Here is a 72,089-nt window from a genome sequence, read left to right on the forward strand (position 1 = left end):
TTAAAGACTTCAATCTCCCCCAAGCTTGGGCAATACTCTCTCCATCATGAGGCCAGAAATTATATATGCGGTTCCGATCTTTGTGAATTTCACTTGGAGGATAAAATTTGGAATAAAATAAAGGCACAATGTCCTCCCAATGAAGAGAATCACCATTCTTCAGACAATTTATACCAATGCGCCGCTTTACCGAGACAACGATATAGAGAATAGTTTCTTCCTAACTTCATTCATAGCAATACCTGCACATTTGAATAACCCGCATAATTCATGCAAAAACAGTAAATGATCACCGGGATGGACAGTTCCATCCCCTTCATAGCGGTTATCCATAACATGTTCAATAATTTTCATAGGTATTTTATATGGTATTACTTCCTCACCTGGCGCCTCATCCACTACCGTTGCAGTAGTAGTAGATTTCTGATGTCTACGGGTGCTTCTATTCTTGTAGACAGTGTTGGGCCTCCAAGAGCAGAGGTTTGTAGAACAGCAGCAAGTTTCCCTTAAGTGGATTACCCAAGGTTTATCGATCTCAGGGAGGAAGAGGTCAAAGATATCCCTCTCATGCAACCCTGCAACCACAAAGCAAGAAGTCTCTTGTGTCCCCAACACACCTAATAGGTGCACTAGTTCGGCGAAGAGATAGTGAAATACAGGTGGTATGAATAAGTAGTAGCAACGGCACCGGTAAAAGTGTTTTGCCCGGGACGAGTAAACAAGCGGTAGTAACACGAAGCAGTAGTAACGCAATAGAAACAAGTAAACAAGCAGCGATAGCGATATTTAGGAACAAGGCCTAGGGATTAGACTTTCACTAGTGGACACTCTCAACATTGATCACATAACAGAATAGATAAATGCATACTCTACACTCTTGTTGGATGATGAACACATTGCGTAGGATTACACGAACCCTCAATGCCGGAGTTAACAAGCTCCACAATTCAATGTTCATATTTAAGTAACCTTAGAGTGCAAGAAAGATCGACACGACTAAACCAAGTACTAACACATCATGCACACTGTCACCTTCATGCTATGTAGGAGGAATAGATCACATCAATACTATCATAGCAATAGTTAACTTCACAATCAACAAGAGATCATGATCATAGCATACACCAAGTACTAACACGGATGCACACACTGTCACCATTACACCGTGCAGGAGGAATAAACTACTTTAATAACATCACTAGAGTAGCACATAGATAAATTGTGATACAAAACACATTGCAATCATAAAGAGATATAAATAAGCACTTCACTACGCCATTCATAACGGTGAGTAAGTATTCTGTGAAATATAGCCTAAGAGACCCACACGGTGCACACACTCGTCACCTTTACACACGTGGGACAAGGAGTCTCCGGAGATCACATAAGTAAAACTCACTTGACTAGCACAATGACATCTAGATTACAAGCATCATCATATGAATCTCAATCATGTAAGGCAGCTCATGAGATTATTGTATTGAAGTACATAGGAGAGAGATGAACCACATAGCTACCGGTACAGCCCCGAGCCTCGATGGAGAACTACTCCTCCTCATGGGAGCAGCGGCGGTGATGAAGATGGCGGTGGAGATGGCAGCGGTGTCGATGGAGAAGCCTTCCGGGGGCACTTCCCCGCTCCGGCAGGGTGCCGGAACAGAGACTCCTGTCCCCCAGATCTTGGCTTCGCGATGGCGGCGGCTCTGGAAGGTTTCTGTGGGTTTCGTCCTTCGTATCAGAGTTTTCTCGACGGAGGCTTTAAATAGGCGGAAGGGCAGCCTCGGAGGGGGCCTGGAGGGCCCACACCATAGGGCGGCGCGGCCCCCCCTCTGGCCGCGCCAGGGTGTGGTGTGGGGCCCCCAGGGCTTCCCTCTAGCGGCTCTCGGGTGTTCTGGAAGGCTCCGGGAAAAATAGGGACTCGGGTCTTGATTTCGTCCAATTCCGAGAATATTTCGTTACTAGGATTTCTGAAACCAAAAACAGCAGAAAACAGGAACTGGCACTTCGGCATCTTGTCAATAGGTTAGTTCCGGAAAACGCATAAATATGACATATAATGTGCATAAAACATGTAGGTATCATCAATAATATGGCATAGAACATAAGAAATTATCGATACGTCGGAGACGTATCAAGCATCCCCAAGCTTAGTTCTGCTCGTCCCGAGCAGGTAAAACGATTACAAAGATAATTTCTGAAGTGATATGCCATCATAACCTTGATCATACTATTTGTAAACATATGTAATGGATGCAGCGATCAAAACAATGGTAATGACATGAGTAAACAAGTGAATCATAAAGCAAAGACTTTTCATGAATAGTACTTCAAGACAAGCATCAATAAGTCTTGCATAATAGTTAACTCATAAAGCAATAAATCAAAGTAAAGGTATTGAAGCAACACAAATGAAGATTAAGTTTCAGCGGTTGCTTTCAACTTGTAACATGTATATCTCATGGATAATTGTCAACATAGAGTAATATAACAAGTACAATATGCAAGTATGTAGGAATCAATGCACGGTTCACACAAGTGTTTGCTTCTTGAGGTGGAGAGAGATAGGTGAACTGACTCAACATCTATACCTAATAATAAAGAAAATAGGGCTTCTTGTTCGTCCGTTTTTTATTGCCCCTAAAGTTGGTTCAAATTACACCCACTGCCACCGCTAAGTTAGATACCGTTTCGTTTATTATCTTCTCCGTACGTTGGCTCATTCGGAAGGTCTGACCCAGGTCACCGCGGCCCGGTGGTCAACGAGGCGGCCGCCTACGCCGAGGAGGAGGAGGGCTACGAGCGGGAGGAACTTCCCGGCCCCGGCGACGACGACCACACAACTTCCCTGAACTGTCCTCGACCTCCTCGCTGCATCCGCCTCTCGCCCCGGATCCTCTGATTCAGCTGCCCCAATGATCGAATCGGAAAATCTTTGAAGTCAACCATAGAAATATGGTCTGGGCGTAAGAAGATCGACACTCTGCATGGTCAGAGCTCTCATGGGGCCACTGGTCTTCGGCAGCTGTGTTGAGCACAAGCAACCGAGCCTGAGGACGTCCATGTCCCAGCAGCCGTGAGACGCAGCGCGGAACTCCTCGAGACGACTCGGTCGTCTTCACGTGAGATGCTGGATGAGACAATCGTCTCCGCTCCAACGACGCGGGCAAGAACCAATTCATGCTATTACAGATTGTGATTATGTGAAAGATTTTCCTTAATTGGCAGAGCAGGGAGATGGGTGGATCCGCATGGAAGATCAATTTTACAAACTCAAAGCCAAATCAAATTATTTTGGCAGTTCATAGATGACAGAGAGGAAAAATGTCACTATTTGTGGGAAACATTAGTCAATGGCATGCAATACAACATGTAGAGAGAAGTTACCGCCCAAGAAAATTTATTGATGATGCAACGCGAGGCCACGCTTCATTTGTGCTGAAACCGAGATGCCTAGAATGGATGCTTGTAATTCATGGAGAGAGATCCGGTGGAGAAGAAGTATAGAAAGAAATGCGGTGGAGAAGCTACTCAGGACGATACATTTACATGTGTTCATTTTTGACAGTTGACTTATTTGGTCACTGGTAATTTTCTCGTGTAAAAAAATCTAATACTCCCTCCGTCTCATTAAAATTGTCTTAAATTTGTCAAAATGTAGATATATTTATCTAATATATACAGTCTACATATATCCAAATTTAGATAAATTCAGAATAATTTTCATGGAACAGAGTGAGTAATGAGTAACCACCAGAATTACGCTTATTTTTTATATGGTAGTTCACATAAACTACACAATTTAGCTCTGTGTAGTACACATGTTGCTTGGAAAAGTGCGGAAAAATTACAAAGTTGGTGACGAAGTAAGTGGAATTTTTGTGGGAAAAGAGATGTTGATGGGGCCCCAAGGTGGGTGGTGGGTAGGGAAATTTGAAGAAGGGGAGGGGAGGGCATCACCACCGAGCAAGAAAAGGGGGACGAACTAGGAGCTGACAAGGAGGAACGGGTCGCAACCATGCGCTGGTGTAAGGTGGAGGACGGCGAGGCAGAGAGCGAGTGGAAGGGGTGGTGTATAATAGAAATTATCTTGGAAATATCTAGGTTGGTGGAACGGTTTAATTCGGTTGGATCAGGCGTGGCCTCAGGTTAGGATTCCCAAATAGTTCTCGGTTTAGAATCCCTACATCAAATAAAAAAGTATCATCTTTCCCGGCTGTTATACGGAAGAGGCAAGCATAATCGCTCTGCAATATAATTGTATGTAAATGAAATATAGAGAGCAGCTAAGTTGTTTGTAATAGTATTTTTGGACACGAGAAAAAGAAATAATGGTATTTTTAGATGAGAAAAAACTCCTTCCAATTGAGTACCTTAAAACACTAGAACATGTCTATATACATGCATTGGATAATAAATATTTTAGACTGGATGAAGTAGTTCTTTCACCAAGATCTGTTGCAACGCTTCGATTCGAAAAAAAGGACGAAAGCAGGTCAACGCACGCACGGGCACTGCGACGAATCCTGGTCTTCCGTGCTCGATTCCCCCGACCCACATAGCGCCGGTCGGCACGTCTACCGATGTGAGCCTTCTCCTCTGTCTTCCTCACGTATCCGGGGAGGCGGTGAGGTTGAGCATCCGGGGCTACGGGTGGCCTTTCGCCGATTCCCCGCTCAGATCCTCCCGCAAAGTTGGGGGCGAGCTCGCCACTCCTAGGGGGCTCCGCCGTGAGGATACCCCACTCAACAAGGAGTTCGACGCGAGGCCGGCACTGATGCCGAGAGGAAACAAGGCCCCTACGATGCGCCGGCTGTTTCGAGGCCAAGGTGATGGCTTCAACTCCTCTTCAGCTAGCGAAGGACTGGATGTGCACATCGCCTCCTCCCCTTCGCCATTGCGCCGCACCGCGGTGAGGGCGTCCTCATGAGCAACAAGGCCACAAGGGTCTTTTTTATCACACTCTACTGCTAAGCCTGGCGGACATCACCATGCTAAGAGCATCTCCAGCCGCGTCCCCCCAAAGCGTCCCCCAAACCGCGCCGGATTGAGCGTTTGGGGGACGTGTTTCGTTCGTGCCGCCTTTGGGGGACGTCGCTCCCCAGCCGCGTCCCCCAAACGCCTCCCCCAAACATTTAAAATACTTTTTTTGACATTTTTATTTAAATTTCCACAAACTAATACATAATTGGGAACGCGGTTTACACGAAGACACAGTTAGGAACATGGTTTTCCACAAACTAATACATAGTTTGAACCATGGTGGACACAAATATAAAATTTTGCAAAGAAACTAAACCAAACTAGGCCGTGCATGGAAGGTTTCCTATGTTCGCTGCTAAGAAAGAACACTCGAGGGCACACCCAGTCACCTAAACTGGAAAATCCAGCGGGAGGATGGTGCCCTTGTTGGTTCTACCGATGAGACGAACATCCAGAAACTTCCGTGCACGTGTTCGCTGCGAAGAAACAACACTCAGTCGTCCTCCTCGTCGGTGTTGTCGCCGTGGTAGTCCCGGCGGCAGCGCGTCTCGTCGAAGACCTTGACGCTCATGTCCCTTTCGCCGAAGTAGGAGAACAGGAGGATGAAGCCGGCTTCGAGGCTGTGGTGCCGCGCGAACTTCTCCCAGCCGATGTTGAGGTACATCTTGCCGCGCGCGTCGTAGATCACGTCGACGATCCACCGGTAGTAGCCGCACGCAGCCTCCCGCAAATGCATCGTGCGCGGGCGGTCGTCGCCGGTGACGTAGTCGGCGAAGGAGTCCGGCAGCCTCTGGATGCCGCGCGGGTCGCCCTTGAGGACGAGGACGAACTCGAACAGCACGTCCGGCTCCACGTCCATCTCCGACGATGAAGCCGACGGCGTGGGAGGCGACGGCGAGCGTTCACCTCTGCCGCGGCCACGACCACGACCATGGCCGCGAGGTCGGCCTCCGCCTCTACCAGACATAGCGTCGAGTCTTGTTGAGATGGTGGCGGCTAGGGTTTGGGAGAGAGGCGCTAGGATTTGTGTGTGAGAGGGACGATGAGAGGCGGCCCTTTTATAGGCCGGAGGGAGGCGGAGGAGCGGTGGCGCTCATTAACGCCGGCACGCAGAGCTAGGCGCGACGGGACGCGTCGCTGCGGCTCTGCGGGAACTGCACCGCCGCTGCGGGAACTGCACCGTCGCTGCGCGCCAATAACTTCCGTCGTGAGGTAGGCAACGGTTAGGTTAAAATTTATTGTGTCACTGACGAGTCGGCCCCGCCACTCCCCGCCTCGCTTTTCGGTGTGTCCGGCGTCCCCGGTGCGTCTCCTGTGGGACGGGGACGGGCTCGGGGCGCCGGACACCGTATCGGGGCGCCGGACAAAAATGGGCTTTGGAGGACGCGGCTGGAACGGCTTTTTGGTCCGGTGCGCCCCAAATCCCTTTGGGAGACGCTTTGGGGGACGCGGCTGGAGATGCTCTAAGCCACTTCAGCCGAGTCCTTTGGGAGGCGAACCAGGAAAGGATCCACGCCGACGGATTCTTCAGCCCATCCTAGAAGTCGTGCAGCGTGGCTGTGCTCAGCGGCCCCAGCCCCTTGCTTCCTCTGAAGTCGCGCGGCATGGGTGCGGTCAGCGACCATGGCCCATCGCGGACTGGTGTCGACGCAGCTCCAGGCTGCTCCTCGCCTGATTTTTCCATTTCAACTGATCGGAGGGGATTAGATGATCAGATGATCTGATGGACTGATCGATTTGTGTTGTTATTAGAGCTTGAAGCGAGCGGGGAAGGAGGATTGTGATTGTGGAGTACGAAATGAGGCGAGAGATGCGCGTGCAATTTTACGTATTATCGAAAAATCTTGAATCGTTAGTGCATTGAATTTGAGCTCTTTCAGGTGACACCAACAACGCAGATTAGGCTTGCTATTTATAATCTCTATAATCGAGTGGAGGGGCTTTGGCTCTTTGAAGTAACAGAGAGAACAAAATGTATGATGGCTCTGGCTATTCGTGATCAGTCATATTCCACTCCATTGAGATATGCACAACATTATTGCTATTTTGGATACTTTTTTTACTTGGCCATATGATATGTCACAACTTAATTTTCCACTATCTAGAAAATAACCCTGCTTGCCACTAGATAAATTGGCCGATCTTACATTGCAATCTGATACCAATTTTAGCATCTTGATTATATTCCCACGGCTGTGCACACGAATGCTTTTCTGTCCGATATTGAACAATGAAAAACGTATATATATAGCATCTCTCAGATGCCACCTGTTATATACATTAATTTTTTTCTATTAATAACCTTCAAAATTATTATTCTACGGAGTATTAGTTTTCTCTCCCGGTGCGAAGCACGGGCATGTGTACTAGTAAAAGTAAAAAGAATGGTCCTTCAAAGAGGAAAGCATCGATTGCTATATTTGTGCTAGAGCTTTTATTTTGAAAACATGAAACAATTTTGTCAACGGTAGTAATAAAGCATATGAGTTATGTAAATTATATCTTACAAGTTGCAAGTCTCATGCATAGTATACTAATATATAGTGCCCGCACCTTGTCCTAATTAGCTTGGACTACCGGATCTTTGCAATGCACATGTTTTAACCAAGTGTCACAATGGGGTACCTCCATGCCGCCTGTACAAAGGTCTAAGGAGAAAGCTCGCATTTTGGATTTCTCGCTTTTGATTATTCTCAACTTAGACATCCATACCGGGACAACATGGACAACAGATAATGGACTCCTTTTTAATGCATAAGCATGTGGCAACAATTATTATTCTCATATGAGATTGAGGATATATGTCCAAAACTGAAACTTCCACCATGATTCATGGCTTTAGTTAGCGGTCCAATGTTCTTCTCTAACAATATGCATGCTCCAACCATTAAGGTGGTAGATCTCTCTTACTTCAGACAAGACGGACATGCATAGCAACTCACATGATATTCAACAAAGAATAGTTGATGGCGTCCCCGTAAACATGGTTATCGCACAGCAAGCAACTTAATAAGAGATAAAGTGCATAAGTACATATTCAATACCACAATAGTTTTTAAGCTATTTGTCCCATGAGCTATATATTGCAAAGGTAAATGGTGGAATTTTAAAGGTAGCACTCAAGCAATTTACTTTGGAATGGCGGATAAATACCATGTAGTAGGTAGGTATGGTGGACACAAATGGCATAGTGGTTGGCTCAAGTATTTTGGATGCATGAGAAGTATTCCCTCTCGATACAAGGTTTAGGCTAGCAAGGTTATTTGAAACAAACACAAGGATGAACGGTGCAGCAAAACTCACATAAAAGACATATTGTAAACATTATAAGACTCTACACCGTCTTCCTTGTTGTTCAAAACTCAATACTAGATGTTATCTAGACTCTAGAGAAACCAAATATGCAAACCAAATTAGCAAGTTCTAAGTGTTTCTTCATTAATGGGTGCAAAGTATATGATGCAAGAGCTTAAACATGAGCACAACAATTGCCAAGTATCAAATTATCCAAGACATTTTAGAATTACTACATGTAGTATTTTCCAATTCCAACCATATAACAATTTAACGAAGCAGCTTTCAACCTTCGCCATGAAAATTAAAGGCTAAGAACACATGTGTTCATACGAACCAGCGGAGCCTGTCTCTCTCCCACACAAGCATTTATTCAAACAAAAACAAAAACAAAAGCACACAGACGCTCCAAGTAAAGTACATAAGATGTGGCCGAATAAAAATATAGTTTCAAGAGAAGGAACCTGATAATTTGTCGATGAAGAAGGGGATGCCTTGGGCATCCCCAAGCTTAGATGCTTGAGTCTTCTTATAATATGCAGGGGTGAACCACCGGGGCATCCCCAAGCTTAGAGCTTTCACTCTCCTTGATCATATTGTATCATACTCCTCTCTTGATCCTTGAAAACTTCCTCCACACCAAACTCGAAACAATTCATTAGAGGGTTAGTGCACAATACAAATTCACATGTTCAGAGGTGACACAATCATTCTTAACACTTCTGGACATTGCATAAAGCTACTGGACATTAATGGATCAAAGAAATTCATCCAACATAGCAAAAGAGGCAATGCGAAATAAAAGGCAGAATCTGTCAAAACAGAACAGTCCGTAAAGATGGATTTTATTAGGGCACCAGACTTGCTCAAATGAAAATGCCCAAATTGAATGAAAGTTGCGTACATATCTGAGGATCATGCACGTAAATTGGCTTAATTTTCTGAGCTACTTACAGGGAGGTAGACCCAGATTCGTGACAGCAAAGAAATCTGGAACTGCGCAGTAATCCAAATGTAGTATCAACCTTTCTATCAACGACTTTACTTGGTACAACAAAACACAAAACTAAGATAAGGAGAGGTTGATACAATAGTAAACAACTTCCAAGACACAAATATAAAACAAAGTACTGTAGCAAAATAACACATGGGTTATCTCCCAAGAAGTTCTTTCTTTATAGCCGTTAAGATGGGCTCAGCAGTTTTAATGATGCACTCGCAAGAAATAGTATTTGAAGCAAAAGAGAGCATCAAGAGGCAAATTCAAAGCACATTTAAGTCTAACATGCTTCCTATGCATAGGAATCTTGTAAATAAACAAGTTCATGAAGAGCAAAGTAACAAGCATAGGAAGATAAAACAAGTGTAGCTTCAAAAATTTCAGCACATAGAGAGGTGTTTTAGTAACATGAAAATTTCTACAACCATATTTTCCTCTCTCATAATAACTTTCATTAGCAACATGAGCAAACTCAACAATATAACTATCACATAAAGCATTCTTATCATGAGTCTCATGCATAAAATTATTACTCTCCACATAAGCATAATCAAATTTATTAGTAATAGCGGGAGCAAATTCAACAAAGTAGCTATCATTATTATTCTCTTCAAGTGTAGGAGGCATAGTATAATCACAATAAAATTTACTCTCCATAGTAGGTTGTACCAAAAGACCACTATTATAATCATCATAAATAGGAGGCAAAGTATCATCAAAGAAAATTTTCTCCTCAATGCTTGGGGGACTAAAAAGATCATGAAAACCAGCTTCCCCAAGCTTAGAACTTTCTATATTATTATCAACAATGGTGTTCAAAGCGTTCATACTAATATTACTACCAGCATGCAAATAAGATTTCATAGGTTTTTTAATTTTCGCATCAAACAATCCATGTTTTAAATCAGAAAATAGAATAAGAAGCTCATTGTTGTCCATTATGCCAAACTAGTGTAAACAAGAAACAAAAAGATGCAATTGCAGGATCTAAAGGAAATAGCTTCGAGCACAAACACAATGGCGCCAGAAAAGTATCGTTACCCGGAACCGGAGTATGAGTGCCTTTTACCTTTCCTCCCCGGCAACGGCGCCAGAAAAGTGCTTGATGTCTACGGGTGCTTCTATTCTTGTAGACAGTGTTGGGCCTCCAAGAGCAGAGGTTTGTAGAACAGCAGCAAGTTTCCCTTAAGTGGATTACCCAAGGTTTATCGATCTCAGGGAGGAAGAGGTCAAAGATATCCCTCTCATGCAACCCCGCAACCACAAAGCAAGAAGTCTCTTGTGTCCCCAACACACCTAATAGGTGCACTAGTTCGGCGAAGAGATAGTGAAATACGGGTGGTATGAATAAGTAGTAGCAACGGCACCGGAAAAGTGCTTTGCCCAGGACGAGTAAACAAGCAAGTAGTAACACAAGCAAGTAGTAACACGATAGAAACAGTAAACAAGCAGCGATAGCAGTATTTAGGAACAAGGCCTAGGGATTAGACTTTCACTAGTGGACACTCTCAACATTGATCACATAACAGAATAGATAAATGCATACTCTACACTATTGTTGGATGATGAACACATTGCGTAGGATTACACGAACCCTCAATGCCGGAGTTAACAAGCTCCACAATTCAATGTTCATATTTAAGTAACCTTAGAGTGCAAGAAAGATCGAAACGACTAAACCAAGTACTAACACAGCATGCACATTGTCACCTTCATGCTATGTAGGAGGAATAGATCACATCAATACTATCATAGCAATAGTTAACTTCACAATCTACAAGAGATCATGATCATAGCATACACCAAGTACTAACACAGATGCACACACTCGTCACCATTACACCGTGCGGGAGGAATAAACTACTTTAATAACATCACTAGAGTAGCACATAGATAAATTGTGATACAAAACACATTGCAATCATAAAGAGATATAAATAAGCACTTCACTACGCCATTCATAACAAGTGAGTAAGTATTCACGTGAAATATAGCCTAAGAGACCCACACGGTGCACACACTGTCACCTTTACACACGTGGGACAAGGAGTCTCCGGAGATCACATAAGTAAAACTCACTTGACTAGAACAATGACATCTAGATTACAAGCATCATCATATGAATCTCAATCATGTAAGGCAGCTCATGAGATTATTGTATTGAAGTACATAGGAGAGAGATGAACCACATAGCTACCGGTACAGCCCCGAGCCTCGATGGAGAACTACTCCCTCCTCATGGGAGCAGCAGCGGTGATGAAGATGGCGGTGGAGATGGCAGCGGTGTCGATGGAGAAGCCTTCCGGGGCACTTCACCGCTCCGGCAGGGTGCCGGAACAGAGACTCCTGTCCCCCAGATCTTGGCTTCGCGATGGCGGCGGCTCTGGAAGGTTTCTGTGGGTTTCGTCCTTCGTATCAGGCTTTTCTCGACGGAGGCTTTAAATAGGCGGAAGGGCAGCCTCGGAGGGGGCCTGGAGGGCCCACACCATAGGGCGGCGCGCCCCCTCCGGCCGCGCCGTGGTGTGGTGTGGGGCCCCCGGGGCTTCCCTCCGGCGGCTCTCGGGTGTTCCGGAAGGCTCCGGGAAAAATAGGGACCCGGGTCTTGATTTCGTCAAATTCGAGAATATTTCATTTCTAGGATTTCGAAACCAAAAACAGCGAGAAAACGAGAACTGGCACTTCGGCATCTTGTCAATAGGTTAGTTCCGGAAAACGCATAAATATGACATATAATGTGCATAAAACATGTAGGTATCATCAATAATATGGCATAGAACATAAGAAATTATCGATACGTCGGAGACGTATCAATTTCCCAAATAGAAATTGAAGAGAAGATCTCTCCATAATGACTTATAGCAGCAGGCAGAAATAAAATCAGCACAAACAGTAAAGGTTTTCCTTACCAATTCCACTTACCAATAGCGCTTCACTCCCCGAGCAACTGCGCTGAGAAAATAGTCTTGATGACCCACAAGTATAGGGGGTGTATCGTAGTATCTTCGATAAGTAAGAATGTCGATCCCAACGAGGAGCAGAAGGTGTTGGCAGGCAGTTTTGATGAAGGATTCACTGTAAATGCTCACAGACAAGTATTCAGGGGGTTTTGATGTAATAGGTGAATAAAGTACGAGTAAGTAAAATGCGAGGGAAATAATTGCAGCGAGTGGCCCAATCCTTTTTAGCACAAAGGACAAGCCGGTTTGTTTACTTATAATGACCAAACGTTCTCGAGGACACACGGGATTTTAGTCTAGTGCTTTCGCTACATACAGCTGATTAATCTTCATTGTTTTGATAAGTGTTGTGTGGGTGAACCTATGCTAATGTACCGCCCTTCCTAGGACTAATACATACTTGTGATTATACCCCTTGCAAGCATCCGCAACTACAAAAAAGTAATTAAGATAAATCTAACCACAGCCTTAAACTCTGAGATCCTGCGATCCCTCCTGCATCGATATACCAACGGGGGTTTAGGTTTCTGTCACTCCGGCAACCCCGCAATTGGCAAGCGAGTACAAGATGCATTCCCCTAGGCCCATAAATGGTGAAGTGTCGTGTAGTAGACGTTCACACGACACCACTAGAAGAATAACACCACAACTTAAATATCATAACATTGAATATTACTCAACCATAGTTCACTACTAACAATTAGACTTCACCCATGTCCTCAAGAACTAAACGAACTACTCACGAGACATCATATGGAACATGATCAGAGGTGATATGATGATGAATAACAATCTGAACATAGACCTTGGTTCAATGGTTTCACTCAATAGCATAAACAACAAGTAGAAATCAGTATCGGGAGAGTTTCCCCTATCAAACAATCAAGATCAAACCCAAATTGCTACAGCGGTGACGATGTCCAGCGGTGGAGATGGCGGTGATGATGGTGGAGATGATGATGATGGTGATGGAGATGATGTCCAGCTCGATGGCGGTGACGATGGCGTCGATTTCCCCTCCGGGAGGGAATTTCCCGGCGGATTCCCGCCCGCCGGAGAGCTCTTTCTCTCTCGGGTGCTCTCCGCCCCGCAGAGGCGGCCGTAACCCTTCGTGAGGGATTCCTCCGTGGCTTAGCTCGGGACGAAGGGTTTCGCGAAGAAAAGGAGGCGAAAGAGGCCGAGGGGCTCCACACCACATGGTGGCGCGGCCGAGCCATGGGCCGCGCCACCCTATGGTGTGGGCCCACCCCGGGTCCAGCTGGCTCCCCTTCCGGCTTCGTCCGTCATCCGGAAAAATAGGATTTTCTCGTAAAACTTCCTTCCACAGCTTGATCTTCCGAAATATTGCATCCCGACGGTGCTTTTTCCAGCAGAATCCTCGGCTCCGGTGCTCGATCTTCAAATAATCATGAAACATGCAAAATAGATGAAATAACATAAGTATTGTGTCCCAATATGAAATATATCAATGAATAACAGCAAATTATGATATAAAATAGTGATGCAAATTGGACGTATCAGTGCCCCACTGCTCTAGCATAGTAAGAGACTCAGCAAGCGTGTTGTCCGCCTCGATGAGACCCTTTCTCTAGGAGGCCACACAAACGGTATCACATAGCACCCTATTCATAGTTCTAATGCTTTTCGCAGGACTTGGAGCTTTATACGTGGTAAAATACAACGGATTCCCCTCTCCAGGATTGGCAGATACGATTCCGCATACTTGGTTACCCTTTCCATTTTCTTCGGGTAGTTTGTTTTCCCCATGTGAAACTTTCTGCGAAATCCTAGTACCAAATATATCAAGCCCACATTTGCTCCTGGTTAGCCACGGTTTAATTTGTCATCATAGACCTTTTATGCGATGTTCCTACTTCCTAGCAATGACGTTCTGGTTCTCTCCCACATCTGAATGTGACCCTATGCATGTTCGGAAGATGAAGCTGCAACTCTAAGATTACCCATAAATAGAGTATCGTAGGTTGTATCTTGCATTTCATGCATGTAAAAAGTTGATGCGTCACTATAATTAATGATCAGAAAGATCATAGTATATCATAGGTAGATACCTAGAACAATAAAAAAATAATCTCAAATAGATTTTGTACACTATTTTCAGATTTTACAAATCAGTAAATATAAGAAGAATATGATACTAGTACATGATACTCTGTATTTATAAAGATAGTATTGTTCACTAGTATCATATGCATGATACTACTAGACGATATTGTGCATTATGATTAGTCTAAGAGAGATAGGTGGTTCGATCAAATAAATAATGAAATTGCTGATTCTCAGCTAGCTAAGAATTGACCTACTTGATCAAGCCTATATTGTTGGATTTGCTTTGCCATTCATACATTATGAGTTGTAGGACGCATTGCAACTGAGTTTTTCAAATGCAATTGAGGTTGCAGCTAAAAGAATGACATGTGCCATTAAATTTGCTTCGTGATTCGTGCTAATCACGAATTGCAATATGAGTTGTAACCGCGATTCGGTGACTTCACCTGATTGAGAACTAAGTTAATTTTCATTCGACCGAAAATTAGTCACACCTCTAAAACAATTGGGGAATTAATTTGATCACTGCTATTAACAACCTTTTCCGATTCAGACGTCGGTTGATCAGTGCGTGGATCAGTTTTATTTTACTGAAAACTAAACGATATATCCTCTGTCGACGTTGTTAGTGGTCAGACATTTGGATGCATATCTGCTTTGTTTTACACATCCCTGCAGTCAATGCATAATGCACACAAGCAACTAAAAAGACGGACAAGCACATATAAGTAACAGAAATACCGGTCTTTGCCGAAGGCGGCGCATCTCTGCAATTCATCATCAAGGTAGAAAAGATATCAAAATGGATGGATCGAGCTGTTGCCCGTGACGGAGCATCTTCTCCACTGCACTACAACACTGGCCGAACTCTTTTTGTCCAACGTGCAGTACGTACTGCTGCTCATGCCCACCGCCCCACCAACCGTTGTCATCATCTCCTTCTCCTGGATTGTTCTCTTTAACTTTCGCGTCAGCTCCTGCTGTCCATCGGCCGCTTTCCCCAATGGCTGCGCGGGTGGCCGATTCTACCTCCCTGCTCCTCCTCATTGTCTTCCTCTCCTACAGCTCGGCAACTGAGGCCATCCGGACGCATGGCGCTGGCTACGTGTCGGCGGTCGGTGACCCCGGCATGCGTCGCGACGGCCTCCGCGTGGCCTGGGAGGCCTGGAACTTCTGCAACGAGGTCGGCCAGGAGGCCCCCGGCATGGGCAGTCCACGCGGCGCCGACTGCTTCGACATCGGTAGAAGAAACTTCCACATTGCTACCTCGCATTCCCGTATTCTTGAACGGATTTAGAATTACTTCCTGATTGCACATTCCCAAAGCTGGATAAATATTGTGTCGGCCATCGGTTTTGCTGTGCAGCGGGTACCGACGGACGAGCAGGGCGAGCCGGTGTACAAGGTGGTGCACCGCGTGACCGACACCGACAACAGCCTCCGCGCCGGCGACCCGTTCCCGGGCACGCCGGCAAACTCCACAGTCACCGACGTCGACCGCTACGCGGCGGCGAAGGAGCTCTACCTGGGCGACCGGTGCCAGGTGCCCGACAGCCCGGCGCCGTGGCAGTTCTGGATGGTCATGCTCAAGAACGGCAACCTGGACACCACGGCCGCCATCTGCCCCGAGAACGGCCGCCCGACGCGCCCGTTCGCGCAGCCCTCCCGGTTCCCCTGCCCCGGCGGCACGGGGTGCATGAACCAGCCGCTGGTCTTCCACAACCGCACCGCGCTCGACGAAACCGGCCGGTGGCTGCGCGGCGGGATGTTCGGCACCTACGAGCTGGACGCCGCGGATCTTGGGAGGAGCGATGTGTCCTACTACTCGGTGGCGTGGGAGAAGCAGATAGCGGCGGCGACGGGCGGTGCCGGCGCCGGATGGGTGTTCCATCACAGGCTGCGGACGTCGCCCAAGTACCCGTGGCTCATGCTCTACCTGCGCTCCGACGCCACCAGAGGCTTCTCCGGCGGCTACCACTACGATACCAGGGGCATGACAAAGATAGTAAGTGCTCTTTCGATTTTGCTGCTATTATTCGTAGTACAGTACTGCTGTCACATCCAGACCTGTGTTTTTTCTACATCTTGGTATCTGAAGAAAATATAGACTTATGAAATGGATTCACAAAAATAACCACACTCGGTACAAAAGGCTGTCCTTGGATCTTGATCTGAAACAAAAGAACAAAGGGCAGCAACCAGAACAGTTTGGATGAGCCTATCCAGTCGAGTCGTGCACCATTCTCTGAGAGCGATCTCACTAGTACTCTTGCACATTGCGTAGACGCATTTAGGCTTGAAATTGCGTCGTTGAGTCGCTGTACAAGTGTACATTGATTCAGACATGTAACAAATTGTCGAAAATAACTACTCTCCTGCATAGTAAACTTTGTTAAGCACAATCTGTAACAAAAACCACACATCAGGGCATCCCAATTCATGAGCATATCTATGCGATTCGTCACAAAATAACATGCCCCACTATACAATCATCATTGTATTAAAAGACCCTCCTCTTCTCTTCTTTCCAAAACTCTTCAATTCTACTATTCCGAAAAGGATGCGGCTTGGTAGGGGCGGATAAGATCTTTTTTGATGTTTCTTTGCTTTTCAAATTCAAAGTTGTCCTCAACAACATGATGGATGTGGCTCTCTTTCGAGAAGTCTGTTATGTACCCATGTGACTGAAAGTTTGTTGTCCGTCAGGTTCCGGAATCACCAGACTTCAAGGTGAGGCTCACCCTGGAGGTGAAGCAAGGCGGGGGACCCAACAGCCAGTTTTACCTCATGGACATGGGCAGCTGCTGGAAGAACGATGGCTCCCCGTGCGACGGCGACACCACCACCGACGTCACACGCTACAGCGAGATGATCATCAACCCAGAGACGCCGGCGTGGTGCACCCCGGCGCGCAAGGACCAGTGCCCGCCGTGGCACACCTTCCGCAACGGCACCCGCGTGCACCGCACCGACGCCGCGCGGTTCCCCTACGCCGCCTACCACGTCTACTGCTCGCCGGGGAACGCCGCGCACGCCGAGCAGCCCACCACGTACTGCGACCCCTACAGCAACCCGCAGCCACAGGAGATCCTGCAGATCATACCGCACCCGGTGTGGGGCGAGTTCGGGTACCCCACGGCCAAGGGGCAAGGCTGGATCGGCGACCCCAGGGCCTGGGAGCTCGACGTTGGGGCATTGTCCCACGCGCTCTACTTCTATCAGGTTAGTGTGCACCAATTATCATCTCCTGTACTGCCATGACTTTGACTGTCTTCCATACAGATTTCTGGTTGCAAGTTGCAACTGACAGAGGAAAATGATGCATGGTTCTCGATGGCTGCAGGATCCGGGAACACCGCCGGCAAAGAGGCGGTGGTCGTCACTCGATGTCGGCACCGAGATATATGTTAGCAAGAGTGCCGAGGCAGAGTGGACGCTCAGTGGCTTCGACATCCTTGTTCCCAATAACTGTATCACATCACAAGGAGGAGACATCAGTGATTGCTGGTAGCCTAGGTGAAGAGTCATTCTCATACGTACTACACGCTTTGAAGCAACACGCACGACTCATCTGACAATTTGAGTATCCCGTTTCTTAACGAAAGGAGTTTCTATCGGGTTGCATAGTATACAAGTCTATAAGCTTCATCCGAAGTCATGGCCATACCTAAGAGGAATCAGACGACCTCATTCGCTTGCTGTATGACCAAAGAACAACACTAACATTACCCGGAAAAAAAAAGAACAACACTAACATCACCTTTTAGTTGCTTCTGACAAATAACCTTCTTCTAAAGCAATAGGAGTGAAGAAAAAATAAGGTCTGTCTACTTGTCTACGTCTAATCGATTGTTTTTATGCCTCGATCTAATCAACCCGAAAAGTTGAAACGGTGCAACTTCAGTTGCGCAACTTGACACTTTTTACAAGTTATGTTTTCCCCTAAACATTAGTTAAGTTCTCAAAGTTCACTGAGATTTAACAAAACCTAGCTCGACTCCACCACCAAAGCAAATCGACATATATTACCTTGAATGAGACTGGATCCTGAAAGTCTTAGGGCTCCGCCGCCACCTCCAACTCCAACACTGCAAGCCGAGAGCCACTCAAATATTACAAACAAGACTACAAGGGTAGTTTGTTTGTATTCTCTGGAACTATGAGTCAATAATTGTGCTCTCGTGATATTCACTCAAATATTACAAACAGATATAGAGTTATATTCCCAGGACCTAGTAATGACATGGGTGTACATCTTAAGTACTGTATAAGCACTAGGGAATAATAACACAGGAGGACCAGAATTCACACTAGCAGAAGTTTGACAGGTAAAATGTACACTTCCCTTATGTATTCTTCTTGCTATCAGAATTGGACAAGCGGACTTCCACCGTTTGCAGTTTCTTCCTCAATTCCTCATTCTCAGAAATTAGACGCTCATACTCCGTAAGCAGACCTTCAGACTGTTTCCGTAAAGCCAAGGTATTTCTCTCTGCAGTTTTCAGTTCCTCTGTTTTAGACACTGACTGCTGTTTGAGCAGTTGCACCTCTTCAGTCAAACTGTCGATCTTTTTCTGATATCCTTGAATTTCCTCGGTGCCACCGAGTTTTGCTTCTTCCAATACCCGGCTCTGCTTTGTCACAGCCTCCATGTTTTTCTTCATCGTCCTTAGTTCCCTGATATAGTGATGTAGTCGATCAATAACTAATCCCAGAAACAGAGAGTATGCTGCAAAACAACAAGCACAGAAAGATACAATCAAACTCAAAGATAAATCTTCTTAGACACCTGCAATTATCTGAAACACTATTCAATATACAGACAAATATACAACTCATCATTGTAAAAGATACATTTGAGTTCAGTATGATGAACATAAAACGAACAATTGTTAGGAAGCATAACAGACCTATTAATACGGGTTCATTGCAAGAGATACTAAGCGCTTTAGTAGCCAAGTTTTTGAAACACAACATCATGCCTTATACAATGGCCTCTACTTTGTAACAAATCTAGCATTCAAACGACAAAAGCAGTCCTCACAGTAAGGATAAATGTGCAGCGGTGACTGGATTAAAATCAGTATAAGAAGTCTGACTAAAATACACCGAAACTTTTTCCCATGCTTCCACTAATTTGATGGTATTATGCATGAAACTACAACAGAAGACAGTTGGAAGATTAACAAAGACACATGGAGGGTAGAATATGAAAAATGAAAATAGAAGAAGCAGAGGATGGCATTTGAAGGAAAGATTAGCATAATGTCTCTGCACTGTCACCAGATAGTAAAAACCTATTGATGAACAGTCAACGGGGAGTGTTGTGCCAAAATACAGAGGAGTGGATGCGAGGTCGGCGCGATACTCACCCAAACCCCACTGAATAAACAATCAAAAGGTGAATGGACCGCCACTACTGGTCATCATCTTTATAGGAGAAAAGATAATTGAGAGCATATTTGAACAACTAAGCACACTACATTACTTGTGTGACGGTATGTGGGGAATGACTGGTTAGTGTATTAAACACAACATTTTATTGCATGATAGGTGTCACAATGCTAGTGGGAATGTTGAAATGGAGAAAATACTTGTTATTACAATACGCAAAAAAATATGGCGCTCACTTTTGCGATACTAATACAGTAGTATTCATATCACTGTCTCGCGAACCAATAACGCCCAGAAAGTTGATTCCAGTTAATTATGTGCTTGCATTATGCACGAAAGTAAGAACCATTATGAACCAATGACTATCGATTACTTAGACTTCGCGACATGAAATTGCTGTGATGAACAAGGTTGTTAACAACAAAAGGTAACTTCCAAGAAAATGGCCACTGGTAAATATATCGATAGGAGAAGACATTAACAGAAACAGAAGTATCTATATTTTAATTCTATACTGAATCTTGACAGGGGAATCTTAAAAAAAGAAACTGGAATGTGCATGACCTTCAAAATCAAAGCATACATTTAATCCGTTTAGATATCAAAGTTCATTGGCATGTGGCATTCACGATGTCCAAGTTCAGCCCACAAGGAAAAAGGTTTCAATAAATTCTAACTTTGTTCGTGAAGAACAACAATTTATTGCGGACAGACATTTGTAGCACAAGTAAAATCAATACCAAGTAATCAACAATATTCCCAACACCAAATTATGTCCAATAACATTTTTTCCGTAGTTCGAAGAAAAATCTTTCAGACAAAAACCTTCAGTGTGCACATTCTTCTTTTCAAATTATTGATTTATTCACCAGTACTATTAGGCAGTCTAAATTGAACAGGCTCCTAAATTCACATGCACAATTATCATAGAAGAATTCTATCTGCAAATGAATTTCTTAATTACCACAAAGAGATCCCCTAGGCTCTAGCGTTCTTGCAGAACGAATGGCCATAAAATGGTTCTTGGCCTAATTTGCTAACCCATGTGAGTTTACCCAAAAGAGGCATGCCAGATTCCCCACGGAAGATAGAGAAGGCGCAGATGATAGCATACCCATGAGAGATGCCTCGAGGAGGTGGCGGCTGGCGAGCACCTGGTCGGTGGGCGTGAGCTGGGCGAACTCGCCTTCCCGGCGGCGGATCTTGGCGATGCTGTAGCCGCTGGAGCCGAGCACGATGAGCATGGTGGCGGCGACGGTCCTGACCATAATGGGCCCGCGGCCGCGCTTGCTGCGGTCGACGGCGAGCAGCGCGAGGCGGCGCGCGGGCGTGCGGAAGAGCAGCACGACCACCAGCGCCGCCTCGGCGGCCAGCAGCGAGAAGAGCAGCTGGATCATGGCCGCTGTGTCGTCGGCGCGTGGAACAGGTGGTGGGTCGGGAGGGGGGAGAAGGCGGGCGAGGAGAGCCGCGATCTCGAGGAAGAGATGGGGGAAACAAAGTGCTGAGAATGAGGGCAATACAATACAGGTGGATTTTTGGTGGACGGCTTCTGGAAGTCGTCCTTGTTCGCCTTTTTTGGGGCTCGCTGGCAGTGGATGAGCTGAGGAAGAGAGGATTCAGTTCAGTTTATTTGGAGGATTCAGTCCAGATTGGGTTTTAGTTGTTCGTGGACGCGTGGAAGCACCGTCGGCGAAACCGTGTGCCGCGTGTAAGCAGTGTGCTGAAAGTCCCAATTCTGAAAAGTGACGTGGATGCTGCAAATTGACGAGCCGGGCCGGTGCCGACAATGGCCACCGTCCGGGGCGGCGGCGGAAGTGTCCGCCTCTCTCCGGCAACGCTGTCATAGGATCCTCCGCCGAGACACCTTCAGTCGCGCCCCTCAAACCACTTTAACCTAAACGTCGCACCAATTAATTAGGGAACATAATTTGATGATATTGCTTTTACAAAGTTTGTTTTCAATCGAGTGCTCCAAACTAGCGTGACTTGCGAATAGTAAAATACGAGAAAATCAAAGTATCCATTTAGATTTCGTTATATGATACAAAATTGAATGAATCTAGAACCTAGCCTACTCGTCGTCTTTCGGGACGCCCGAGGGGCTAGCTTTGGCCCCATCCTCCTCTTCCTTCTTCGTCGCCGCATATGCCGCCCCCTCGGCCGTCGCTCCCCCGTCACCTCTTGCTCCGCATCAGCCATGAACTGCGCGTAGAGAGCGGCGACTTCCTCCATGTCGATCTTATCGAACTCGGACTCGAGCTGCGGCAACGCAAGTTCTTCCTCTGGTGGATGCAGAGATGGAGGTGCAACGCGACGGTTGCGACCCAGCATGGAGTAGGTCGTTGGGTTGCGGCCCGCGTTTTCATGTAGGTGGATGGGGAAGGTCTTGTGCTATGGCAGCGACTTTGGTGGCGATATAGAATAGGGGTGGGTTTTATAGGCGTATGTGATGCTGGCAGAGGCGGAGAAGGCGTCGATACCATTAACGCCGCTACGACACGTGGAGAAAGCACATCGACAACTGACATTTCGCCTTACTCAACCTTGGAAACCATTGATACCATTATGGAAAAGTGCCGCTAGCGGTTTGTGCCGATAATAAGGCAGGCCCGTGGATCGTTGCGTTCGGCGCGCCTGCAAATATCCCTATGTAGCAGGGATGACCTAAGGGTGATAGAGACGGTATTGGGCCGTGTCAGACCAAAATTACCTTTGTAGTGTGCGGCTGAAGAGGGTTACCTATCCGGCTTGCCCCAAAAGCCTTTGGAGATGCGCTGGAGATGCTCTCCTATCAATCTATTTGAGCTCATCCTAGTTACTGTTTCATGAATACTAGGAAATTCAAGAGGTTTCAACAAAGTTTATGTATTTAATTGAAATTGTAAACGATGTGGTGAGTCGGCATTGGATCACTCGGATGTGTTTATCTCGAATATTATGTATAAGTTAGATTATGTTAGGACTTGGAATTGTAATAAGTGGGAATAGGTAAAGTAGTGTTTGAGCTAGACTCTTCTATCATGGGTCTTCTATATTGTGTGGAGATGCCACACATCCTAACTTATCATGGGTCTTCTATATTGCATGGAGGTGCCGCACATCCTAACTTATGACAATTTGATAGCAACAGGAACATAGGGAAGCCAGCGGATTGTGTTGGCGCCTCAGACGACAATATGTTGTGGAATCAATGGAAGGTGCGATCGTAGTCATGCCACTATTAGGGATATGATTAGTGGGACACGTAATTTGCATGTGTACCTAATTTCTATGATGTAACTATTATTAGTTGTGGCGGGGTAGAAAGTCCAACATCATCATTGTAATCTTAGCATCTACATCGTCATGTCTTGTTCATCGGCACGGGTGGAGATGCACGGCCTCCCGACCTAGATAATCCCTTGCAAAGCAGGTTGTTAAATCAATCATTCGTCTATCTTAAATCCTTCAAATGAATCAGTTGATTTGTTAGATATATTTATGCACGGTTGATTTGTTATTTAGTTTGCTATTAGGATAGTCTTGTAGTTTAGATCTGGCTATACAATATATGTACTGAATGTGGTCTTTTTAATTACTTCACATCTATAGATTATTTTTTTAACTAAACTTGTATAATAATAAATTTGTATAGTCTTGTATGGTTGTGTTAGATCTACATATGTATTAGGCCGTTTGTGTATTACCATCTATAATAATGTCTTTTCATTCTATACTTGTATAATAGGGATCTTATCTTGGTAACACTGCATAAAAACAAGGCAAGAGGATGCATGCGACGATGTATTGTCGCTCCCTTTTTTTTTTACAGCCATGTGTTATGCTGGTATATTCCCTAACCATATGACTACAGATTACAAGTTGAAAAATATAGGATACCTTTCTCATATTCATGATAATTATGTGCAGAAACATGCACCGCCTAGTCATATCGTCTTGGCAACACCTTGGATGTAAGAAAATAAGGAGGCCGAAACTCACATCCTTCCTCCTGCCTTGTACCATGCCATCTGCAGTTGGATGTAAGTGACTAGTTGTTTCAATTGGTATATGCGATAATTATTTCTATTTGTGTATAACATTCTCACATTGAAAAACATATTAAATTGTATTTCATATCCTTTGAGCAATACTTGCAGGTTGCAGCTTCTACCTATAAGGGAGAAGCAGTATCATGACTGGATTATGCCCTTCAATGTGTTCCAAGTTGATGGGGATGCTACCGATATCCTTGCAAGGTATATCATCATCGCGGAGACGAAGACATAACCAAGAAAAACCACACATTCTCTTCTTTTTTGTATCTATTTCTACTATATGTAATGATATCTATAGACACGATGTATTAGACGTGTACTGGAATATAATTAAGATTTGTACCGTACTTCCATGAGTGTTAAGCTGAGCACACATCTGATGCGGGTATTACTAGTTCATGTGCGAAATGAGGTGAATACATACGACTAGAAACACAAGATGTTTGCGACCGTACGAAACACACATGCTTAGAAGAGAAAAATCGTTTGTGAAGGCCGTCAAATTCGCACGCGGTTGGATCAAAAAATCGTGTGCGAAAGGATGCCCATCGCACACGGTTAAACAAACCATGTCGCACTTTTGACGTATCGCCTACCCTTGTATAGTGACAAGTAGGTTTATCGTGTGCGATAGGCCATTTCAGCCGTGTGTGACGGTCCAATCTGTACTAGTGCAAAAACACATAAATAAAATGAGATACTACTTTATTTGTGGCGTATCCCACTGGCATATCAAGGAAAACTCCGCTGGCTTTTAAACGATCTACCACGAGAGAAATTTCGGATTTTGTCTATGAGTTGATTGAACATCTTTAACAACAATGTTATGACGGGTAAAATACCTCCATTAACATCTTTGCACAAAAAAAATATAAATGCTCCTCATAAGAGTGTTCTTAATTCTTCTACGTCAGGTTACAACATTTTAGCATGATCTCATTACTAATAAGTACGAGTTCTTGAAAGACAATAAATCGAAGAAGGTATTGGAAAGCCATGAATTAATAAGTGGGAGTTAAAAATAAGTTGCTCTAATTTTATGCTTATTTTGACATGTCCCCTCATCGACAGTTGTTTGAAATCTTAAATATTAAAAAGAGGAGAGATATAAAAATGCAACAGTAGGATTATAAGTTTTTTTGCAAGATTGATTTGACTTTGACATGGAGCATAGAAGTCTTGATGAATATCTATACATATAAATGCGCATATTATGCCTTATATAAATATGAACAATCCTATTTTGAGCTTGTAGGAAAAATAAGGATGCGAGGCATCATTCTTCACTGGTAAGCTAGAAAGCATGAATTATAATTAATTCTCTTTGTTTCGCCATATCTGTCCTTACATATGGCAGCTAGAAAATGAATTATTAATTCTACATTCGAAGCTTGCATAAATGCTTGGTTAAAAAAAAAAAAACTTACATACTCGTATATAAGTGTACATGTAATTGCACCGGTCGGCCAGCCGTGGCACTAGAATCTAATCCCATTCCGATGGATAATACTATGGCCACAATGTCAATTTCCTTGTGTTTCTTTCCTTGCATTCTTTCTGAATACACTTGCTGCTGATAGGCATCCATGACCCAACTTTACCCGACCCATCATAATCAGAAGACAAGGGCTTTATAAGCCATGAACTCGTGTTCGCCTCCTGCCTCAGCTTGAAATCTTCTTGGCGGGTCCCAATAGTGGAAGCTTTCAAATACTGCACCATCACGCATAACAAGAGTCGCCCTGATTATTACCCAGTACGATTTTCTGCCTTTCGACAAGCCAGAAAAGCAAACGGAGAGAACACAAGCCACGCTTTTTCGCTGCCGTTTCTGCTGCTGAAGGTTTGCCTCTTCCAGCTAAAATGGCTTTGAGCTTTGGCAGGAGGAAGCTGAGAGGGGAAACGGGAGGTCACGGCTGCAGATGCCGCCATTTCCACGTCCATTACCACCTGCCGCGCAAGCGGGTCTGTACCTTCTCCCTTCTCCGGTGGTTGCCTTGCTTCTCCTTGTTCTCTTGCGTGCTGATTCCTCTTGTTCTGTTCTTCGTCGTGCTTGCCTTTGTGGTGTCGTTTGTTTGGTTCACCTTGCTCTATTTCGTTGCCTACCTCTTGAACAAGGATAGTGATCATGGATCCTTCAAGAACGGCAGCTTTGGCCGTGCCAGTGGCGATGTCGATAATCACCTCTTGAACAAGGATAGCGACCAGCGGCGATCTTTCAAGAACGGCAGCTTTCGCCGTGCCAGCGGCGATGTCGTGGATAATCATCTCAGGGAAGACTGTGGGCAACTAGGAAAGCGTGAGGCGAAAGGGAAAGCTGTGAAGCATGCGGCGGAGCTGCTGGCTGGTGATCCGGCTACATCCGTAGATTGTGCTAAAAAGCTGGAGATAAAAGAGGTGCATGTTGATGGATTGTCTGAATTATCTCCCAACATATCAAGGATTCTTTCCTCTGGTGCTTCCCTCAACTGCGAGGTGCCTACCAGCAATGACAAATTTGTCAAAAAATTGATCACCTTTGAGACTGCCAGAGAGGTAGAGCCGGATGACGATTTGAAGGGATTTTCTGCAAGGCACGAGGTAGAGCCGGCTGATGGTTTTGTGGATGAACACAACATCAGGTTGGTCAGCGGGAGCGAATCAGGTGATTCATCTCCATATGTATATTCCCTTAATTCAGCTCCAATTCATGATTTGCCTGACATGAACGAAGTGATTGAGATGTCATCAGACTTTCTTGTTGGAAGCAATCAAAATATGGTTGTACCATCAAATACTTCACCTCATCATTATATTAGTGACACAAATTCAGAATATGGTGAAGATCTTTTTGAAGATAGGAAGGAGTTATCAGATTGTACTCCATACGGTATTATTGATTTCATTGACAAGCATGAAACAACAGATCAGGCACTTGACAGTTCTTTTGCAACAGATCAGGCCTCTTCAGCTGGTTCAGCCCATGGTAGGATTCCAGATGAACATAGCAAGGAGAGTACCGAAGAAGAAGATGCAGAGAGTGTGCTAGAATTCCTTGTTGATAGTGTAGCGACTCTGGAAGATTTTAATGAGCAGCGCGTACCAGAAATTCTGATTACTGAGGCAGGCACAGAGCAGAGTGTAGCTGCTTCAAATGAAATGCATGGTTTCAGCAACGAGAATGAAACATCAGAGCTGTCACTTTGTTCCGTTTGTGACGATACAGTCTTTTCAGATGCTCCGTCTCCTCATAATAATGATTGTGCAGATGATAGGCAGGAAGAGGCTACTGAGAACAACATAGGTGCGGCATCTGATCCAGCGAGTGTAGCATGTGATTTCATCGAAAACCATCAGACAGCAACACGGGCACTTGCTGATTCTGCAAATGGCGGCAGCACCCAAGAGGTGGTCTCACGGGAGAGTTCTGAAGGTGAAGCTGACAAAGTTAATGATAACTCTAGCACAGAGGTGAGTACAAACAACTTTTTTCTGTTTAGATCCTTCATTAAGGCTAATTGAGTGAAGTGTCGTTGAAATTTTCCCGGGCTCATGTTTCAATTGAATTTGAAGGGAGCGCCGCGTGGAAGGCCACTCCTCAGGAGGTCCCCATCACAGTGGTGGAATTTATGTGGAGTCGTTGATGTTTTTGCTGGGTCCGGGGATTGAATCAAGGTGAGAAGTAGGGCCCGTTCTGATGCCATTGAGGCTTCATCTGGTCCACTGCATTTGTTAGGCTTTCTGTTTTCCTGTAACTTTATAATTCTTAATTTTATAAAGTGGTCTGCTTGTTGATAAAGTCAAGACAGCTATGCTTGAATCAAGCTACCTTTTCTACTTTTGCCACCGTTTCCTACTGCTTTTTCCTGAAAAGAAATGTTTGAAACTAGCATAACATAACAAATACATCAACTATCGTGTATATACTTATGCTATGGTTGTGGCGAAGCCAGCTGGGTGAAACAGTGGGGCAGTGCTCACCCTAAGATTTAGTCTGGCCCATATATCAGCTATATAAAAGGATTTTTTTTAAAGAAAGTCTACCCAAGTAAGATCTTTTTCACCCTAGGGAAATAGGCTGGATCCGCCATATGGCTATTTGAAAATTTCTTTTCATTATGAATTGTCATGACTGCTGAATGTATCTGAGTTGCTTGACGTAACACTTGAAACAAACATGTCCAATTTGGTGATTGTTGTTATACCACAACTCCATCTCCCTTGGGTTATCTTTTCTTTGCAAATTTCTAGAAATATTGCAATGGATGTTTTGATTATAAATAAACCCTTCTGCTAGTTCTAGGTTGACTAAGAATTAAGTTGGTTCTAGGCTGACTCTAATTGTTAGATTTAAATCGTAATTTGTGCATATGAGAATTGTACATGGGTCTGCAATTGCATAGTCCGACAAACGATGTGGTTGGTGGCGGTGTGCCTATCCCGCCCACCCACTCCACAATGTGCCCCTGTCCCTAATCCAATCCAGGAGGTGTAGCCTCTGCGAGATAAACGAGAGAGACGCTCCCTAGAGTCGTTCATCGCCAAGATGGACAACGAGTGCCCGCGGCAGGCTGGAGCTAGCTTTGGATTCTCACGATAAAAATTGTGGTCATGGTAGTTGCATGTGGATGCTCTAGGAAGCGAGTAGAGGATGGGTCGGTACCGTGTGTGGTTGTATACTAGGAGGACCATGAAACCTTCCCACGACATCAACAACTCCTACCGGCACTCTCCTAACTAAGGTGTGAATGTTGCCATGAATGAGATTGCAGTGTTCACAAGAGTGCGTCCCAACACAGATCGGAGTCTCACACTAGGATTAGTGGGCTTCGCATGCTAGCCTATTTTATCTTCCGATGGTGTGGCTCCTGATGGCTGGTTGTAGGCTCGTCGGCCTTTTTAAAACCGTTCAAGGGTGTTGTAACATTTTCTGGGTGCTCTGTTGTTATGAAGAGGTCTGGAATAATATATTTTTGGCAACTCTGGTACTTCTTGATGCACCCTTGGTAGCATACAAGGATCCACTTGGTGTGGGCAATATGAATTCACGACGGCAGCTAGGACACGTGATTGGTTTGTGGCAATGTGAGATATCCTAGTTAATGGCAATTGGTATGTAATGGATGGGGTCAAAGATGTTGGTTTGCAGCACGTTCTGTGTGAACATGCATGGGTTCGATTTTGTGGTCATTTTCATGTTAAAATTGTGCATGTGGTGACTGCAGCCCTTCCGGTCGGTGCCTTGTACAAGGGATTCTCGTTGAATGGAAGCGGCATCATAGGTTGGCTTCATTCTGGTTTTTTTGTTTGATTACCAAGTTTGAGCTAAAAACCTTATGTTTGAGCTTCATTGGTTGGGCTTGGCAAGGGCAGATATTTATCCTTTTCTTGTTGAAGGCATTGTCTGGAGATTTCTTAGACTTTCTCCATGGTGAAAACCTATGATCTAACTTTGGTGGTTGGATAGGGTGACGATGGCGCTTGTGCATTCTTTTCTTCATGTAAATGTTGATGTTCAAGAACTTGTTTTGTATTCTTGGTGTTGCAATTGGTGATGGTTGTTTCATGCTATTGCGAGTGGATGGTCACTTTGGCGGGCCATGTTCTTATTTATATATGTTTTGCTTAATAATTTTGATGTATGTATCCTTGAGGTCTCAAATATCTCTTGAAGTTATGTTGTGTCGATAATATCTTGGTTGGACCCATACTACTACAATGTAAGTACCCAATCCAGCTTGTATAGATCAAGACCTAGGAACCCACTACGCGGCTCCACCAAATTGCTCGGTGTGAAGTTCCTACTCCTAGGTGAGCTGCACTAGTACAAAACGGGTCTTTTGTTCGGGGTTGCAATGAGCATTAGTCCCGACCATATTTTGAATAGGGACTATTGTTAGCAATAGTCCAGGTTCCAACGGCTAGGACGCACGGCCACCTCTAGTCCTGGTTCGATCGGGACCTTTAGTCCCGGTTGATGATACCAACCGGGAGTAAAGGAGCTGCGGCGGGTGCGGCAGGCCACGAGCACCTTTAGTACCGGTTGGTGTCCCCCAACCGGGACTAAATACCTTTTATTTCCGGGAAAACCTAAATTCTTTTTATAAATCTGTTATAATTTTGAATAACTGTTGCGTACTTTCGAATTTTACATAACTTTGAACAAGAAAAGTGTTTGAATTTGGAGAAACAATATATCCAAAACCATTTTTCTTGGCCATGCCCCCCTCGGCCATGACCACGTGCATGAGTAGCATACACGTGTTACTTTGTTGCTACCCCGGCCATGGCCCCCTATCTCCACTAGTGGAATAGACCAACAATGGAGATGGAGCCGTTCGCGGGCTTGCGGGGAAATTGTTCCGGGGCGAGCTCCTCTAAGATGTCGTAGGGCGTGCGCACCAATGACATCTTCGAGAAGCTCCGCCGCAGGAGATTCCCAACCCTTTCCTCGGGCCATGGGGACGACGCTCCCTAACTGATTGATTGGCTTGTTTTTACTAGTTAAATAAAGGTTGTGACCTACCATAGAAGGAGTTTGCAGTAGAGGGAAGAGGTTGCTGATAGGAATAGACCAACAATGGAGATGGAGGCGTTTGCGGGCTTGCAGGAAAAAAAATTCTGGGGCGAGCTCCTCGAAGATGTCGTATGGCATGCGCACCAACGGCATCTTTGATAAGCTCTTCCATGGGAGATTTCCCAACCCTTTATCCCAGCCATGGGGACGAAGCTCCCTACATTTTGGTTGGCTTGTTGAGATGCTTGCGATTAGCGATGCTCCTTTTATAGGCCTGACACCGCTTCCTCCTTCGTCTTGTTCCTCCGACAGGATGTTGTGCGCTACATGCCTTATCTCGCTGAGCAGTGCGTCCACCCACGCGTCCTTACCCCAGCGACAGGTTTGTTAGATGGCACTCAAAAACCACCTTTAGTCCCGGTTGCACCCACTAACCGGGACTAAAACTTGGCTTCGCTCGCACATTACGGCGATGGCCGAAAAACCCTTTAGTCCCGGTTGGTTCCTCAGGCACATCGTCTTGCGCTACATATCTTATCTCGCCGAGCAGTGTGTCCACTCACGCATCCTCATCTCACCGACAAGTTTGTTAGATGTCACTAAAAAATCACCTTTAGTACTGGTTGCACCCAAAAACCAGGACTAAAGGTTAGTCCTATGCTCACCACCAGCTCTGACTTCCTCTTCCTCCTCCTTCTCATACTCCTCCTCCTCCTCCTCCTCATCTTCATCAGCTTCATCCACTACGAATCCATCCTTTTCGTACTCATTTTTGTCCCTCCTTTGCTCACCAACAACTCTAGCTTCCTCTTCCTCCTCATCTTCATCGGCATCATCCACTACGAAGCCATCATTCTCGTACTCATTTTGTCACTCCTCTACTCACCACCATCTCTAGCTTCCTCTTCTTCCTCCTCCTCATATTCATCGGCATAATCCACTACGAAGCCATCCTTCTCGTACTCATTTTTGTCCCTGCTCTGCCCACCACCAGCTCTGTCTTCCTCTTCCTCCTCCTCATCTTCATCGGCATCATCCACTACGAAGCCATCCTTCTCGTACTCATTTTTGTCCCTCCTCTGCTCACCACCAGCTCTAGCTTCCTCTTCTTCTTCTTCCTCCTCCTCCTCCTCCTCCTCCTCCTCCTCCTCCTCCTCCTCCTCCTCCCCAGCTTCATCGACATCATCCACTACGAAGGCATCCTTCTTGTACTCATTTTTGTCCCTGCTCTGCTCACCACCAGCTCTGGTTTCCTCTTCCTCCTCCTCCTCATCTTCATCAGCATCATCCACTACAAAGCCATCCTTCTTGTACTCATTTTGTCCCTCCTCTGCTCACCACCAACTCTGGCTTCCTCCTCCTCATCTTCAACGACATCATCCACTATGAATCCATCCTTCTCATACTCATTTTTGTCTCTCCTCTGCTCACTGATGACCCACAAGTATAGGGGGTGTATCGTAGTATCTTCGATAAGTAAGAATGTCGATCCCAACGAGGAGCAGAAGGTGTTGACAAGCAGTTTCGATGAAGGTTTCACTGTAAATGCTCACAGACAAATATTCGGGGGTTTTGATGTAACGGATAAATAAAGTACGAGTAAGTAAAATGCGAGAGAAATAATTGCAGCGAGTGGCCCAATCCTTTTAGCACAAAGGACAAGCCGGTTTGTTTACTTATAATGACCAAACGTTCTCGAGGACACACGGGATTTTAGTCTAGTGCTTTCGCTACATATAGTTGATTAATCTTCATTGTTTTGATAAGTGTTGTGTGGGTGAACCTATGCTAATGTACCGCCCTTCCTAGGACTAATACATACTTGTGATTATACCCCTTGCAAGCATCCGCAACTACAAGAAAGTAATTAAGATAAATCTAACCACGACCTTAAACTACGAGATCCTGCGATCCCTCCTGCATCGATATACCAACGGGGGTTTAGGTTTCTGTCACTCCGGCAACCCCGCAATTGGCAAACGAGTACAAGATGCATTCCCCTAGGCCCATAAATGGTCAAGTGTCGTGTAGTCGACGTTCACACGACACCACTAGAAGAATAACACCACAACTTAAATATCATAACATTGAATATTACTCAACCATAGTTCACTACTAACAATTAGACTTCACCCATGTCCTCAAGAACTAAACGAACTACTCAAGAGACATCATATGGAACATGATCAGAGGTGATATGATGATGAATAACAATCTGAACATAGACCTTGGTTCAATGGTTTCACTCAATAGCATAAACAACAAGTAGAAATCGAGTACCGGGAGAGTTTCCCCTATCAAACAATCAAGATCAAACCCAAATTGCTACAGCGGTGACGATGTCCAGCGGTGGAGATGGCGGTGATGATGGTGGAGATGATGATGATGGTGATGGAGATGATGTCCAGCTCGATGGCGGTGACGATGGCGTCAATTTCCCCCTCCGGGAGGGAATTTCCCGGCGGATTCCTGCCCGCCGGAGAGCTCTTTCTCTCTGGTGTTCTCCGCCCGCGAGAGGCGGCTGTAACCCTTCGTGAGGATTCCTCTACGGCTTAGGTCTTCGGGACGAAGGGTTTCGCGAAGAAAAGGAGGCGAAAGAGGCCGAGGGCCCCACACCACATGGTGGCGCGGCCAGGCCATGGGCCGTGCCACCCTATGGTGTGGGCCCACCCTGAGTCCAGCTGGCTCCCCCTTCGGCTTCCTCCAGTCATCCGGAAAAATAGGATTTTCACGCAAAACTTCCTTCCACGAGTTGATCTTCCGAAATATCGCATCCTGACGGTGCTTTTTCCAGCAGAATCCTGGCTCCGGTGCTCAATCTCCAAATAATCATGAAACATGCAAAATAGATGAAATAACATAAGTATTGTGTCCCAATATGAAATATATCAATTGTCGGGGGGAAGACCCCGGGTAGGGCAATGGACGCGGAGCAGCCGGCTGGCCACTGGCCGGCTCGCGGCAAAGGCCGGCTGAGGAGCAGCCGGCTGGCGCCGTGGCCGGCTGGTCCGGAGGCGGGCTGGCTCTAGGTCCTAGTCGGCCTGGCTACGGCCGCCAATGCTGTAGCTGGGCCGGCTTCTACAAGCCATATCCGGCGGGGGTGTCAGCCTCGAGACCGACTCGAGGCGGCGAGTCTTGCACTAGAAGGAACCGGGTTGGTGATCCGGGTTCCCAAAGTCCACGCCTGACTTCATCTTCCGTAAAGCGCGGGGCACTCGTGGAGCAATAGTGCCACGCGCCGGACAGGCCATCATGGCTTACGACGCGCCGTACAGAGCTACGAGTGGGCTGACGGCGACGGAGACACCTCCTCTCCATACCGCTGACCCGGGCAGCCGGATGGGACAGAGCCATGACGCCTCAAGCGGCTCCCGACGTCACCGCCTCGGGAAGGAGCGGAAGTCGAAGCCGGCCAAGCCGGCCAGATAGACTATAGGGTCTTATATGTAAAGTGCCGGTGCCTATATAAGCCGCACTACCCCTCTCGTGCAGGGGACGATCGAACACTTATTGCTTTCACCTACCTACGGCGCTGCCCACGTGAGAGAGACCATCGTCTCCCTTAGCCTCTCGGGGCCAGCCGGACACAGCTCTAGGAGCACCATTGTGCTCGTGTGATTACCATATACACTCATAGCAGGAGTAGAGGTTTTACCTCCACCGGAGGGCCTCGAACCTGGGTACGTCGCCGTGTCGCTCGTGCCCATACCCGCTTCCGGATACCGCCGTGAGATCTCTCAAGAGCCCCTTCGATTAGCCACCCTATGGCATATGCCGTGACGATACCACGACATGTGGCGCCCACCGTGGGGCCTTCAGCATCCTCGGCCGGTGTCTTCATCCGGACGGGCCTCACCATCACCACCGGCGAGCGAGTCGCTTCCGAGGCTTGATCCGGAGATTCGGCTCCCTCGGCTGCGCGTCGGCGCCACAACGCCGGCTGCTTCGCCGACCGGCCCTTCCCAGCCGGCGGCAGCATCATCTCCTTCGGCGGCCACGACGTCTACGTCGCCACCGTCGCACCGCCGCGCTACCCGCGGCAGGTGCTGCGCTGCGCCAGCCCTCCTCCGCGAGCCGGCTGCAGCGTTCCCGCCAGCCCCGCCGTCGTGCAAGTCATGATGGCTGGCGAGGAGCTCCCCTCCAAGAACCCGCGCACCCGCGGCCCCAACCTGGAGCGCCACGTCGACCCCAACGCCTCCGGCTCGGGCCCAAAGGCGCCACCACCACCGTCCCGGCTGGAGCAAGTCCGGGCAAAGCTGAGCACCCCGCTCACCACCGGCGCCGGCACCGGCGCCGCCGCCGTCGAGGCAGACACTGAGAGCGCACCGCGTGCTCCTCCTCAAGCGGACCGAGGAGCTGGCTGCTGCTAAGCGCCGGTGGGACATCACCCGAGCGCGAGTACAACCGCGCCCACGGCCTCACTCCGGGCGGCGACACCCCCGGCCGAGCCGGCGAGATCCGCCGCAGAGGCCGCGACCTAGGCGCCGAGATCGACCGCGACGGCGCGGACGAGCCGGCTCCATCCATGGAGCTGCCCATCTACAACACCCCCGACAAGAACATGCTCGCGGCCGAAGCTGCCGCGAAGAGCTGCACCGCCTCGAAGGCGAAGAGCTACGCCGCCGGACTCGCGCGGGTGGCTGATTTGGTGAAGGCTGCCAACCGGGCGGTCCGAAAGACCCCAGTACGCCCGAGACCCTAGGGCTCCTCACGCTCGTGGTGCCGCGGGCACGCCGGGGACACGGCCGAGTCCGCCTCCCGAGGCACCAAGCCGGCGCAACGACTCCCGCGCCACGCGCGCAGCCTCAAGCCGGCCAAGCCACCAACCGAGGCGGCGGCGGCAGCCGCAGCCGGGCCCCACCAAGCAGGAACCAGGAGCAAGACTCCGAGCCTCGACGCCCACATCGGCCGGCTCCCGAAGCCAGCGGCGCCCGCCAGCCGGCCCACTCCCGGCTGGGCCCGCGCATCGAGCCTGCCGACGCCAGAGATCGCCTCGACCGGCTGATCGAATCCCGCATCACGGAAGAGGAGGCGCCGGCTTGCCCCAAGTGCTTCGGGCCCCGCATCGCCAACGAGCCCGTGCTCGACGGTTTCCCGGCTCCCCCGTGACACGCCCAGGTACGACGGCACCGCCAAGCCGGAGGACGGGCTGCCGGACTACTCCACCGCCGGTCGGCATCTCTCGGGGCAACAAGCGGCTGGGCTGTGCGCTACTCCCCCTCATGCTGCTCGGCTCCGCCGCACATGGCTCAACAACCTGCCGGCCCGGCAGGCATAAACGGCTGGCTGGACTTCGAGGCCGCCTTCATCGGCAACTTCACCGGCACCTATCGCCGGCCGGGTGCGCCCTCAGCAGCTTGAGATGTGCAAGCGGGGCCCGGACGAGACGGATCGCGCATACTCCGACGCGCTGGTGCGAGATGCGCAACTCCTGCGAGGGCGTGCACGAGATGCAAGCCATCGGCTTCTTCATGGGAGGCTGCCGGCCCAACACCATGCTGTGGCACAAGCTACGCCGCGGCCGAGCCCAAGACGATGGCCGCCTTGATGGCCATCGCGGATCATAGCGCGGCCGGCGAGGAAGTAGGCAAAGCGCCGGCCGACGTTTCCACCAGCCCGGCGAAGACGAGACAACAAGCCGGCTGAGCACAAGCCGGCCGAGGGCGGCTCGCATGGCAGCCGGCGGGACAACTACCGCGGCAAGCGTCCACGAGCGACTCAGCCGGACCGCCGGTACGGTTCCGCCTATGTGGCCAGCCGTGTCGGACAACGCGGCGACGGCGGCCGCCGCCGAGCAGAGCAGGACCAGCGGTGGAAGCGCGAAGTACACCTTCGAGCGGATGCTCGACTCGCCGTGCAAGTACCACGGCGGCAAGAACCCCTCCAACCACACCACCCGCGACCGCCACTTCATGAAGCGGCCGACAAGCGGCGAACCCCTCCCCCTCCACCCCCCGCCCCCTCCGGCCGGCGGGCCGGGTGGTCAAGGCGGCGCGAGAGAACGCCAACCTCGAGCACCACGAGGCTAGCCAAGTGCACCATGGCCGATATCCGGCCGAAGATGCTACCTACATCATCTTCACCTCCGAGCCCGAGGACAAGACGAGCCGGCGAGCCGTTCCCTCGAGGTCAACGCGGTCCTACTGCGCCGGTCCCCCAGTGCCTAAGCCGGTCGGAGCAGGCCATCACATTTGATCGCCGCGACACACCGGCCTGTCCTGCCGAAGCCGGGCAGCTACGCCATGGTCCTCGACCCCACCATCGGCACGACTCGGCGCAGCGTGCGATTTTCGCGCGTCCTCATCGACGGCGGCAGCAGCACATCAACATCCTCTACCGCGACACCGCCCGCAAGCTGGGCATCCGAGAGGCCGAGTTGCGCCCCCACCCCCACCGTCTTCCATGGCATCGTGCCGGAGCCCACTGCTGCCGGCCGATAGGCCGGATCACGGCCGGAGGTGATGTTCGGGAAGCCGGATCACTTCCGCACCGAGAGAATCGAGTTCGAGGTGGTGGACCTCGTGAGTCCCTACCACGCGCTCCTGGGCAGGCCGGCCCTGACCAAGTTCATGGCGGTACCCCACTATGGGTACTCGAAGATGAAGCTGCCCGGCCCAAAGGGGGTCATCACCATAGCCGGCGACTATCGCCGCTCCATGGACTGCGCCACGCGGAGCTCCAAGATGGCCCGGACGCGCGGTCATCGCCACCGAGAAGCAGCTCATCCACGACGCCGTTGCCCTCGCCAAGGCCGCGCAGACGGACATGCCGGCCGGAGCCAACCCGGCTGGGACGACTCACTTCCAGCCGGCCGACAGCACCAAGAAGATCCTGCTGGACCCGGCGCAGCCGGGACAAGTACGTCACCATCGGTGCCGGCTTGAGCAAGAAATAGGAAAGCGAGCTCACCAGACTTCCTCCGTGAGAATCGGGACATCTTCGCATGGACTCCAAGAGACATGCCGGGTGTGCCGAGGAGTTGGCTGAGCACCACCTCCACGTCCGGCCGACGCCAAACCGGTGAAGCAGCCTCTCGGGCGCTTCGCCGAAGAACGAAGGAAGGCCATCGGTGAAGAAATCGCCGGCTCCTAGCTGCCGGCTTCATCATGGAAGTGCGCACCCGGACTGGTTGGCGAACCCGGTCCTGGTTTTGAAGAAGAACGGCTCCCGGCGCATGTGTATCGACTACAACGGCTTCGAACAAGGCGTGCCCGAAGGACCCCTTCCCCTGCCGCGCATAGATCAAGTCATAGACTCGATCTGCCGGCTGTGAACTGTTGTCTTTTCTAGATGCCTATTCAGGCTACCACCAGATTCCTTTGAATCCGGATGATCAAATAAAGACTTCGTTCATTACCCCGTACGGGGCTTACTACTACACGACTATGCCGTTCGGCTTGAAAAATGCGGCGCCACCTATCAAAGGTGCATGCAAAAGTGTTTGCGGGATCAAATCGGCGAAATGTTCACGCATATGTGGATGATGTCGTTGTAAAAACCAAGGAGATGCCTACCCTCCTTGATGACACGAGAGAAACCTTCACCAACTCGCGAAGATTCCGGATGAAGCTCAACCCGGCCAAGTGCACTTTCGGCGTGCCGACCCGGCCAACTCCCGGGCTACCTCGTCTCTCGGCGAGAATCGAAGCCAACCCGGAGAAGATCGGTGCCATTGAGAAGATGGAGCTGCCGCGGTGCCTCAAGGACGTCCGGAAGTTCGCTGGTTGTCCGGCTTCCTTGAGCCAGCTTCGTCGGCCGGGCCGTGGGAGAAGGCACTGCCCCTATATCGGTTGATGAGGAAGGCGGACAAGTTCGTCTGGTCACCGCAGGCGGATGAAGCCTTCCGTGACTTAAAGCGCGTGCTCTCAACCGCGCCAATCCTCGCAACGCCGGGTTCAATGGAACCGATGCTGTTGTACATCGCTGCCACCAACCGAGTGGTTAGCGTTGTCCTGGTGGTGGAGCGCAAAGAGCGAACAGAGCAGGCTCGGTCCGGCGCCCGATCTACTACCTCAGCGAAGTGCTCTCCCAGTCGAAGCAAAACTACCCCCACTACCAGAAAGTCACCTACGGTGTTTACATGGCAGCCAAGAAGCTCAAGCATTACTTCCAAGAACACCCCATCCGGGTGGTTGCCACAGCGCCTCTGGCGGAAATCATCGGCAGACAAGGATGCCAACGGCCGAGGTTGCCAAGTGGGCCACTGGGGCTAGCCGCCCACACCATCCTCTACGAGCCACGCACAGCCATCAAGTCGCGGATCCTCGCGGACTTCTTCGTCGGCCGGGCTGAGATGCGGTACCTGCCGCCTGTGCCGGATTCCACACATTGGAAGATGCACTTCGACGGCTCCAAGATGCGCAACGGCACGGGAGCCGGCATCGTCATCACCTCTCCCAAGGGAGACCGGCGGACTACGTCCTGCGAGATCCACTTCGCCGCATCCAACAATGTGGCGGAATATGAAGCGCTCATACATGGGGCTGAAGCTGGCCAAGGAGATTGGCGTGCGTCGCATACTTTGCTTCGGCGACTCCGACTTGGTTATACAGACAAGCATCCGGCGGCCGGGACGCGAAGACGCCAACATGGCCTCGTACGCTTCCATGTCCGAGCAGCTATCCCGGCTTCTTCGACGGCTGCGAATTCCACCATGTGCCACGAGCAAACAACGAGGCGGCCGACGCCTTGTCCAAGATTGGCTCAACCCGGCAAGCCATTCCGCCGGGTATCGCCTTGGCGGTTATCAGAAGCCGTCCATCATACCGGTCACCGGATTCGGATTCAATATTCGTGCCGGCTGACCCGAGGGCTGCTCGGCCAAACCCGGGGCTTCATCGCCCAAGTCGGGGCTAACAAGCCGAACCCGCCGGCTACCATGCCGAACCCGGGGACTTCTCAGTCCAACCCGGGGCTTCATCGCCACACTCGGGGGCTAGCAAGCCGAACCCGCCGGCTAGGAAGCCGAACCCGGCGACCATGCGGTCGAGCCGGAAGCTCCCACGCGGGAGACCCTGTTGGTCGGCCGTATTCGAGATAAGATGCGTACCTTCATGGGCACAAGAATTCCTCTCCTACCTCACCAACGGTGTGCTGCCTGATGACAGAGTCCAGGCCAGGCAGATTGAGAGAAGGGCCAAGGCCTATACAATCATCAACCACGAGCTGTACAAACGCAGCGTAAGTGGGGTGCTCCAGCGGTGCGTCGAGCCGGCTGAAGGGATTGAACTCCTACGGGAAATCCATCAGGGCGAGTGCGGCCATCATGCCTCCTCCCGAGCCATAGTGGCCAAAGCCTTCCGGCACGGTTTTTACTCGGCCGATCGCGCTCGGAGACGAAGAGCCGGTGAAGAAGTGTAACGGCTGCCAACGCTTCGCCAAGCAAAGGAACACGCCGGCTTCCGCCTTGAAGACCATCCCCATTACACCGGCCATTTGCCGTATGGGGCTTGGATATGGTGGGCCCATTCAAAACAGCCCGAGGCGGCATGACTCATCTCTTGGTGATGATTGACAAGTTCACTAAGTGGATCGAAGCCAAGCCAATCAAGAAGGCTGGACGGCTCCATAGCCGTCACATTCCTCAAGGAAATAATCGTGAGATATGGCTACCCGCATAGCATCATCACCGACAATGGCAACAACTTCGCCGAAGGCATCTTCAAGCGCTACTTGCGGAGAAATGGGGATCCGGATGGACCTATCGTCCGTGGCACACCCGGAAACCAACGGCCAGGTGGAGAAGGCTAACGGCTCGATCCTAGCCGGCATCCGGCCCCGGCTGGTGGAGCCGCTTGAGCGCTCAGCCGGCTGCTGGATTGAAGAGCTGCCCGGCGTGCTGTGGAGCCTGCGCACAACGCCAAACCGCTCAGTCGGGTTCACACCCTTCTTCCTCGTATACGGGGCCGAAGCCGTCCTGCCGAGCGATATCGAGCACGACGCGCCAAGAATCAAGCTCTACACAGAAGGCTGAAGCCAAAGAAGCTCGCGAAGATGGAGTCGACCTGGTTGAAGAGGTCCGGCTGATGGCCGAGTCCAGGTCAACCGTATATCAGCAAAGCCTCCGTCGCTACCACGTGCCGGAAGGTCAAGACCTTAGTATTCCGAGAAGGAGACCTAGTGCTCCGGCTGATCCAGCGGACAGCCGGACAGCATAAACTAGCATCCCCATGGGAGGGTCCCTTCATCGTGAGCAAGGCGGTAGGCAATGATTCCTACTATCTCATAGATGCCCAAGAGGCTAAGAAAAACAAGCCGGACAAGGCTGACGAGGAGACTAAACGTCCCGGAATGTCGAGGTTGCTCCGCCCATTTTACACATGAGAACGAGGAATGTATGTATCCCTTGTATCCCTTTTGTAAGTTATGAAAAAGCTTGCGCCAAGAGCGCCGTTTCCGACAAGTTTTTGCGTACCTTACCTTGTTTCGCCAATTGGCTTGAACCCTCTCACGCGGTCGGATCGATAGCGTGATCCGGTTTCCGACGACCGGCTTCCGAACCAGCTACGGACCGCAACCCGGCTGTCCGGCTGGCGGGAGTAAGGCCTAGGGAGCCGGCACGCGAAAAACGACTAAGGGAAAGAGTAAAAGCGAATTGACTTGCAAATTTTCATAAAGTGTCGGATTGCCGAATTCAGCTCGTTCGGCTGAAATCTCGTCGGCCTCCCTCGGCGGCCCGCTCTTGATCCGGCGACGGATCGCAAGTCGGACGTACGACGAGCAAGAGCACAGCCAAAGAGTGGGGCGGATAGGAAAAAGCGAACAAGCCGAAAGAAAGCAAGCCGGCACACAAATGATTAACAAACACATTAAAGTGTGCCTTAATAAAAGGATAATTATATTGTCTTACATATGCACCCGGCATCCCGGGGATTTAATAAATTGTCTTGGCAAAAGCAACAATCAAAGGACAGGGTAAACTAAGCGCCAGCTGGAGGAGCATCAGTGGAGCCGGCTGCCGGGTCGTCCTCAGGCACGTCCTCCGCCTCCTCATCGTCCATGTACTCTCCATCGGACGAGAGGAGGGTTCGGGTCCGCGACGAAGAGGGTCTTGTCGACGAACTCGGCGATGGCGGCCGGCTCGAGCAAGGCGGGCGGCCTTGAGATCGGCTGGGAGCTTGTCCTCCACGGCTGGCTCGCCGGAACTCAAGCTGCCCCAGGTCCACCTCGTTGTACCAAGAGAGGACGAAGGACAGCGCCATGTTGGCACCGGCGCGCGTGGCCGACTCCTTCCAGTCGAGGAAACGATCCGGCGCCCGCTCCATCGCAGCGATGAGGCCAGAGATATCTTGCGGCGCCGCCTCTTCGGAGCCACGAGCATGGGCACCGGCTCTTCGGCCGCCTTCCGAAGCTCCCGGCCGAGCTTGGTGATGGGCTCGATGCGGGCACTCATGGACGCCGAGTGATCCTCCATGCTGAAGTACTCCGAGCTGCCCTCGCCAGTCGCCTGCCTCCGGGACTCGCGCTCAACGCCAACGGCTGCCAAGGCCGCATCCTGCGTCTCTGGGAAGGCCGCTGCGGGAAGAAGCATGTCAGAAACCACCAAAAGCCGAAATAAGCTGAAAAATGCAAATTTTCGAAGTCCTAAAGTAAGACTGGCGGCAGCCGGCACGAACCGACTGCCCCAGCCCGAAGAAGGAGATTCCGAAGCTCTAAAATAAGGCCGGCGGCAGCCGGCACGAACCGACCGCCCCGGCCGAGATTTCGAAGGAGCAAAGCAAAAGCCCGGCGGCACCGGCACGGACCGACCGCCCCCAGCCCGAAAGATGGAGATAGCGAAAAAAGATAAGTTTCAGCTGCCGGCTACCAACCTAAGCCGGCAGCCGACAGACCGAAAGCCGGCAAAGGGAAGGAAACATAGAGGCACTCACCCGACAAGCCGCGATCAAGCGCGCCAATCCCCTCCGTCCGGCGCTTGGCGGTGGCCGTCGACTCCATGGACTTGGTGGTGACTTCCTCACGAAGCGCAAGCCGTTGCCTCTCCACCTCGTCCAGCCGCTACCGCTCGGCTCCGCCGGCTTCTCCTCCCCGTCCTTCTTGAGGGCAGCAAGCTCCTTGAGGTGGTTCTCGCTCAAGCCGGCGCAGCCGCGTCGGCCTCCCGATCAGCCGATTTAAGCTTGCGGGCGGCGGATCGGCCCGCCTCCTCGCTCACGGCGCACCGGTCGCAGCGGCTCGGAGATCCGACTCCAGCTGCGGGACCTTGGCGGCTTCAACTACAAGACGGCCAGAAAGGAATGTCAGCCAACCAAGATTAGAAAGAAGACAAGACATCAAGTCGAAAGAAGCATAGAGCTTACCCTTGGCGGCTTCCAGCTCGCGGGCCAAGTCGGCCCGGTCCAGCTTGGCCTTGTGGTAGTGGGTCACGGCGCGGTTGTACAGAGCGGTGCGCCGATCCGCCACAACCTAAGGAAAAAAGAAGTTAGTCAATCGAGCGAAACCCGTGCCGGCTCCAAGCAGCCGGCCCATGCCTCGGAGGGCTACCGGGATAATATTCAGATCAAAAACGAGTCGAAGCTTACCTTGCTGGCTTCCTCCACCTTGGCGACGTTAGCCGCGGCCTCGGTTGCCCTGGCCTTGAGGTTGGCTTGCAGGCTGGAGAAGAACATCTCCACCGATGCTTGGCCGGGATTCCCTCCCGGCTGGTCACCTCGTAGGAGTCGGCGCGGAGCCACGCCCGCTCCATGGTGGCAGCCGAGCCAAGGCTGGAGTCGGAGGCGGACGGCACTCGAAGAAGAAGTGCGCCCTTGGCCACGTGCGAGGGCCTTGCGGTGACGCCGTTGGGGTCCCCGTCCTCACCAGCGCGCGAGTCGGCGCCCTCCGTGCGCGCCGGCTCGTCTCTTGCCGGCTCTCGTCGGGCCGGCTCCTCCGTCGTCGAGCTGCGGTGGCGCGGCGTCGCTCCGGGCGCAGCGGATGGCCCGGCCGGCCCGGTCATCTCCGGCGCCCGAGGTGCCTCCTCCGGACTTTCGTCCCGCGCCACCACGCTCGGCACGGCTCCGGCTCCGACCGTGGGCGGCGCAGCCCTCCCGGCTCCAGTTCCGGTCGCGGGCGGTGCGGAGCTGCCGGCTCCGGCTCCGGTCGACGGCGGCATTCCCGCGACCAGCCCGGCAGCTGGGCCCGGAGAGGACGAGTCCGGCCGGGGAACATGTCGTCCGGCGTCGCCGGCGAGTCGGCTCAACCCGCGTGCCGCGATCGGCGCCGAGGCCAGCGGCACGGCGAAGAAGGCGCCCCTGCGGCAGCGGCGGCGGTGTAGATGCGCGCGAGGAAGGCTGCGGCGTCCGCTCCCTCTGGCGGCGGGGAGCGGCGACACAACGCGCGGAGCTTGCCGGGAGCCGCCGCCACTGGGCAAACTTGATAGGGGCCCCTAGCCGGATAAACAAAGAGATAATAAGCACAAAAGTAAGGAAAGAAAAGGAATCAAACAAGAAAAAGAGAGAAAGAACTCACCCGGCCTTCTCCGGGACCATCTTCGGCTGCGGCCGTCGCCGCTCTTCTTCGCCTTCGCCTCCAAGGCGGCGGTGGAGCCGGCTCGTTTCGTGCCCTTGGGCGCCGAAGTCGCCGTGGTGCTTGGCGGCCTCGTACGCGAGAGGCACGGCGGGGATGGGCCCCGTGCTCGGGCGACGTCGCGGCTCCACCTCCTCCTCCGCCTGCTCCGGTGAAGGGGGCGGATTGTGCTCCCCGGCCGCCTAGATCGGCGCGCTGCGGCAGGTCGTCGTCGCCGGCATGCTCGCCGGCTTGGTCGGCCGGATCGACGAGATCCGGCGTCCACCTCTTCGTCGCCGGGTCGCCAGTCCTCGGCGTTGCGGCGCTCAAAAGCTAGAAAGACAGAAAAAACATGAACATATGACAAGCGGGAAGTCGGCGGAAGAAAAGGAAGTCGGCCTCGCAGCCGCAAGCCGGAAAATGGCAAAGGCATAGGACTTACCCGCGCCGGCGGATGCTCCCTGTCGTGAGGCACCAGCCCGTAGCTCCAGCTCTCCGTGAGGTTCGCCTTGGTGATGTGGTTCACCCGGCTGGCCACCTGGGCTTTGTTGAGCGGCGCCTTGGACGTCCGGTTCGGATCGAACCGGCCGGACATGTGCCCGATCTTGTGGGAGCGCATCCGGAGCGGCAGCACCCGGCGCTCGGCGATGGTGCGAGAGAGATCCTCGGCGGTCAGCCCGCCATCGGTGGCTGTCGCCGGAAGTCCCACAGCAGGTTCACCTCGGCGTTCGGATCCGTCGAGCGGGAGTTGTGGCTCCAATTGATCCGGCCGGCCGGAGGAGCCGGGTTGAACTCCGGTAAATTGATCCGGTCGACGAGCGCCCCGTCGTTGCGCACGTAGAAGAACGACATACTGCCAATTCTTCACCGAGTCGACGGTGGGGATTTTGGGGAAAGGCGTACCGGGCCGGGTGTAGATCGAGGCGGCGCCACGGGCCCGCAGCGGCCTTCGGTGGTCCGGGCCTTCAAGTAGAAGAGCCGGCTCCGAAGTCGATGTCGGGCCACGAGCCGGCGTAAGCCTCCATGAACGCCACAAAGCAGCTCAAGAGGACGCACGCGTTGGCCGGCAGGTGATGCGGCCGAAGGCCGAAGTGGTCGAGGAACCGCCGGAAGAATGTTGATGCCGGCGGTGCCCAGCCCGCGGTCGAGGTGCGCGCCGAAAACAACGCGCTCGCCGGGCTCCGGCTTGGGCTCCGTCTCCTTTCCGAGCTCCCGCGTGATCACCGACCGCGGGATCCGCCGAGGCGCACCGGGCGCTCGATGTCATCCTCGCGCATGTAGGAGCCCCTCCATGATCCGGCCGGGGGACGCCATTGACGAGGTCGAAGAAGAAGAAGATGACCAAGAAAGGCGGAACGGCGAGGCAGAACCTTGCGACCGCGGCGGCGGCAGCGGCGGCTGCGGACGCTCCGTCGAGACGCGCGGCCCCGTGGCGCCGGATTGATGGCGCGGCGGCGGCGGAACGGTGGAGTTTCGGTCGCCGGAGTTCGCCCGCGGAGGACGTTCGCCGGAGCAGCGAAGAGCTTGGGCGCGCGGAGAGCGACGGAGGAGGAGCGCGAGGAAGGAGAAGTGGGCAAGTGCCGCCTCGGTACCCTCCCCCGCGGCATTTATAGCCTCCTGCCGCGGACGGTTGGCCTCCAAGTGGCGTTCGTGGGCCACGCCGCCCGGATCTTCTGCGCATTAACGTCGCCCACGACCGCTACCGTTACCGGAAACTGCCACACCACGTCGCCCACTACCGCACCGGATCCGGAGGGACATTGATGTGACCGGACGAACCGACAGCCCGGGCCGGGCGTCGGACCGGTCCAAGTCGGGCGCGAGGGCCCGAGGCGGCGGAGACCCCGGCGCGCGGCAAGCCGGAGCCGGACAAAAGCTCCACTCGAACCAAAACTCTTCAGACAAGGCGGAGGCGCCATCAAATCTTGCAAGAAAGCAAAAACTATACAAGTGTAAAAAGCGGCCGGCTGGGAGCAGCCGGCAGGAACGAGCCGGACGAGGGCGCAGCCGGCTGAATGAAAATGCTCAGTCGGCCCCTCCAAGTGCCGTCAAATATATTCAAGAAGCCGGGAAAACCTGCCTAGGTCCTTCTAAACGCAGGGACCTTGCCGGCTTCGGGGGCTAATGTCGGGGAAGACCCCGGGTAGGGCAATGGACGCGGAGCAGCCGGCTGGCCACGGCCGGCTCGCGGCAAAGGCCGGCGCGAGGAGCGAGCCGGGCCGGCGCCGTGGCCGGCTGGTCCCGAAGCCGGCTGGCTCTAGGTCCTAGTCGGCCCGGCTACGGCCGCCAATGCTGTAGCTGGGCCGGCTTCTACAAGCCATATCCGACTGGGGGTCTGTACCTCAGACCGACTCGAGGCTGGCGAGTCTTGCACTAGAAGGAACCGGGTTGGTGATCCGGGTTCCCAAAGTCCACGCTGACTTCATCTTCCGTAAAGCGCGGGGCATTGTGGAGCAATAGTGCCACGCGCCGGACAGGCCATCATGGCTTACGACGCGCCGTACAGGCTACAGTGGCTGACGGCGACAGAGACACCTCTTCTCCATACCGCTGACACGGGCAGCCGGATGGGACAGAGCCATGACGCCTCAGCGGCTCCCGACGTCACCGCCTCGGGAAGGAGCGGAAGCCGAAGCCGGCCAAGCCGGCCCGATAGACTATAGGGTCTTATATGTAAAGTGCCGGTGCCTATATAAGCCGCACTACCCCTCTCGTGCAGGGGACGATCGAACACTTATTGCTTTCACCTACCTACAGCGCTGCCTCCGTGAGAGAGACCATCGTCTCCCTTAGCCTCTCGGGGCCAGCCGGACACAGCTCTAGGAGCACCATTGTACTTGTGTGATTACCATATACACTCATAGCAGGGAGTAGAGGTTTTACCTCCACCGGAGGGCCTCGAACCTGGGTACGTCGCCGTGTCGCTCGTGCCCATACCCGCTTCCGGATACCGCCGTGAGATCTCTCAGGAGCCCCTTCGATTAGCCACCCTATGGCATATGCCGTGACGATACCACGACATCAATGAATATAAGCAAATTATGATATAAAATAGTGATGCAAATTGGACGTATCAACTCCCCCCAAGCTTAGACTTCGCTTGTCCCCAAGCGAAACTGAACTCGGTAAACAGGACCACATGTTTATGGAGTGAAGTGTCGATAAATAAAATACGGACGAGAAGCATCATATTCATTCACACAAGACATTATAGTAAATAACTTCCTCATATAACTCAACTTGAAACAAGTATAAGGTAATCACAAATAAAGGTGCATAAGAAATCATAATTGGTGATGGCAAACTTTGTTCTTGGTCAGAGAACATTTAACAAATTATACTTATCTATTGAGCAACGCTCTCATATTAAAGCTTATGGTAAACTTGCATACTCAATCATATTAATCATTGATGACTTTCAAGGCTATATTCATTCAGGTAAAACTTGTACTAAACGAGAAAGAGTAAAAACATGATGAAGCAAATCACAATATAATAGTTTGATCACAACAACCCAAATGCTTGCTTGAGATGGAAGGAAATAGGTTTACTGACTCAGCATAAAGTAAAAAGACAGGCCCCTTCGCAGAGGGAAGCAGGGATTAAATCATGTGCTAGAGCTTTTACAGTTTTGAAATCATATAAAGAGAATAAAAGTAAAGTTTTGAGAGGTGTTTATTGTTGTCAACGACTGGTAGCGGGTACTCTAACCCCTTGCCAAACAGACCTCCAAAGAGCGGCTCCCATGAAGGACGTTATCTCTACCGGCAAGGTAGATCATCCCTCTTCTCTTTTGTTTACACATGCACTTTAGTTTATTTTAAGGATGACACTCCCCCAACCTTTGCTTACACAAGCCATGGCTAACCGAATCCTCGGGTGCCTTCCAACAATCTCATACCATGGAGGAGTGTCTATTGCAAAATTAAGTTGCTTAACTGATGAATCGAGGGCAAAACATGTGAAGAGAATTATTAATGAAAGTTGATTAATTGGGGCTGGGAACCCCGTTGCCGGCTCTTATTGCAAAATTATAGGATAAGTGGATGAAGCCACTAGTCCTTTAGTGGAGGCTGCCTAACAAGGCTGAAAGATAAAACACCACATACTTCCTCATGAGCTATAAAACATTGACACAAATAAGAAGTAATAAGTTTTGAATTGTTTAAAGGTAGCACATGAAGTATTTACTTGGAATGGCAGAAAATACCATGCAGTAGGTAGATATGGTGGACACAAATGGCATAGGTTTGGGTTCAAGTTTGGATGCACGAGAAGTATTCCCTCTCGGTACGGGTCTTTGGCTAGCAAGGTTAATTAGCAAGCATAAGAGTTGAGGGAAACAAACAAATATACATGTGATAGAAACAATCATGCATCTTACTTGTAAGCACAAACAGTTTTAACTTCTAGAATACTAAGCTAAGAACTGATAACAAAGATAATAACATCTTCTACATTTGTTTCCTCTATTCTTCTAAAACTCAAAGTGTTGTTGCTATTGACCATTGCTAAGTTTGCCAAAACCAAATAGATTAACTCAATGCTCCCAAAGTGGTAGCAATACTAAAATCAAGATCAATCATATAGTAGAAATTGCAAACTAAAATAAGGTGTGCAATATGTAAATGATAAGACTTCTCATTAATATTCCATAACGATAACTCACACCAAGGGATACATAGACAACTAAAGGAGAGATACTTCCACACTGCAACCCATCTTATACGATAACTTCCCTACTCATGATATGACACTACTTGATAGTAAAAAGTAAAAGGTAATGATAATGTGATACCGCGGCACTCCCCCAAGCTTGGAACAAACCAAGGGGATGCCAATACCGATGATGGATTACTCCTTTGGTGATGGTGGTGATGAATTCCTGACAAGCTTCTCAATAAGCTCCTGAAGCTCATCAACCCTGTATATGAGGTTGCGAATCATCTCCGAATTGTGCTTGACGCGGTTAAGAAGTCTGTCCGACGACGAGTCCCAACTCTTGGAGTTATTTCCCCAACCTTCAGCTTCGGGCTCCGTCTTTCCTGCATTGTTAGAACGATCTATATCCCAATTGCTAGGCAGTGCTGCCTTGGGAGTCCTTTCAATTTGATTATTGTAGATTAGATTGTGGAAAGGATGGTGAATGCCTGAAGAGGATGTCCTTGGAGCTAGGTAATGGCGGGGAAGTCCTCCTCCGGTCCTAATCCGTGCGCTCTTCTTGGCGTTGAGCGAGTTAGTCACCACTTCGATGCTTGCAATGGTGGTGCGTGGGTGCTCTTGCGGAACTTCTTCGACTTCTTCTTCATCCTCCTTTGCTTCTTCCTTGACGCTCTTGTCCTCTTCTTTCCACTCACGATCCTGATTATCTTCATCCGGAAGCTCCTTGCCCTTGTTCTTAGAGACCATGGTGCTTCTAAACTGAAAACAGATCCTGGCAGAAACAGCTCGAAACAAAACACGTCGAGAAAACGATATACGGACCTCCAGGGGTCCGGGGGATTTTATAATAAAAATTTTCAGAACAAACGGAAAGTACCAGGTCGAACCAGAGTCGGAAAAGGGCAACGAGGTGGCCAGACCATAGGTCGGCGCGGGCCCAGGCCAGGCCGCGCCGGCCTATGGTGGCACGCCCTCGTGCGTCCTTTCCACTCCGTTTCGAACTCGTAATTTTCATATTTTCCAAAAATAGCAAAAATAATGTTCGAAAAGTAAATCGCGAACTTTTCATTACCAGTACTGTTACCTATTCAAAGTCGAGTTCTGGCGGACTGTCTATTTGTCCTTTGATGAAAGATTCCGGTGTTTCCACTTGAATAATATCAACATCAACATTATAAGAATCACCCGAGATATAATGCTTGAGTCTTTGTCCATTCACCACTTGCGTAGCATTGCCTTGGAGAGAGCTAATTTTAATTGCTCCTGAACGATACACCTCCTCAACAACATATGGTCCTTCCCATTTCGAGAGAAATTTCCCTGCAAAGAATCTGAGACGAGACCGATACAATAGGACTTTATCCCCAATATTAAATTCTCTTTTGATGATCCTTCTATCATGCCATTTTTTAACTTTTTCTTTAAAGAGTTTAGCATTTTCATAAGCTTCACTTCTCCATTCATCTAGAGAACTTAATTGTAGCAACCTCTTATCACCGGCAAGTTTAGGATCTTTATTTAATTCTCTAACAGCCCGATAAGCTTTGTGTTCTAGTTCTAAAGGTAAATGACAAGCTTTTCCGTAAACCATTTTATAGGGTGACATTCCCATGGGGTTTTTATAAGCAGTTCTATAAGCCCATAGTGCGTCTTTCAATTTACTAGCCCAATTCTTTCTAGATTTATTAACGGTTTTCTGCAAGAAAGATTTAATTTCTCTATTTGATAATTCTACTTGACCACTACTTTGAGGGTGATAAGCGGAAGCAATTCTATGATTAATACCATACCTAGCAAGAGTCTTTCTAAAACCTCCATGAATAAAATGAGAACCTCCATCAGTCATAATATATCTAGGTACTCCAAATCTAGGAAAAATAATATCTAAAAGCATTTTTAAAGAGGTCTCACCATCAGCACTTTTTGTAGGTATGGCTTCCACCCATTTAGTAACATAATCAACAGCAACAAGTATATGCGTGTTACCTTCCGAAGAGGGAAAAGGTCCCATGAAGTCAAATCCCCAACAATCAAACGGTTCAATAACAAGAGTATAATTCATAGGCATTTCATTGCGTCCTGGAGATATTACCAACCCTTTGACATTCATCACAAGATAAAATAAACTTCCTTGCATCTTTGAAGAGAGTTGGCCAATAAAAACCTGATTGTAGAACCTTTTGTGCGGTTCTATCTCCGGCGTGATGTCCTCCATAAGCACTCGCCATGACATTTACTCAATATCTCTTGTTGTTCATATTCGGGAACACACCTTCGCATAACACCATCCACTCCTTCTTTATATAAGTGTGGGTCATCCCAAAAATAATGCCTCAAGTCATAAAAGAATTTCCTCCTCTCGTTGAGCTGAAAAGGTTGGAGGCAAGTACTTGGAAACAATAAAGTTAGCATAGTCGAGCATACCAAGGACTGTCTCGCGAGCTCACCTTTATTACAGCCAATTGTTCATTTGGAAAACTATCATTAAGAGGAACAGGATCATAAGCAATATTTTCCAATCTAGACAAATTATCAGCAACAGGATTATCAGCACCTTTCCTATCTACAATATGTAAATCAAATTCTTGCAAAAGAAGCACCCATCTAATAAGCCTCGGCTTAGCATCTTTTTTTGTCATAAGGTATCTGATTGCAGCATGATCAGTATGAATTGTAACTTTTGAATCAACAATATAAGATCTAAATTTATCACAAGCAAAGACTACAGCTAACAATTCTTTTTCAGTAGTAGCATAATTTCTTTGAGCAGCATCAAGAGTTTTACTAGCATAATGAATAACATTTAATTTTTTATCTACTCGCTGTCCAAGAACAGCGCCTACAGAAAAATCACTAGCATCACACATAATTTCAAATGGTAAATTCCAATCAGGGGGTTCAACTATAGAAGCAGTTGTTAAGGCTTTCTTCAGAGTTTCAAAAGCTTCCTTACAATCATCATCAAAAACAAAAGGTACATCTTTTTGAAGAAGATTAGTAAGAGGCTTTGAAATCTTGGAGAAGTCTTTAATAAATCTCCTATAAAACCCAGCATGACCAAGAACACTACGAATACCTTTAACATCCCTCGGATAGGGCATCTTCTCAATAGCTTCAACTTTAGCTCTATCAACTTCAATACCTCTTTCAGAAATTTTATGTCCCAATACAATTCCTTCATTAACCATAAAGTGGCATTTCTCCCAATTAAGAACAAGGTTAGTTTCTTCACATCTCTCGCAAAACTTTATCAAGGTTTCGCAAGCAACTATCAAAAGAATTCCCGTAAACAGAAAAATCATCCATGAATACTTCCACAATACTCTCACAAAAGCCATGAAAAATAGCAGACATGCATCTTTGAAAAGTAGCAGGAGCATTACATAAACCAAAAGGCATACGCCTATAAGCATAAGTTCCATAGGGACAAGTAAAAGTGGTTTTCTCTTGATCTTTAGCTTTAACGACAATTTGTGAAAACCCGAATAACCATCAAGAAAACAAAAATGAGTATTTTTAGATAACCTTTCTAACATTTGATCAATAAATGGTAAAGGATAATGATCTTTCTTAGTAACCTTATTAACTTTTCGAAAATCAATGCACATTCTATAACCTACAACTACTCTCCGAGGTATAAGCTCATCATTATCATTAGGCACAACAGTTATTCCTCCTTTCTTAGGAACACAATGCACAGGACTAACCCATCTACTATCAGCAATAGGATATATAATACCAGCTTCAAGGAGTCGTAATACCTCATTTCTTACCACATCCTTCATCTTGGGAATTAGACGACGCTGAGGTTCAACAACAGGCTTTGCATCATCTTCCATATTAATGGCGTGTTGGAAAATAGAGGGAGAAATCCCCTTCAAGTCATCAAGAGTATAGCCAATAGCACCTCGGTGTTTCTTCAATATTTGCAATAATCTTTCTTCTTCAAACTCTGTAAGCTTAGAACTAATAATAACAGGATATATTTTCTTATCATCGATGTGAGCATATTTAAGATTATCAGGCAAAGGCTTTAAATCAAAAACAGGATCTTCCTTTGGTGGCGGTGTTGTACCCAAGTCTTCCACCGGTAAATCATGCTTGAGAATAGGTTGGCGAAGAAAAATCTCCTCAAGCTCATCTCTTTCTTTCCTAAAAACTTCACTCTCGCTATCCTCCAAATGTTGCTTCAAAGGATTATTAGGAACAAGAACAATAGATGCACACTTGCTCCATTTTAAAATCATTACTAGGCAAATCAGCTTTATAAGGAGTTTTAGTAAATTTAGAGAAGTTAAACTCATAAGATTCACCAGCAAATTTAGTCAAAATTTTCTCTTTCTTGCAATCTATAATAGCTCCACAAGTATTTAGAAAAGGTCTACCAAAAATGATAGGACAATAATCACTAGCAGCAGAACCAAGTACCAAAAAGTCAGCAGGATATTTAATCTTACCACATAGAACTTCCACATCTCGAACAATACCAATTGGAGAAATAGTTTCTCTATTAGCCAGCTGAATAACCACATCAATATCTTCAAGTTCACAAGAATCAATTTCGTGCATAATCTCCGTGTATAGCTCATAAGGTATAGCACTAACACTTGCACCAATGTCACATAGACCATAATAGCAATGATCACCAATTTTAACAGATAGCATAGGAACACTAGCTTGTTTGGGTTTATTAGGATGTGAAACAATATTAGAAGCATCTTCAAAGAAAATAATATGACCATCCTCCACATTTTCAGTCACAAGATCTTTAACTATTGCAACAACAGGTTCAACTTTTATTTGTTCCTCAGGTTCTCTAGGTTTCTTTTCACTTTTATGAACCGCACTATTTATAACAGAGTACTCTTTCATTTTAGCAGGAAAAGGAGTTTTTTCAATATAAGCTTCAGGAATAACGCGATCGGCGAGTTTCAATTACAACACACTTATTAATAGATGAATCAATTTTATCTTTATACGGTTCATGATACTTATCAAAATTCTTCTTAGGCAATTCATAATGAGAGGCAAAAGCTTTATAAAGGTTTGCCGCAACTTGAGAATCAAGACCATATATAGCACTCATATTACGAAATGTATCGAGTATCCATAAAAGCTTCAATGCATTTATAATCATAAATTATACCTGATTCTCTATCTTTGTCGTTCTCCCAACCTTCGATATTTTCTTGGATCCGATCAAGAAGGTCCCTTTTAAACTCTTCTTTGTTGCGTGTAAATGATCCGGAACAAGAAGTATCCAGCAAGGTCTTGTCTTGAAAAGAAAGTCTTGCATAGAAATTATCAATAATAATATTACCAGGAAGCTCATGAATGGGGCATTTGAGCATTAAAGACTTCAATCTCCCCCAAGCTTGGGCAATACTCTCTCCATCATGAGGCCAGAAATTATATATGCGGTTCCGATCTTTGTGAATTTCACTTGGAGGATAAAATTTGGAATAAAATAAAGGCACAATGTCCTCCCGATCAAGAGAATCACCATTCTTCGACAATTTATACCAATGCGCCGCTTTACCAGACAGCGATATAGAGAATAGCTTCTTCCTAACTTCATTCATAGCAATACCTGCACATTTGAATAACCCGCATAATTCATGCAAAAACAGTAAATGATCACCAGGATGGACAGTTCCATCCCTTCATAGCGGTTATCCATAACATGTTCAATAATTTTCGTAGGTATTTTATATGGTATCACTTCCTCACACAGCGCCTCATCCACTACCGTTGTAGTAGTAGTAGATTTCCCAAATAGAAATTGAAGAGAAGATCTCTCCATAATGACTTATAGCAGCAGGCGAGAAATAAAATCAGCACAAACGAGTAAAGGTTTTCCTTACCAATTCCACTTACCAATAGCGCTTCACTCCCAGGCAACGGCGCCGGAAAATAGTCTTGATGACCCACAAGTATAGGGGGTGTATCGTAGTATCTTCGATAAGTAAGAATGTCGATCCCAACGAGGAGCGGAAGGTGTTGACAAGCAGTTTCGATGAAGGTTTCACTGTAAATGCTCACAGACAAATATTCGGGGGGTTTTGATGTAAAAGATAAATAAAGTACGAGTAAGTAAAATGCGAGAGAAATAATTGCAGCGAGTGGCCCAATCCTTTTAGCACAAAGGACAAGCCGGTTTGTTTACTTATAATGACCAAACGTTCTCGAGGACACACGGGATTTTAGTCTAGTGCTTTCGCTACATATAGTTGATTAATCTTCATTGTTTTGATAAGTGTTGTGTGGGTGAACCTATGCTAATGTACCACCCTTCCTAGGACTAATACATACTTGTGATTATACCCCTTGCAAGCATCCGCAACTACAAGAAAGTAATTAAGATAAATCTAACCACAGCCTTAAACTATGAGATCCTGCGATCCCTCCTGCATCGATATACCAACGGGGGTTTAGGTTTCTGTCACTCCGGCAACCCCGCAATTGGCAAACGAGTACAAGATGCATTCCCCTAGGCCCATAAATGGTGAAGTGTCGTGTAGTCGACGTTCACACGACACCACTAGAAGAATAACACCACAACTTAAATATCATAACATTGAATATTACTCAACCATAGTTCACTACTAACAATTAGACTTCACCCATGTCCTCAAGAACTAAACGAACTACTCAAGAGACATCATATGGAACATGATCAGAGGTGATATGATGATGAATAACAATCTGAACATAGACCTTGGTTCAATGGTTTCACTCAATAGCATAAACAACAAGTAGAAATCAGTACCGGGAGAGTTTCCCCTATCAAACAATCAAGATCAAACCCAAATTGCTACAGCGGTGACGATGTCCAGCGGTGGAGATGGCGGTGATGACGGTGGAGATGATGATGATGGTGATGGAGATGATGTCCAGCTCGATGGCGGTGACGATGGCGTCGATTTCCCCCTCCGGGAGGGAATTTCCCCGGCGGATTCCTGCCCGCCGGAGAGCTCTTTTCTCTCCGGTGTTCTCCGCCCCGCAGAGGCGGCTGTAACCCTTCGTGAGGATTCCTCTGCGGCTTAGGTCTTCGGGACGAAGGGTTTCGCGAAGAAAAGGAGGCGAAAGAGGCCGAGGGGCCCCACACCACATGGTGGCGCGGCCGGGCCATGGACCGCGCCACCCTATGGTGTGGGCCCACCACGGGTCCAGCTGGCTCCCCCTTCGGCTTCCTCCGTCATCCGGAAAAATAGGATTTTCCGTAAAACTTCCTTCCACAGTTGATCTTCCGAAATATCGCATCCTCGACGGTGCTTTTTCCAGCGAGAATCCCGGCTCCGGTGCTCAATCTCCAAATAATCATGAAACATGCAAAATAGATGAAATAACATAAGTATTGTGTCCCAATATGAAATATATCAATGAATAACAGCAAATTATGATATAAAATAGTGATGCAAATTGGACGTATCACTCACCATCAGCTCTAGCTTCCTCTTCCTCCTCCTCCTCCTCCTCCTCATCATCATCTTCATCGGCATCATCCACTACAAAGCCATCCTTCTCGTACTCATTTTTGTCCCTCCTCGGCTCACCACCAGCTCTAGCTTCCTCTTCCTCCTCCTCCTCATCTTCATGGGCATCATCCACTATGAAGAATCCTTCTCGTACTCATTTTGTCCCTCCTCTGCTCACCACAAGCTCTAGCTTCCTCTTCCTCCTCCTCCTCATCTTCATCAGCATCATTGCTTGTGACGGTAAAGCACACGTCCGTTGGGAACCCCAAGAGGAAGGTATGATGAGTACAGCAGCGAGTTTTCCCTCAGTAAGAAACCAGGGTTATCGAACTAGTAGGAGATGAAGATCACGTGAAGGTTGTTGGTGAAGGAGTGTAGTGCGGCGCAACATCAGGGATTCCGGTGCCAACGTGGAACCTGCACAACACAATCAAAATACTTTGCCCCAACTTAACAGTGAGGTTGTCAATCTCACCGGCTTGCTGAAAACAAAGGAGGTGTGGAAAATGATGTTTGCTTGCAGAAAACAAAAGAGAACAATGATTGCAGTAGGTTGTATTTCAGATGTAAAAGAATGGACCGGGGTCCACAGTTCACTAGTGGTGTCTCTCCAATAAGATAAATAACATGTTGGGTAAACAAATTACGAGTTGGGCAATTGACAAATAGAGAGGGCATAACAATGCACATACATATCATGATGACTACTATGAGATTTACTTAGGGCATTACGACAAAGAACATAGACCGCCATCCAGCATGCATCTATGCCTAAAAAGTCCACCTTCGGGTTAGCATCCGCACCCCTTCCAGTATTAAGTTGCAAACAACAGACAATTGCATTAAGTACTGCGCGTAATGTAAACAATACAAATATCCTAGACAAAGCATTGATGTTTTATCCCTAGTGGCAACAGAACATCCACAACCTTAGAACTTTCTGTCACTGTCCCGGATTCGATGGAGGCATGAACCCACTATCTAGCATAAATACTCCCTCTTGGAGTTACAAGTATCAACTTGGCCAGAGCCTCTACTAGCAACGGAGAGCATGCAAGATCATAAATAACATATATGATAGATCAATAATCAACTTGACATAGTATTCAATATTCATCGGATCCCAACAAACACAACATGTAGCATTACAAATAGATGATCTTGATCATGATAGGCAGCTCACAAGATCTAAACATGATGGCATAATTAGGAGAAGACAACCATCTAGCTACTGCTATGGACCCATAGTCCAAGGATGAACTACTCACGCATCAGTCCGGAGGCGGGCATGGTGATGTAGAGCCCTCCGGTGATGATTCCCCTCTCCGGTAGGGTGCCGGAGGAGATCTTCTGAACCCCCCGAGATGGGGTTGACGGCGGCGGCGCCTCTGGAACTATTCTCGTATTTTGGCTCTCGGTACTAGGGTTTTCCGAGACGAAGGAATAAATAGGCGAAGGGGCAGCGTCGGGGGAGCCAGGGGGCTCCCTCCCCACATGTCGGCGCGGGGGCTCCCACTGCCGTGCCGCCCTATGGTGTGGGCCCCCTGCTGGCCTTCCTCGACTCTTCTTCGGACTTCTGGAACACTCCGTGGAAAATAGGGCCGTGGGCTTTTGTTTCGTCCAATTCCGAGAATATTTGTAAACCAACTTTTCTGAAATCAAAAACAGCGAGAAAACGAGAACCGGCACTGCGACATCTTGTTAATAGGTTAGTCCCAGAAAATGCATAAAAACATTTTAAAGTGTGAATAAAACATGTAGGTATTGTCATAAAACTAGCATGGAACATAAGAAATTATAGATACGTTGGAGACGTATCAAGCATCCCCAAGCTTAGTTCTTACTCACCCTCGAGTAGGTAAAAGATAAAAAGAATAATTTCTGAAGTGACATGCTACCAACATAATCTTGATCAATACTATTGTAAAGCATATGAGATGAATCAAGTGACTCAAAGCAATGGTCTATAGTTTGCTAACAAAAAGATAATGACTAAACAACTCGAATCATATAGCAAAAACTTTTCATGAATAGTACTTTCAAGACAAGCATCAAAAAGTCTTGCATAAGAGTTAACTCATAAAGCAATAGATTCTTAATAAAAGGTTTTGAAGCAACACAAAGGAAGATTTAAGTTTCAGCAATTGCTTTCAACTTTCAACATGTATATCTCATGGATAATTGTCAACACAAAGTAATATGATGAGTGCAATAAGCAAGCATGTAAGAATCAATGCACATAGTTTACACGAGTGTTTGCTTCTAAGATAGAAAGAAGTAGGTAAACTGACTCAACATAAAGTAAAAGAAAGACCCTTCGCAGAGGGAAGCAGGGATTAAATCATGTTCTAGAGCTTTTCAAGTTTTGAAATCATAAAGAGAGCATAAAAATAAAGTTTTGAGAGGTGTTTGTTGTTGTCAACGAATGGTAGTGGGCATTCTAACCCCCTTGTCAAACAGACTTTCAAAGAGCGGCTCCCATGAAGGACGTTATCACTACCAGCAAGGTAGATCATCCCTCTTCTCTTTTGTTTACACATGTATTTTAGTTTTATTTATAGATGACACTCCTCCCAACCTTTTGCTTTCACAATCCATGGCTAACCGAATCCTCGGGTGCCTTCCAACATTTCACATACCATGGAGGAGTGTCTATTGCAAAATTAAGTTGCTTATCGATAAATCAGGGCAAAACATGTGGAGAGAATTATTAATGAAAGTTAATTAATTGGGGCTGGGCACCCCGTTGCCAGCTCTTTTTGCAAAATTATTGGATAAGCGGATGATGCCACTAGTCCATTGGTGAAAGTCTGCCCAACAAGATTGAAAGATAAAACACCACATACTTCCTCATGAGTGATACGTCTCCAACGTATCTATAATTTCTGATGTTCCATGCTTGTTTTATGACAATACCGACATGTTTTGTTCACACTTTATGTCATTATTATGCGTTTTCCGGAACTAACCTATTGACGAGATGCCGAAAGGCCGGTTGTTGTTTTCTGCTGTTTTTGGTTCCAGAAAGGCTGTTCGGGCAATACTCTCGGAATTGGACGAAATCAACGCCAAACCTCCTATTTTTCCCGGAAGGCTCCAGAGCACCGAAGAAGAGTCGGAGAGGGGCCAGGGGGCCACCACACCATAAGGCGGCGCGGGCCAGACCCTGGCCGCGCCGGCCTAGGGTGAGGCAACCCTGTCAGCCCTCCTGCGCCGCCTCTTCGCCTATATAACCCCTTTCGACCTAAAAACGCAGTACCAATTGACGAAACTCCAGAAAGACTCCAGGGGCGCCGCCACCGTCGCGAAACTCCAATTCGGGGTACAGAACTCTCTGTTCCGGCACCCTGCCGGGACGGGGAATTGCCCCCGGCGCCATCTCCATCGCCGTCTCCACCGCCATCTTCACCGCCATCGCTGCCTCCATGATGAGGAGGGAGTAATTCATCCCCGAGGCTGAGGGCTCCGCTGTAGCTATGTGGTTAATCTCTCTCCCATGTACTTCAATACAATAATCTCATGAGCTGCTTTACATGATTGAGATTCATATGAGTTTTGTATCACTACTATTCTACGTGCTACTCTAGTGATGTTATTAAAGTACTCTATTCCTCCCGCACGGTGTAATGGTGACAAGTGTGTGCATCCGTGTTAGTACTTGGCGTAGGCTATGATTGTAATCTCTTGTAGATTATGAAGTTAACTATTGCTATGATAGTATTGATGTGATCTATGCCTCCTTCATAGTGTGATGGTGACAGTTTGCATGCTATGTTAGTTCTCGGTGTAATTGTGTTGATCTATCTTACACTCTAAGGTTATTTAAATATGAACATTGAATTGTGGAGCTTGTTAACTCCGGCATTGAGGGTTCGTGTAATCCTACGCAATGGTGTTCATCATCCAACAAGAGAGTGTAGAGTATGCATTTATCTATTCTATTATGTGATCAATGTTGAGAGTGTCCACTAGTGAAAGTATGATCCCTAGGCCTTGTCCCTAAATACTGCTATCGCTGCTTGTTTACTGTTTTACTGCGTTACTACTCCTTGTTTACTGTCCTGGGCAAAGCACTTTTCTCGGTGCCGTTGCCACTCGCTCATACTTATTTATACCACCTGTATTTCACTATCTCTTCGCCGAACTAGTGCACCTATTAGGTGTGTTGGGGACACAAGAGACTTCTTACTTTGTGGTTGCAGGGGTTGCATGAGAGGGATATCTTTGACCTCTTTCTCCCTGAGTTCGATAAACCTTGGGTGATCCACTTAAGGGAAACTTGCTGCTGTTCTACAAACCTCTGCTCTTGGAGGCCCAACACTGTCTACAAGAATAGAAGCACCCGTAGACATCAATGAGCTATAAAACATTGACACAAATAAGGAGTAATAAAGTTTCGAATTGTTTAAAGGTAGCACATGAAGTATTTACTTGGAATGGCAGAAAAATACCACATAGTAGGTAGTTATGGTGGACACAAATGGCATAGGTTTTGGCTCAAGGTTTTGGATGCACGAGAAGCATTCTCTCTCAGTACAAGGCTTTGGCTAGCAAGGTTTTTTGAAGCAAACGCAAGTATAAACCGGTACAGCAAAACTTACATAAGAACATATTGCAAGCATTATAAGACTCTACACTGTCTTCCTTGTTGCTCAAACGCTTTTTCCAGAAAATATCTAGACCTTAGAGAGACCAATCATGCAAACCAAATTTCAACAAGGTCTACGGTAGTTCTCCACTAATAGGTTTAAACTACATGATGCAAGAGCTTAAACATGATCTACTTGAGAACTCGAAACAATTGCCAAGTATCAAATTATTCAAGACAATATACCAACTACCACATGAAGCATTTTCTGTTTCCAACCAAATAGTAATAAGTGCAGCGGCTTTCAGCTTTTGTCATGAACATGAAAAATAAAGCGAAGAACACCAGTGTTCAAATGAAAAAGCGGAGCGTGTCTCTCTCCCACACAAGCATGTTAGGATCTGATTTATTCAGAGAATGAAAATAACAAAACGAAAATAAAAGCACACAGACGCTCCAAGTAAAGCACATAAGATGTGACGGAATTAAAATATAGTTTCACTAGAGGTGACCTGATAAGTTGTTGATGAAGAAGGGGATGCCTTGGGCATCCCCAAGCTTAGACGCTTGAGTCTTCTCGAAATATGCAGGGATGAACCACAGGGGCATCCCCAAGCTTAGACTTTTCACTCTTCTTGATCATATTATATCATCCTCCTCTCTTGATCCTTGAAAACTTCCTTCACACCAAACTCAAAGCAATCTCATTAGAGGGTTAGTGCATAATCAAAAATTCACATGTTCAGCAAGGACACAATCATTCCCAACACTTCTGAACATTACCCAAGGCTACTGAAATTTAATGGAGCAAAGAAACCCACTCAAACACAGTAAAAGAGGCAATGCGAAATAAAAGGCAGAATCTATCAAAACAGAACAGTCCGTAAAGACGAATTTTTTCGAGGCACTTAACATGCTCATATGGAAAAGCTCCAGTTGAATGAAAGTTGTGTACATATCCGAGGATTACTCATGAATTTTTTCAGAATTTTTAGATTCTTCTACAGAGAGAAAAACTCAAATTCGTGACAGCAAAAAATCTCTTTCTGCGCAGAAATCGAAATCTAGTATCAACTTTCTATCAAAGACTTTACTTGGCACAACAATGCAATAAAGTAAAGATACAAAGTTATTGCTACAGTAGTAACAAGCACCTTGACTCAAATATAAAACAAAAATTGCAGAAATAAAATAATGGGCTGTCTCCCATAAGCGCTTTTCTTTAACGCCTTTCAGCTAGGCGCAGAAAGTGAAAATCAAGTAACATCAAGAGAAGAAGCATCAACATAGGAGTTGGGAGTTTTCTCAACAATGCATTGTATCTTATCTATGTAAGTTTCAGAAGCTCCTTTTCATTACTTTTAGGCTCACTATCCTCCTCAAATAAATTTTCAGGAACAATCCAATCAAAATTCTTTTCTAGTGCCTCATGCATTCCTATGAGCTTATAAGGTATTGGTACTTTAGTTTCCCCTCGCAATTGGCTTCATTAGTGTACTTTAGCCTATCTTTTTCCATCCTTTCAAAGGTATTTGGAACATTGATATAAAACCCAAGCATCTTATGTTGAATAAAGACTTTTCTAGCTTCCCTAGCTACATCACCAAATTCTTTAAGAAGGGTTTCTAAAACAAAATCTTTATTCTCTCCTTCTTCCCTATCACGGAGTGTGAGAAATATATGTTGCATTATAGGATTAAGATTAACAAATCTAGCTTCCAACATGTGCACTAAAGAGGCAGTAGCAATTTCATAATTAGGAGCAAGTTCTACCAAGGATCTATCTTCAAAATCTTCAACCTTACTAACATGATTGAAAAATTCTTCTATATTATCTCTTCCAATGATAGACCCACTCCCTACCGATATATCTTTCAAAGTGAACTTAGGGAGAAGCATGATGAAATAAACAAGGGTAAACCGATAAAGTAAATGCGAGTAACTAATTTTCTTTGTGTTTTTGATATAAAGAAGGCAAACAAGACAGAAAATAAAATAAAGCAAGACAATAAACAAAGTAAAGAGATTGGGTGTGAGAGACTCCCCTTGCAGCGTGTCTTGATTTCCCCGGCAACGGCGCCATAAAAGTAGCTGCTTGTGACGGTAAAGCACACGTCCGTTGGGAACCCCAAGAGGAAGGTATGATGAGTACAGCAGCGAGTTTTCCCTCAGTAAGAAACCAAGGTTATCGAACCTGTAGGAGATGAAGATCACGTGAAGGTTGTTGGTGAAGGAGTGTAGTGCGGCGCAACACCAGGGATTCCGGTGCCAACGTGGAACCTGCACAACACAATCAAAATACTTTGCCCCAACTTAACAGTGAGGTTGTCAATCTCACCGGCTTGCTGAAAACAAAGGATTAAACGTATGGTGTGGAAAATAATGTTTGCTTGCAAAAAACAAAAGAGAACAATGATTGCAGTAGGTTGTATTTCAGATGTAAAAGAATGGACCGGGGTCCATAGTTCACTAGTGGTGTCTCTCCAATGAGATAAATAACATGTTGGGTAAACAAATTACAGTTGGGCAATTGACAAATAGAGAGGGCATAACAATGCACATACATATCATGATGACTACTATGAGATTTACTTAGGGCATTACGACAAAGAACATAGACCGCCATCCAGCATGCATCTATGCCTAAAAGTCCACCTTCGGGTTAGCATCCGCACCCCTTCCAAGTATTAAGTTGCAAACAACGAGACAATTGCATTAAGTACGTGCGTAATGTAAACAATACAAATATCCTTAGACAAAGCATTGATGTTTTATCCCTAGTGGCAACGAGCACATCCACAACCTTAGAACTTTACATCCATTGTCCCGGATTCAATGGAAGCATGAACCCGGTATCTAGCATAAATACTCCCTCTTGGAGTTACAAGTATCAACTTGGCCGAGCCTCTACTAGCAACGGAGAGCATGCAAGATCATAAATAACATATATGATAGATCAATAATCAACTTGACATAGTATTCCATATTCATTGGATCCCAATAAACACAACATGTAGCATTACAAATAGATGATCTTGATCATGATAGGTAGCTCACAAGATCTAAACATGATGGCATAATTAGGAGAAGACAACCATCTAGCTACTGCTATGGACCCATAGTCCAAGGATGAACTACTCACACATCAGTCCGGAGGCGGGCATGCTGATGTAGAGCCCTCCGGTGATGATTCCCCTCTCCGGCAGGGTGCCGGAGGAGATCTTCTGAACCCCCCGAGATGGGGTTGACGGCGGCGGCATCTCTGGAACTATTCTCGTATTTTGGCTCTCGGTTCTAGGGTTTTCCGAGACGAAGGAATAAATAGGCGAAGGGGCAGCGTCGGGGGAGCCAGGGGGCACCCTCCCCACATGTCGGCGCGGGGGGCCCCACTGTCGTGCCGCCCTATGGTGTGGGCCCGCTGTTGGCCTTCCTCGACTCTTCTTCGGACTTCTGGAACACTCCGTGGAAAATAGGGTCGTGGGCTTTTGTTTCGTCCAATTCCGAGAATATTTGTAAACCAACTTTTCTGAAATCAAAAACAGCAGAAAACGGAAGCGGCACTGCGGCATCTTGTTAATAGGTTAGTCCCAGAAAATGCATAAAACCATTATAAAGTGTGAATAAAACATGTAGGTATTGTCATAAAACTAGCATGGAACATAAGAAATTATAGATACGTTGGAGACGTATCAATCATCCACTACGAAGTCATCCTTCTCGTACTCATTTTTGTCCCTCCTCTGCTCACCACCAGCTCTAGCTTCCTCTTCATCCTCCTCCTAATCTTCATCGGCCTCATCCACTACGAAGCCATCCTTCTCGAACTCATTTTTGTCCCTCCTCTGCTCAGGATTAACACGAGGCTTTGGACCTCCTGTTCCTTCGAGCATTGGGTTTCCCGGGGACGAGGAAACTTATAAAAGCCGATCTAGATCAAAGAAGCGGGTGGCGGAGTGGTTCTAGAAGCTAGAAACAAGTAACTTGGAATTCTATAGCATTCTAAAGAAGTTACAACAGAAAGTGAGCCAGCAAGGGCAATTGTTCAGTTGCAGCAAGATCCCGGGTTTGATAGTACCGCCAACCCATCTCAGCAGAAAAGCAGCATGGCTTCCACATGGGTCTAGGGTGATGATGCGCATGTTGATGAGGCACCGAGAGATCGCTACCCCGTGGATGATATCATGGAGAACGAAAACTATGAGCTACACCAGTCAATGAAGAACATATCCATGAAGGTGGTAGCCGGCTTTGCTTTAACTACCTGGAGCACGTTGGCATGGCAATGTGATTCAAGCTGACTATGCTCGTGTCGGGGTGGATGAAGTTGTATCTAGGTATGAGTCATTGCAGCCTGACATCCCTAGACCTAAAGGGGAGTCGACACTGCGAGAAGCCACAAGTGCTATCGTTCTATGGCCAAAGAAAGACATCATGTTTCCAGGCTCAGCGCCAAGGCCACCGTATTCTCCAGGGAGGCATCCAGCACCTCCAAGTCGACCTCTCCATCAGCAAGATCCAACACCTCCAAAGCCATTGTCTCCTCCAATACATTCAAAGGAGAAGAGTGCCAACACCTCCAAGTCCACTGTCTCCTCCAGCAGCAAGAAAATTTCCTTATCGAAGGATCCTTCTAAGCAAAAGGGAAGCAGTAGCGAAAGCGGTAAAAATGTTCCCGAGCTTGGAGCTATTGAGTTTGAAGAATTGTTACAGTTCTTTAATCTAGATGCCCTCGAAAAATCTGTCGTCAGTTCCTATTGTTTGTAAGTGATTTATTTCTGTAATTAAGTTTCTAGCTCACCTCCTTCATTGCATTTATCCTCACTATATTCTTTTGCAGATGGAAGTTTCTCGAATGTAGAGAAAGGGAATCTATGATATTGGGTTCATTGACCTATATGTCATTAGTTTTTCTATGATAGATGGTTATCCCAAGGACACAGAGAAGAACTTTCTAAAAAAAATAGTGAGACCAAATACCCTTAGGTACATATTATTTCCTTACAACTTTAAGTGAGTGTTACTATCTTGTACACATATTCTATTTTGTTTACTTGATGTTAAGTGTAATTGATGATTTATGCATACATGCGCAGATACCACTATATTCTTCTAATCATTATAGTTGACCATGAAAAAATTTATATCATGGACTCATTAGATAAAGACCCTAAGGAGAACAACACCCTGATTTACATGATCGACAGGTAATTTCAATCATTATCGCACTATATCGGCCTATTTCGTTCATTTCCTGATAAAATCATTATCACATATGTTTGAAAGTGCTCATGATAAAAGTGACCGGTCAATGGGCACCGGAGCTGCGTTATGTAAGCCTCCAGGTAAGTAGCTAGTACTAGTATCTATATATATGCCATTACCATGCTTGATTATTTTTTGATTAATTCTATTCTCGTAAAGTGCGAGAGGTAGCCACTAGGTACCAATTTATCTGCATACTACGTTTTCGAGTCCATCAACATGGTGATTAAGCGACGCATAGATTAAAAAATCCCGAGTACGCGAAAAATATTCACAAATCTTTTAATGATGATTTGCTATGCACACAACTCATATATTCATATTTTATCTTATTCTTTATAGACCGAAAGCATGTGGGGGAATGTACTACCACAGACACGCCTACGATAAATTCAAGAGAAGATGTCGAAATTTTTGGTTACGGGGGTCATATCTGAAGCCGGTGAATACTATTACCCCCATGCCTCCTTGTAATTTAATGATCTCCATGTAATAAAATAGATGCATCAACATGTATGATCATCGAGCTCCCATGGCTTCCAATTGAATATAGATATGTGTGATCGTAAGAGAAAATAAGTTATATATATTCATTAATGTGTGCATCAACGCATACAATATATATGTATTAGCATAGAATATGTATAAATGAAAAAGAATTAAATGAAAATGATAAACACAAAATACATGATCAGAACCCTAAACCCTGGCGCGGACATTAGTCACAGTTGATGTTACCAACCGAGATAAAAGGTCCCCTCTAGCTCGAGCGTTACGCAGCGCCCACGTGTGTAGCCTTTAGTTCCGGTTTGTAAGCCAACCGGGACTAAAGGTGGGTGCTTTAGACCCGTTTTGGCAGTTCTGGTTGAGCAACCGGGACTAAAAGCCTTCCAGAACTTGGAAAATAGGCCCGTTTTCTACTAGTGCTGGAGTCGAAATATGAGCGTACCAAGAAAGATATAAGACTTTCCACACATGACATGATGTAGTGCACCCAAAGACAATGCCTACTTAACGGGATGTGTACGATGACAATATCATGATATATCTTAAGGGGATGTGGAAAAAGAACACACACCATCTCCATCAATGACACACACCACATGTCTAAGCTCTAGATTTATCCATAACTCAACAAATTATCCCCTTGCCTCGCGAGTTCCCCATTGTAAGCATATTTTGTTTAACACAACGATATAAATAAGAGGCACTAGTAGGGCTAGTTCCCATTGCTCGAAGTTTCTCGGGAACAAGATTTTAGGCATACACGTGGGGCATCCATCAACGCCTTCAGGCCCCCCATGTGTGATTCAAACTACTAGGCGACCTCCTCGCACTTCTGGTCCTCCTCATGTGTTATTTCAAGTTTTTTGAGCTCAGTCAGTAGAAGGAACTCCTGGCCGCTCACACATATTTTATATCATGACTTGGAAAAAGAACTCACTGATACCAGATGATATGAACATCATTTTTGTCAATGACACTATTAAATTCAATGGCAACATTGGTAATTACTTCCAAAAATCAAAAAGGGCTAACGAAAGGACACCCACTATCGCCCATTTGATTCCATATTGTGTTTGTTGGTTTTCACGATTGAACACAAAAAATTAAATGGGCTAATTAAGGATGTAATTACACACCTAGTGGATGGTGAGACTATTTATCCTTCAATACGTCGATGAGATGATTATTTTTCTAGATCACAACCTCAAAAAAACTAAGAACCTGAAGATGATATTGTTAACATGCAATCAACGCTCAAATCTTAATATCAATTTTCGTAAGAGTGAATTGTTCTTCGTATGGAAACCTAAGACATAGCGTCTCAATAAGATGAGTTACCAAAATGAGCAGGGCCAGTTTCTAGTTATTGATGAGTGCAGAGTGATGTCTACGCACGCTTCTATTCCTGTAGACAGTGTTGGGCCTCCAAGAGCAGAGGTTTGTAAAACAGCAGCAAGTTTCCCTTAAGTGAATCACCCAAGGTTTATCGAACTCAGGGAGGTAGAGGTCAAATATATCCCTCTCAAGCAACCCTGCAATTACGATACAAGAAGTCTCTTGTGTCCTCAACACACCCAATACACTTGTCAGATGTATAGGTGCACTAGTTCGGCGAAGAGATAGTAAAATGCAAGTGATATGGATGAATATGAGTGGTAATAGCAATCTGAAATAAAGATGGCAGCGAGTAAACATGCAGTAGAACAGTAAATAAACGGTGTTTCGATGCTTATAAACAAGGCCTAGGGATCATACTTTCACTAGTGGACACTCTCAACAATGATCACATAAATAAATAAGTTCTCTTCTCTTATGCTACTTTCAAAGACTCTGTTGTTGGATAACAAACACCATTCATTGTGCAGGGCTACGAGAGCACCCTCAAGCCGGAGTAAACAAGCTCCACAACGTCATAAAGGAATCACACAAGATGCAAACACTGTCACTGTCACACCATGGAGAGTAATTCCGGAGTTCATATCAAAGTAACTTTAGAGTGCATAGTAATAGTTAACTTCACAATCTACAAGAGATCACAATCATAACCTACGCCAAGTACTACATGATGCACACACTGTCCACATTACATCATGAAGGAGGAATAGACTATTTTAATAACATCACTAGAGTAGCACATAGATTAATTGTGATACAAAGCTCATGATCACATAAAGATCACATGGGAGAGAGAGATGAACCACATAGCTACCGGTACAGCCCTTAGCCTCGGGGGAGAACTACTCCCTCCTCATCATATATAGGAGACAGCAGCGGCGATGGAGATGGCGGTGGTGTCGATGGAGATGCCTTCCGGGGGCAATTCCCCGTCCCGGCGGCGTGCCGGAACAGAAACTTCTGTCCCCCGAATCTTCGCTTCGCGATGGCGGCGGCTGCGTAACTTTTCTCGTATCGTGGCTTATGTTTTTAGGGTTTTCGCGATGGAGAGGCTTTATAGGCATAAGGGCAGCCTCGGAGGGGTCCTGGGGGACCCACACCATAGGCCCCCCCCCCTTGGTCGCGCCGCCATGTGGGGTGGGGACCCCTTGGCTCCCCTCTGGCGCCTCTTCGGTGCTCTGGAACCTTCCGTGAAATATAAGATCATGGGCATTAATTTCGTCCAATTCCGAGAATATTTCCTGTGTAAGATTTCTGAAACCAAAAACAACAGAAAACAGGAACTGGCACTTCGGCATCTTGTTAATAGGTTAGTGCCGGAAAATGCATCAAAACAATATAAAGTATGAATAAAACAGGTAGGTATTGTCATAAAACTAGCATGGAACATAAGAAATTATAGATACGTTGGAGACGTATCACAGAGCACACCGTTGGGGAACCCCAAGAGGAAGGTATGATGAGCACAATAGCAAATTTTCCCTCAGTAAGAAACCATGGTTTAATTGACCAGTAGGAGAAAGGAATAACTTCTGAAGGTGTTGCTACCTGACTTTTGGCAGGGTGCACTACCGGCGTCAGCAACAACGTGGAACCTGCACACAACACAACCAAAATACTTTTCCCCTACTTACAGTGAGGTTGTCAATCTCACCGGTTTTGTTGAAAACAAATGATTAACCGTATAGTGTGGAAAGAGATGTTTGTTTGTAGTGGAATTAAATAGAACATTGCTTACAGTAAGTAAACAGAACATGTGTTTGCAGTAGATGAATTTATCAGTGTAAAAGAAAGGACCGGGATCCATAGTTCAGTAGAGATGTCTCTCCATAAAGATAAGGGATTTCTATTTTCGTGCCCTCGGGTCCTTAGTTGTACTCAGTTTTCCCCAGCCCCTTAGTTTTTCCTCAGTTTTCCCCAAGCCTTTGTCTGAAACCCGCAGAAGGAGCTCAGACGGAAGGAATCTGTTTATTTGAACGTTCTGTGCTGACGTGTTACGCCGCGTCGTCTGTGGGGTCGCGTCCTCTGTGGGGCCACGTCGTGTGGGGTTGGTAGGAAGGGACCGCGTGGGACAGCACGAGACTGTGTTTGGTTGTACGTGAGAGCTGGGTTTTGTCTCTCTCGGCCCAAATTGGCATTTTTAAGAGCACCTTTTCCCCTCTTTCTCTCTCTGTCTTTTTCACCAAATTAGTATCAAATCTAGAGAAGCTTCTATTTCTGTCTTTCTTCAATTATTTATGCCTCTTGGCCCTCATTTTTTGCCCAATATGGCAGCAAATCTAGAAGCTAGTATATGATAAATTCACAGCAGCATAATCAGAAAACTAAGTATAATACATAAAGCTGCATACTGGCAGCCAAAAGCAGCCAATAACGTTGTTAATGTTCACGACAAACTAAGCTGAAAAAAATACAAGACGCACGCAATGTATGGACAACAAGAAGATTAGGATACCCAAGGATGAATGAATTTGTTCTTCATTCCTCATATATTTCTTCGTCGCTCCATTCGTGCATTAACCCAAGGAAATATTCATTGAACTCCTTCCGTCTGCAGTGTGCGGCCAATATATCCTCCAAACGGTATGGCCTGTGTTGATTTGTCATACTGTAGTTTCCTATTCTATCCACACGTAGTGGCCACTCATCCCAGGCCTTTGTATCATGAGAGTACTCTCTGATATAACCCAAATCCGTGTAGTAGATGCAGCCAGGTCGAACTGTTGGGTGCACTCTGGTGTCGACGAAGATACACCGGATATAATTCACGAAGAAGGCATTACTGCCAATGTTACTGACCGGATGGAGAGAGCGACTCTGAGTGTCCACACGGTACACCAATGGTTTGCCCGCCAAAGCCAGGTTGACCAACAACACAAGCAGCAGATCACCATCCGACTTCACAAGGTAGAACTTCTCATTTCCAAGTTCTGGAAATGACATTAGTGTCTCCATCTTGACAGTGCTCGCGCGCTGCTGCAAGCTGTACATTGGTGCACACTATTCTTCCGGACTCAAAATTGTCCGCGAGCTACGCATACAGTTCACCATTGAACGGGGTAATGCAACACAGACAATGGTTCTCGATCGAAAATCTTTCTTCTCCCCAATCTTCATATATATCCTTAGTTGGAGTGCTCTCATCGACCCAACCAATTTCCGGCGGGTAATGTGCGGCAACAAAGATCATAGTCGGGGATTTGATTACAGCGACTGAATCCAGAAAAATAGATGGCATCTGCGCCTCAAACATAGTGTTCGATTTCTTTGTGAGTGGGTTGTTCAGAAGCTGTATCTTGTGCGGCGGGTTCTTCTGGGCAAGCACGATGACGCCACGGCAAAAGCCGACGAAGTAGTATCTAAAATATATTGATGAAGATAACATTCAGCACTAAGATGTTTAAGATTGAAAATAAAAAGGTATATTAACCCTATAGATATGGAGGAATTTGAACCTTGCATGAACTTTCGATAGATCTATGGTGACGTAGCGTGATGTGCCGAGTTGGAGGAAGGTGAACTCAGCGACACGTGGAAGGGCGTGGTTGATACGCGTGAAGCACACGTCCGTTGGGAACCCCCAGAGGAAGGTGTGATGCGTACAGCAGCAAGTTTTCCCTCAGTAAGAAACCAAGGTTATCGAACCAGAAGGAGATGAAGGCTACTTGAAGGTTGTTGGTGAAGGAGTGTAGTGCGGCGCAACACCAGGGATTCCGGCGCCAACGTGGAACCTGCACAACACAATCAAAATACTTTGCCCCAACTTAACAGTGAGGTTGTCAATCTCACCGGCTTGCTGTAAACAAAGGATTAAACGTATGGTGTGGAGAATGATGTTTGTTTGCAAAGAACAACAGAGAACAGTGATTGCAGTAGATTGTATTTCAGATGTAAAAGAATGGTCTGGGGTCCACAGTTCACTAGTGGTCGGTGTCTCTCCAATATGATAAATAGCATGTTGGGTGAACAAATTACAGTTAGGAAATTGACAAATAGAGAGGGCATAACAATGCACATACATATCATGATGACTACTATGAGATTTACTTAGGGCATTACGACAAAGAACATAGACCGTTGTCCAGCATGCATCTATGCCTAAAAAGTCCATCTTCGGGTTAGCATCCGCACCCCTTCCAGTATTAAGTTTGAAACAATAGACAATTGCATTAAGTTCTGTGCGTAATGTAAACAATGCAAATATCCTTAGACAACGCATTGATGTTTTATCCCTAGTGGCAACAACACATCCACAACCTTAGGGGTTACTGTCACTCCCCCAGATTCAATGGAGACATGAACCCACTATCGAGCATAAATACTCCCTCTTGGAGTCACAAGTATCAACTTGGCCAGAGCCTCTACTAGCAATGGAGAGCATGCAAGATCATAAACAACACATATATGATAGATCAATAATCAACTTGACATGGTATTCCATATTCATCGGATCCCAACAAACACAACATGTAGCATTACAAATAGATGATCCT

General features: G+C 47.3%; 2 protein-coding genes and 1 pseudogene across 2 annotated transcripts; 2 read left to right on the forward strand and 1 right to left on the reverse strand.

Moving 5' to 3' along the window:
* Window positions 1–15,301: 15,301 nt before the first annotated feature.
* Window positions 15,302–17,897, forward strand: LOC124708036 (annotated as a pseudogene).
* Window positions 17,898–18,411: 514 nt separating this feature from the next.
* LOC124708037 lies at window positions 18,412–21,104 on the reverse strand. The gene is made up of 2 exons (XM_047239727.1): window positions 20,807–21,104; window positions 18,412–19,027 (listed from the first exon to the last, which is right to left on the reverse strand). Exons 1-2 carry the CDS (start codon window positions 21,087–21,089, stop codon window positions 18,645–18,647), a joined length of 666 nt encoding a protein of 221 aa, XP_047095683.1. The 5' UTR covers window positions 21,090–21,104; the 3' UTR covers window positions 18,412–18,644.
* Window positions 21,105–22,580: 1,476 nt separating this feature from the next.
* On the forward strand, window positions 22,581–27,550 carry LOC124707806. Its single transcript, XM_047239500.1, has 4 exons — window positions 22,581–22,585; window positions 23,832–23,930; window positions 25,487–27,179; window positions 27,282–27,550. The coding sequence occupies exons 1-4, from the start codon at window positions 22,581–22,583 to the stop codon at window positions 27,375–27,377; spliced, it is 1,893 nt and encodes a 630-aa protein (XP_047095456.1). The 3' UTR covers window positions 27,378–27,550.
* The last annotated feature ends 44,539 nt before the right edge of the window (window positions 27,551–72,089 follow it).

Source organism: Lolium rigidum, chromosome 4 (assembly GCF_022539505.1).
Source record: "Lolium rigidum isolate FL_2022 chromosome 4, APGP_CSIRO_Lrig_0.1, whole genome shotgun sequence".
NCBI classification, from domain to species: Eukaryota; Viridiplantae; Streptophyta; class Magnoliopsida; order Poales; family Poaceae; genus Lolium; species Lolium rigidum.

Coding starts and splice junctions, on each gene's coding strand:
- LOC124708037 (XM_047239727.1), bottom strand. CDS start 21,089: ATGATCCAGCTGCTCTTCTCGCTGCTGGCCGCCGAGGCGGCGCTGGTG. Junction 19,028..20,806: donor CCTCGAGGCATCTCTCATGG/GTATGCTATCAT, acceptor GTTGTTTTGCAG/CATACTCTCTGTTTCTGGGA.
- LOC124707806 (XM_047239500.1), top strand. Junction 23,931..25,486: donor GCTACCGATATCCTTGCAAG/GTATATCATCAT, acceptor ATTATTACCCAG/TACGATTTTCTGCCTTTCGA. Junction 27,180..27,281: donor ATGATAACTCTAGCACAGAG/GTGAGTACAAAC, acceptor TTGAATTTGAAG/GGAGCGCCGCGTGGAAGGCC.